The sequence below is a fragment of the Lissotriton vulgaris genome, chromosome 2_1 (genome assembly GCF_964263255.1).
Source record: "Lissotriton vulgaris chromosome 2_1, aLisVul1.2, whole genome shotgun sequence".
In the NCBI taxonomy this organism is placed as follows: Eukaryota; Metazoa; Chordata; class Amphibia; order Caudata; family Salamandridae; genus Lissotriton; species Lissotriton vulgaris.
In genome coordinates, this window is record NC_141687.1 from 1,617,770,941 (window position 1) to 1,617,843,029 (window position 72,089).

Below are 72,089 nucleotides of genomic sequence, written 5' to 3' on the forward strand. Positions count from 1 at the left end.
ATTGATGACGCGCTGCGGATACTCGATTCTGTGAAGTCTTGTCTTCTTATTCTCCTTGACCTTTCTGCAGCCTTTGACACTGTCAATCACAACACTCTCCTCAACACTTTTCAACAGAGAATGGGCATGGAGGGCACTGTGCATAAATGGTTTGCTTCTTTCCTCTCTGATAGATCCCAAATGATCAAAATAGCAAACAGTCTTTCATCTCCTTCGGCGGTAGGTCAAGGTGTTCCTCAAGGCTCTATACTTGCACCCACATTGTTCAATCTCTATTTAGAACCATTGGGAAATCTCCTAAGTAAATCTGGGATCCACTACTATCTCTATGCAGACGACACTCAAATCTACCTCAAGGTTGCCTCCACTCACGATCTCTCCATCCTAAGCTCCACTCTCGACTCCATTCAAAACTGGATGTTAACTCATCAACTGATTCTGAATCCCTCCAAAACTGAGGGCCATATTATCAAGACCGGCGATAAAATTATCGCTGCTTTAGCGGCAGGAAACTGCAGCTAAAACGGCGATAAGGGGCTTGATAATATGCCCTTGAGAATTTCCATAGAAGCCAATGTTCACCTAGAACCTGGGCTTCTATAGGAATTCACAAGGGCATATTATCAAGCCCCTTATCGCCATTTTAGCAGCAGTTTCCTGCTGCCAAAGCGGCGATACATTTTATCGCCGGTCTTGATCATATGGCCCTGAATTCCTCCTCCTCTCCTCCTCACTTTTTCCTCCCCCTTTCTCCTCCCCCGGTTCAATCATGGATGGATCGGATAAATCTACTTAACAATAAACCCATCATTGTCGACAGCGCAAAATCCCTTGGTGTCATACTCTACAAAAAACTCAATCTTATCTCCCACATCAATTCCATTGCAAAGTCTGCTCGATACCAACTGCGCCTTCTTTGGGGATTCGTCGCTTCTTCCCGGAGCAAGACCTTAAAACCCTGGCCCAATCGGTGGTTCTCTCCAGACAGGACTACTGCAACTCTCTTCTTACTGGCCTCCCCAAATCCCACCTGTCCCCCGTTAAATCTGTTCTCCATTCAGCAGCTTGTTTCATATATGGGGCCAAAAGAGGCGACCACATCACACCCATTTTATCCACCCTCCGCTGGCTTCCCATCGAGGCAAGATCTATCTACAAGACTGCCTGTATCACCCACAAAGCCTTGCACTCCTCCTCTCCTCGCTACCTAACGAGTAAATTGAAATTCTCTGGAGGCTCTAGACCATCACGTAATGCGGAAAATGTACTGCTTGAACCCCCCACTTTCACAAAGAAAAGATCAATGGCCCAATCCTTTTCAGGCAATGCAGTGAGAGTCTGGAACTCACTTCCGCCTCAGCTCCGGACCACCACCTCTTCCTAGGCCTTCAAAACTGACCTCAAAGTTCTCCTCCTTCAAAGACACTTCTAAATGTAATTCACGCCCTCTCTATTATCTGAAGGAAGTCCTTCCAATATAGCAAATTATAGTTTCCATAACTACGGAAGTGCGCCTTCCCAGTGTGTTCTTGTGGTGTGAGTGTCTGCCATTTATAGCAGTATTATCCTTCTACTTGTATTTTGTACTCTTTTGTAACATGCACACGTCACTTTTCTCTTGTAACGTACTGTTTGCTACCTCTTGCATTTTGTTTGCTTTTGATACTTGCACAAGTGCCACCATTGCCTACGTAACGACTTTCTGCAATAACCCGGCTTGATTCAGCTGTGCGTGAAACCAGGATGCACAGTGAGAACCGGAGATAGACCTGCGCACGATGGACATGACGTAAACCATGCTTTACTAGATATTTACTCATTTACATTCGACTGACTCAGTACTGACCTTATTGTTCAAAACTGTAGAGCAAAAAGAGCAACGTCACAACTTGCTCCCAATAAAGCAGCCTTTTGCGCACACGACAGAATGGTGACATAACGTTTCCCCTTCCAAAATAGATGGACTTTGACACCCGCGCCTTGTCTCCACTTTCGTGTCAGTATTTGTACAGTAGTTGATTCCACCAGGATGAACATTTAACCAAAAAAATGCAACAAGTGAAACGGATCCAGAAACAAAAGAGACGCACGCAAGATGTACACCAGACAGTGCAGGCCAAAGCCCTGAGCCTCCAAACAATATCCTAATAGCTCTTTGCATTTCCCGACACCCAGACTCGGCACTTCTCACCCGACCTAGCACCTCAAGTGCCTAGAACTGGTGGCCCCTGATATGGATTTATTTTACTAGAGAGCAAGATGCCCAAGAAGCTATCAAGAGAATCCACTCCTTGATTTGAGCTTTGTTTCAGGAACGGTAAGACATGTGGGATTGGTTTCATTAGCAAGCAGACAGCGGTCAATCTAACTAGGGACATATATAACCAGTTGCCACCTTATTGTATTTTGTAGTAACGAGTACCGGCTTAACATCTGGATTTGTGTGCAACCAAAAGAAGATAGGAAATAGAGTCCGCCAATACATACGCTTATGAGCAATCGCACCATGCAGAGGTAAATGCGAATGAGCCAGGAACCAATCCCAAGGCAGTATAGACATAACAAACCAAATGAGGTGAGCATATCTCCTGTTTCTATCCTATAGGTAGCAAGGGGAACCGAATTAAGTGAAAAGAAAAAGAATAAGAAGGGCGGACTCGGTGAGAAGTAATACTCACTCAAAGGTAATAATTAGAGATTTCCCCAAATAAATGACAAGATAATGAAATGAGGACATAGGATAATAAACATATTTATTAGTTTCTCAAGGAACGCACTCTAGTGAAGGACCAAATTCCTGAAAATTGAATCCCTGAATATACTCCTGATGATAGAAATTGCTATGTAACCAGGTAATAAGCATTACCTCTTTAAACCGTTGTAAATGTAGAAAGTTTGAATGCATGAAATGGGAGAGGTTTAACCCGTGCCTCACGAGTAAATAGAGAACCAGTAGTTCGATGTGGTACCAAACAGGAGCGAGGAAGTGCAAATGATTTTCCAAAAGCCTAAATAACAGCTTACAAGATAACAGTTGAAGAAGATATAAAAGGCCTTAACATTAGAGGTAGTAGCATGCATGCACTTTTTATGACTCAAGACAGAAAATGTATGTGAAAATTATAAAGTGATCTAATAAACAGTATGTCACAATAGGTTATGAGGTGAGGATCATTGGTATTGTATAGCAAGTTTAGAAGAAGGAGGGTAGGGTTAGCCCTCATATAGAAAATATGTTCTCATGAGTTGACTGAGTTTGTATATAAAGTCTCTACGAAATGAAAATGGCTCTTATGCAAAACACTGGTAGAAATATGTTTACCCGCAGGAATAACTCTGCCAGTGGCAACCAACCAGTGCCCAGAAATTAGGAGAGACTGATCATTTAGTCTTGATAAAGATGGCAGAATATCAACAGTAGCCATCGAAATGAGTCGACGCCACCACTGCGCAATCAAGAGAAGAAATCTATCCTGTAGACAAGATAAAAACGGGTCCAGGTTTAGATTTTGTGATTGTTAGGTTCTCAGATGCACAAAATCTAATGACTAATTAGCAATGTCTCTGTATGTCTCTCCCTTTATGTGATTTCTTTTTACAGCAATTTATGTTGATGAAAATTCCCTGTTAGTTAGATGTGTTTTTAACCATTTATGTGTGTAAAAATTGTGCTTATGAAATTGTAATATGTTTTAATGTCGGGACGCTTTGTGCGAATAATTTTTAAAGTGTAATATTTATGAAAAGACTCTTTCATTTTTAACAAAAGAATACATTCTTGAGCTTTATAATTTGTGTGTGGATGTACTATATTGTGTAGGACCCAGTGTCTATATGTGGATGATTTTTATGAATATGATGTGTAGGAAATTATAGTGTGTCCGCCAAGGGAAAACCCCCTTTTTTCTACTGTTTAAAGTACCCTATTCCCCTGGTGTGCGAAGGGGTCTCTCTCTAACCTTAAAACATTTGAAGTACAGTTCTTTTGAACTGGAGAGGTGTTACTAGAGGACCTTTTGAAATATTATATGTTCTTTGGTCCATTCTATTAAAAACTGTCAACTTTTTACGGTGATTGAAATTAATTTAATATGGATAATTTCAAAACCTTTGGGTTCACCGAGGATCAATTTAATAAATTATTAAATTAACACCCAAGAACGGGGGGCTCTGCTGTAACAAATAAGAGTGGACATGAGGAACTGATGAAAATCCTTAATCTTAAGAAAAAGTTAGTTAGAACTGAACTCCATGCAGAAATTTTTATGGTATACCGAAGAGCAGGGGTAATAACATTAGGGCTCCGTATTAGAAAGGAACCAGGGCTGTTTATAGAAAACAAAAAATTCCTGGAAGTGTGGTCACATATCGCCAATCGATGCAGCAGAGATTGGCTAATTATAGAAACAGCACAGGAAGTTGTAATCCTGGAACAACAACAAATAGAAGAACTAGAGGCCGCACTTAGACAAAACACTGCAGTGGAAGATGCTAAAAAGAAACTGGATGAACTAGCACAAGATATTGAAGGGTACCATGAGTATTTAACCAACAGAAAATCCACTAAACTTAGGAAAGATATGAAGAACTTTAGCGCCGAGTTAGTGTACCCCTTTCTGCAGAAGGACTACTACACGTCTAGGAAAGATCAGAGGTGGGAAAAACCGCAAAATAGAAGACAAGTTTATTCTAGGGGTGAGACCAAAAGAATCACCTTTTCAGAGACCTCTGGGTCAAGTGAGGATGAAGATCAAATGAATGAAGATATAGGAAGATCTACCTCAAATTCCCAAAAAGAATCTCAAACTTTTTTAGGAGGACGCCCCTCCAAGGGACAGAAAGGCTACCGGAATTATTCCCGGGAAGAGCCGATGAGGAACAATCCACCTCCAAATCAGGAAACACCAAATTAGTTAAAAACCAGGAATGCGAGATATTGGAGGTAAATGATTTTCCTATCATCAACCTCTCTGATAGAACACTAACTACAGAGGAATTAGATTTTGAGGTATTGGTTTAGTTTTGCTCCCAGCGCCCCACCTAATAAATTTGAATTAGAAAAGGACATGAAAAGTTTCTTTAGAAAGGTGAGGCTTAATAGATTTTTTTTCTGAGACAGAGTACGAACAAGCCCCCAATATTACAGGGTTTAAACCTAAATCAATATTCACGCCAACCTTGAATCAGGTAGAAAGAAATGTGGAATTGTTTGAAAGGGTTGTAGAAATTGAAATTAGGAACTGTTTAGGTACACATCAGGGATACAATAATAACCTAACTTTGAGCCAGAGGACAGCACTGAAGAATCTGCAAGATTGTGACTAGATAACCATAAAACCTGCCGATAAGGGGGGGGGGGGAGGTGTAGTGGTCTTAAACAGAATAGACTATGACAATAGGATGCGACTTCTACTAGATGTTGTAGGAGAGTAGGGTCTGCAATCCTATGATCACCCAGATTTTTTGCTTTTGTTTCACTGGTTTACGACTTTCTCTGGCTGTGGGCCTGCCAATCAGACCCACAGCCTGGCTGTTCTCTTTCTAAATTACGACATGTACCCTAGGTGCATTTACCAACTGGTACTGGGCCACCTTATCAGACCCTGTAACTCAGGGCATAGGTGTACCCAGGGCTGCCAGGGGCTGCAGCATGTATTATGCCACCCCTGGCTGGCCTCTTAAATTTGACACAACTGGCTGCATGACAGCTGGGGCAAAGTCGTGTAGTCACGCTTTGCTGTAGGTGTAGTATACCTATACCTAACCCTAAAATGGACACACAGATTCCTATCAGTCACTCCTATGGCAGGCCTTGACAATCCTGAAGGCAGAGTGCTTGGAATCGTGTGAGATGGTGCTCTGGCATGAGCTGAGCCTGTCTGCAGCTTGCGGAACCAAGTCCTAATAGCTGTTCCATGATATCGCATACCATATACTCTTAAGTGCATTATAATCCTCGCGGTTAAATGCTAACTTTGGTATTGCTTTATCAAAACATGTCGAGTAAGGTGTCATACGAATTGGAATACTAACCCCTCGCCAATTCTGGCGACGGGGTTAGCATTCCACCCTTCTAGAGGGACACGACATGTATGTAACTGTGAACCCCGGTTAAAGTTAACTGAAGCCTCAGCTCCGCAAAATGGATGCTGCCACCACAGACACGAGTCTGACCCCCTGCAGCTGGGAGTCCTTCCAGCGAGGGGAGCCTGGACAAAGGGTTTCCTGTCAGGGGCGGTGCTAGCACCGTCCCAGACATGGTTTTGTGTATCCTGGGTAGGCAGGGCTTTACAGGAAGGTGACTGCTGAGTGGCACCCCGGTGCTCACTACGCATAGGCCGGTCTGAACCAGTTCCAGGGGCACACCAGCCCCTGGCCTGGGGAAGTCCGGCATGGCAGAGGGGTGTAACCACCCCCCACCTAGTCCCACCCATAGGCAGGACCTAGTCACCGGGTCAGCCCCCTTTTTTAGTATAAAGATGGGAGCGGGCCCCCTGTTCAAATTAGATCATCTTTGGAATCAAGACACGACTTTCTTCGAAAGGACTTCAAGATTTCTTCATCAAGATTCTCCCTTGTGGCTAAGGAGTAGTCACCCTGCATCCGCAGGCACCATCCTAAAGAACACTGCAGTCTGCTGCAAGTCCTTCATCACGAATCCGACGACCCAGCTCGACGAGACCCGGCTTCCCTGGCACCTCTGACCTCTACTCACCTCTACAGCCAAGCTGAGAACCGTGAGTGCGACGAGACCTCGAGGGGCCGACGATCGCCAAGACTGCACGACATCTTTACTGCAAGCCCACCGTGTCCTCCACGGGTGAGTGCTTTGGGGTCCGAGAAGCCCCGACCCTGCACAGCTCCAGCATCCAAGATCAGCCTCCCTGCATCTCCACGATCTGCGTGGGGCCCTTCTGCTGTTTGCTGTGCACCGCGTTGTTTGGCTACTAGCCGACTGGCTTGTGGCCTTCTGAACGACGCCCGACGACATCACTGCTGCTGGTCTGGTTGCTCCAGACTGGCCCTTGCTTCCTTCTTGAAGAGAGGCACCCCGGACCCTCCTGGTCCACTCCAGACGCCATTTTAGGTCCACCGCGTGGGCTTGAATTTGCCAAGGCTTTGTTGCCCAATCCTGGGTCCAGCGACGCCGACAGCTTCTATCTTCGTGGGACAGCTCGATCCTCCTTCCTGGTCGCCGACAACGCCTCCTGGTCCGTGTGATCTCTGAGCACAGCGTCACCCACTCACCTTGTCGAGGTGGCTACCATCCGGTACCCTCCTGGTACCCACTGACTACTGGCTAGTAGTCTCGAACTTGGTCCCCTCTGCTTTCAGGTGTCATCTTCCATCGATCCAGGCTTGGATCCACCGAACTTTCTTCACTGGTCGCCTGCCAGCAACTTCTTTCTTCCAGGCTCCTGGTCCGTCAACGAGGATTCCCGACGTCTTTTGAGTCCTATGCAGCTGCAGCCCCTGGGCTAGGTAACTTCGGCATTTCGGTGCCCCAGCATAGCCTCACTATCCAAGGGTCAGAATCTACTTTCGTTTTCTCCCTACCAGGTCGGGTTCGCCCGAGAACACTAACTTTGCAATTCCTAGCTACCATAGACTTTGTCCCGCATCTCGCTTGAGAGTGCACACACTGCACCCGAGTCCCCTGGGTCTCCTAGAAGTAATCTAACGATTCTATAGTCAAGTCCTAGCGATTCCAAAGCCTATTAGTACTGTACTTACCTGCTAGTAATTTCGCATTCCACTTTTCTAGTATATGGTTTTCCGTGCCCCTCGGGCATTTGTATATACTGTGCTAACTTAAGTATTTTTGTAAGAGTTTTGGTTTGTGCTTAGTACCCTGTCCTCATAAAGAGTACAGGGCTGTTGTGATCTTTAATAAATAACTGTTTATTTTCATAACACTTGTGTGGTGTCCTTTCACTTGGTGTTCAAGGGGTATATGTGGTATAACAGCTGGCTTAACACGCCCTCTCGAGTCTTTAGCCTTAGACTGCTCGTATCCACGCTACTAGGATAGCTGGTCTATAAGGTTGACTTACAACCAATCATCAATAAGGGTTGCTGGACTGATACATAGTGTTCACTAGAATAGTGAGCACTGCATATCAGGCCACCTTCTCACATTGGTGAGCAGCGGGTGGGATTTGAGCTTGCTGTTGTTTTACCACACGTATCCTAAGAATATCTTGTTGAAAGATCACATAAGTACTGTTAGTACATATAACTAAGCTTAGAATACTCTGAGTTCTACTGAACCAGCTGTTGCAGCTCCTCAAGGCTTAGCACACCTTGGCTGCAACTCTTAGCAAGGGATCAGTAGGTAAACACATAGTGTAGGTAGGTGCATCACTTACACCACACTAGAAACAGTATGTCGGACAAAGGAGGAAACTCTGAGTCTCCCCTTGTGTCAGTTGACCCTCCACAGGTCATCCCTTCAAGATATACTGCGCTTAACTTCCATGAGTTACGACAAGTATGTACCTCTAGGAAGATTAAGCAAGGGGCTAACCCCACCACCTCCTTTCTGATTGGTCTCTTGGAGACTTATGATGCCAGAAAAGCTGAGAAACTTCTCAGCTCTTCTAATCCAGAAGGAGGCATGCCTCCCCTTGAGGGAACCAGAGGTGACCCTGACCTCATCCACCTCTCCACTGAGAATGAAGATGTAGAGGAAGATGAGGATGAGGATCCCTCTGGGGATGAGGCAGATAAGGGACAGGTAGAAGTCGGTAGACTAAGCAGGTCCAACTTAAGCAAACATGACAGTGGTACTGGGGGACCCCTGGGGCCACTATCAGGTCAGCTTAACATTGGGAATGGACGAGCCAGATCTCTGTCAAGAGGCTCTGGCAGATCCCTTCAAACCAATGGCTCTCACAACTCTTCTCAAAGAGGGATGACATCCCCTCAGAGGAGAGTGTATGAAGCTAAAGAAAGGGCAGCCAATCTGAGGATTGAAAGGGAAGAACTTGCCCTAGCCAAAGAGAGGCTTGCCTTTGCTAGAGAGCAACAGTTAAGTGGGGTAGTCCCCACTGGTGGCAGCATTGTACTTAGCAATAGGGAAAGGAGTTTCGACACAAAACACCTTGGTAAGATAGTGCCCCCCTTTAAACAAGGGGATGACATCCACAAATGGATTACTGCTTTGGAGAGGGCCTGCACTGTGCAAGGTGTTCCCCCAAGTCAGTGGGCAGCTATCTTGTGGCTCTCCTTTGAAGGAAAAGGTAGAGACAAGCTCCTCACTACAAGAGTGGAGGATGCTAATGATTACCAAGTCTTGAAAAATGCACTGGTTGAAGGGTTTGGCCTAACCACTGAGCAGTACAGGGTGCTGTTCAGGGATACCCAGAAAACTCAGTCTCAAGATTGGTCTGACTTTGTAGATTGTGCCACTAAGGCTTTTGAGGGCTGGTTGCTGGGCAGTAAGGTTACTGATTATAAAGGATTGTACAATTTGATGATGAGAGAACAAATTTTAAACAATTGTCAGAACCAGTTGTTGCATCAGCATCTTGTTGACTCAGATCTGACCTCTCCCCAAGAATTGGGAAAGAAGGCAGACAGATGGGTTAGAACAAGAGTTAAACAGAACCAGGGCCAGAATCAAGGTGGTCAGAAGAAAGCAGACCAGAAGGGTAAAGATTCTAAGGGGGAACAAAATGACCAGAAGTCTTCGACAGGTCCCCAACAACCCAAAGAGGGTGGGGGTCAGGCTCCCCAAAAGAAGAAAGAAGGCCAATCTAAAAGGTGGTGCCAATACTGTAAAAGTAAAACTCACTGGTTTAGTGAGTGCACCAAGAAAGGAGGAGGGCAGACTCCTGCCACTGCAGCCCCTAAGGCACCTGTGCCCCCTAGTACAGCCAGCAGTGGTAGTGCACCTCCCAAGGGTTTAGTAGGGTTAACCCTGGGTTCTGAGGGGTGTGACAACTTGGTTGGTACACTCACTCAGGCTGTCCTTGTCAGTACAGGGGATATGGATATGTCCCCTGACATAAGTCCCAATAGTTTGGGCAAATACAGACAGACACCTTTCATAAATGGAAAAATGGCTCAGGCCTATAGGGACACTTGTGCCAGTGTCACCATGGTGACACCTAACTTTGTGGACCCTGGACAGATCATGCCAGGTACAGATTTCCTGGTGACCAATGCAAGCAATGTCACTACCAGTCACAGTATGGCAATTGTAGCTTTCTCCTGGGGAGGGGTAACTGGCCAAAAGAAGGTTGTAGTTAGTTCAGACCTCCCAGTGGATTGTTTGTTGGGCAATGATTTGGAGTCATCACAATGGTCAGAAGTGGAGCAGAGGACTCACATGGAAATGTTAGGCTTGCCAGCACATGTGTTTGCTGTGACCAGGTCACAGGTCAGGAAATGCCCCACTGAACAGGTGCTGGATCCTGGAACAATGGACCAGACACCTTCCAAGAAAAAGAGCAGCAGGGTTAAGGCTGTGCCTTCCCCCTTGCCCCAGGTTGAGGATCAGGTCTCAGAGGAGGCTGACCTACAGGAATTGAGGGAAACTGAGCCCAGAGAGTTTGAACTTGATCAAGTTGAATTCTTGGGTTCAGGGGGACCCTCAAGGGAAGACCTGGGGAAGGACCAGTTAAGCTGCCCTTCTCTTGAAACCCTCAGACAGCAGGCTGCTGCTGAGGCTGCTGGGAACGCCACAGGTACCCACAAGGTATACTGGGAAGATGGACTCCTGTACACTGAGTCAAGAGACCCCAAGCCTGGCATGACCAGGAGGCTGGTTGTACCCTTGTCTCAGAGAGGTTTCCTACTTACCTTGGCCCATGAGATTCCCTTAGCAGGTCACTTAGGCCAGACAAAGACTTGGGACAGGCTTGTCTCACACTTTCACTGGCCTCACATGAATGAGGATACCAAGGAGTTTTGTCGCTCCTGTGTCACTTGCCAAGCCAGTGGTAAGTCAGGTGGCACAACAAAGGCCCCCCTTATACCAATGCCTGTGGTGGGGGTGCCCTTTGAAAGAGTGGGGATTGACATTGTTGGTCCAATGGAACCCCATACAGCATCAGGGCACAAGTTTATACTGGTGGTAGTGGATCATGCCACCAGGTATCCTGAAGCTATTCCACTTAGGACCACTACAGCACCTGTAGTGGCAAGGGCCCTAGTTGGAGTGTTCTCCAGAGTGGGCTTCCCTAAGGAGGTTGTCTCTGACAGAGGTGCAAACTTCATGTCAAGCTACTTAACTGCTATGTGGAAGGAGTGTGGTGTCAATTACAAATTCACTACACCCTATCATCCACAATGCAATGGGCTTGTTGAAAGGTTCAACAGGACCCTAAAAGGGATGATTCATGGACTACCTGAAAAGCTCAGGCGTAGATGGGATGTCCTGATTCCCTGCCTTCTGTTTGCTTACAGAGAGGTCCCACAAAAGGGGGTTGGCTACAGCCCTTTTGAACTTTTGTATGGGCATCCTGTGAGAGGCCCCCTGTGTTTGGTGAAGGAAGGATGGGAGAGACCTCTCAAAAAGCCTGCAACCAGCATAGTGGACTATGTACTTGGTCTCCGCTCCAGGATGGCTGAGTATATGGAGAAGGCATCAGAAAACCTTAAGGCCAGTCAAGAACTTCAAAAAGCTTGGCATGACCAAAAGGCTGTCCTGACTGTTTATCAGCCTGGACAGAAGGTGTGGGTGTTGGAGCCAGTGGCCCCAGCAGCACTCAAAGACAAATGGTCTGGGCCCCACACAATTCTTGAGCAAAAGGGAGAGGTCACCTACCTGGTGGACCTTGGAACTCCCAGGAGCCCCCACAGGGTGCTCCATGTCAACAGGCTCAAAGCATATGTCGACAGGAAGGACATGAGTTTGCTCATGGCCATAGATGAGGGACAGGAGGAAGAGAGTGACCCTCTCCCAGACCTGCTCACTCAGAATCCTGATGATGGGTCAGTAGATGGTGTTGTCTTTTGTGGCAGCCTCTCTGAGCATCAACAGAAAGACTGTAAACAGGTTCTTCAGTCTTTCAGACATATGTTTTCTCTGACACCCAGTCAGACCAATTGGTGTACCCATGAGGTGGACACTGGTGACAGTCTGCCAGTTAAGAGTAAAATCTACAGGCAGCCTGATCATGTCAGAGACTGCATAAAAACTGAAGTGCAGAAAATGTTGGAGTTGGGAGTCATTGAACCCTCAGATAGCCCTTGGGCTAGTCCAGTAGTTCTAGTGCCAAAGCCTCACACCCAGGGTGGTAAGAAAGAGATGAGGTTTTGCGTAGACTACAGGGGTCTCAATGCAGTCACTAAGACTGATGCCCACCCAATACCAAGGGCAGATGAGCTGATAGATAGATTGGCTTCTGCCAACTACTTAAGCACATTTGACTTAACAGCTGGGTATTGGCAAATCAGGTTAGCTGAGGATGCCAAGCCCAAGACAGCATTTTCAACCCCTGGTGGGCATTATCAATTTGTGGTAATGCCCTTTGGTCTGAAAAATGCACCTGCCACCTTCCAACGGTTGGTGAATCAAGTCCTTACTGGGCTGGATGACTTCTGTGCAGCATATCTAGATGATATTGCTGTCTTTAGCTCCACCTGGGAGGATCACCTGGTCCACCTGAGGAAAGTGTTAGAGGCTCTGCAAGCAGCAGGCCTCACTATCAAGGCCACCAAGTGCCAGATAGGGCAGACACAGGTTGTATACCTGGGCCACCTTGTAGGTGGAGGCCAGGTTCAGCCACTGGAGAGCAAAATACAGTCAATCAGGGACTGGGCTCCTCCAACCACCCAGACTCAGGTTCGAGCTTTCTTGGGCCTGACTGGTTACTATAGGAAGTTTGTCAGGAACTATGGTTCAATTGTGACACCATTAAATGAACTGACAAGTAAGAAAATGCCAAAAAAGGTTCAGTGGACAGCAGGCTGTCAAAAAGCATTCGATGACCTAAAGCAGGCCATGTGCACAGCACCTATCCTTAAGAGTCCAGACTACTCCAAACCATTCATTGTCCAAACAGATGCTTCTGAGTTGGGTGTGGGAGCTGTTCTTTCTCAACTGAATTTTGATGGTCAAGACCAGCCCATTGCTTTCATAAGCAGAAGGCTGACCCCCAGAGAGAAGAATTGGTCAGCTATTGAGAGGGAGGCCTTTGCTGTGGTTTGGGCCCTGAAGAAGCTGAGGCCATACTTGTTTGGCACTCACTTCAAGATTCAGACCGACCATAAGCCCCTCTTGTGGCTAAATCAGATGAAGGGTGAAAACCCCAAACTGCTTAGGTGGTCCATTTCCCTACAGGGGATGGACTTTACAGTGGAACATAGACCTGGTACTGATCATGGCAATGCCGATGGGCTCTCCAGATATTTCCACTTAGAACAAGAAGACTCACCTGGTCAAGGTTAGCTTATTGTCCCAAAGTTTGGGGGGGGGTCATGTAGGAGAGTAGGGTCTGCAATCCTATGATCACCCAGATTTTTTGCTTTTGTTTCACTGGTTTACGACTTTCTCTGGCTGTGGGCCTGCCAATCAGACCCACAGCCTGGCTGTTCTCTTTCTAAATTACGACATGTACCCTAGGTGCATTTACCAACTGGTACTGGGCCACCTTATCAGACCCTGTAACTCAGGGCATAGGTGTACCCAGGGCTGCCAGGGGCTGCAGCATGTATTATGCCACCCCTGGCTGGCCTCTTAAATTTGACACAACTGGCTGCATGACAGCTGGGGCAAAGTCGTGTAGTCACGCTTTGCTGTAGGTGTAGTATACCTATACCTAACCCTAAAATGGACACACAGATTCCTATCAGTCACTCCTATGGCAGGCCTTGACAATCCTGAAGGCAGAGTGCTTGGAATCGTGTGAGATGGTGCTCTGGCATGAGCTGAGCCTGTCTGCAGCTTGCGGAACCAAGTCCTAATAGCTGTTCCATGATATCGCATACCATATACTCTTAAGTGCATTATAATCCTCGCGGTTAAATGCTAACTCTGAGCACAGCGTCACCCACTCACCTTGTCGAGGTGGCTACCATCCGGTACCCTCCTGGTACCCACTGACTACTGGCTAGTAGTCTCGAACTTGGTCCCCTCTGCTTTCAGGTGTCATCTTCCATCGATCCAGGCTTGGATCCACCGAACTTTCTTCACTGGTCGCCTGCCAGCAACTTCTTTCTTCCAGGCTCCTGGTCCGTCAACGAGGATTCCCGACGTCTTTTGAGTCCTATGCAGCTGCAGCCCCTGGGCTAGGTAACTTCGGCATTTCGGTGCCCCAGCATAGCCTCACTATCCAAGGGTCAGAATCTACTTTCGTTTTCTCCCTACCAGGTCGGGTTCGCCCGAGAACACTAACTTTGCCATTCCTAGCTACCATAGACTTTGTCCCGCATCTCGCGTGAGAGTGCACACACTGCACCCGAGTCCCCTGGGTCTCCTAGAAGTAATCTAACGATTCTATAGTCAAGTCCTAGCGATTCCAAAGCCTATTAGTACTGTACTTACCTGCTAGTAATTTCGCATTCCACTTTTCTAGTATATGGTTTTCCGTGCCCCTCGGGCATTTGTATATACTGTGCTAACTTAAGTATTTTTGTAAGAGTTTTGGTTTGTGCTTAGTACCCTGTCCTCATAAAGAGTACAGGGCTGTTGTGATCTTTAATAAATAACTGTTTATTTTCATAACACTTGTGTGGTGTCCTTTCACTTGGTGTTCAAGGGGTATATGTGGTATAACAGCTGGCTTAACACGCCCTCTCGAGTCTTTAGCCTTAGACTGCTCGTATCCACGCTACTAGGATAGCTGGTCTATAAGGTTGACTTACAACCAATCATCAATAAGGGTTGCTGGACTGATACACAGTGTTCACTAGAATAGTGAGCACTGCATATCAGGCCACCTTCTCACAGATGTCACAGACCACTACACCCCAGCCTCTTTTAAGATGATAGAGAGGCTTAGGAAAGATGTTTCTAATTTCCTGACTTATGGTAGGGAAAACAGCTACATATGTGAGGATGAGTATAGATTTCTGTTTAACGGAAACACAATAATTCCAGCAATTTATGGATTATCAAAAATTCATAAAAGTACATCCAATCCACCTATGCGGCCAATTGTGAGTAGTTTGGGGTTATTACTGGAACCCCTGAGTAAGTTTCTTGCGCCCACTAGTACAGGCTCAGAGATCTATTTTTGAGGGGCAAAGCTTCGACAAGGTGACCCAGTTTCTGGTCACCTTGGACATCGAAGCTTTATACACAAATATTCCCTAGGACGACACTATTGCAGTGATATCCTCCATCTTAGAAGAGGCCGATCTCAACGGGGGGAACAAGGAATTCATCCTGGGATGTGTAGAGTTAGTCCTGAAAAAAAAACATCTTTCTGTTCAAGGAAGAACTTTACAAGCAGGTGAAGGGGACCAGCAGGTGCCTACTTGTGCCCCCAGTCTGGCATGTCTCTATGTCGCTAACTTTGAACAGAAACATATTTATAATGAGATGGCACCATATTTTGAGAACATAACCCACTGGCACCGTTTCATAGACGATATCATCTTTGTCTGGAACGGTGCCAGTGAGGATTTAGTTTCCTTCTTAGAGTGGCTGAACTTAGGGGACAAGAACCTGAGGTTTACAGCCCATTATAGTGACAGAAGCGTTGATTTTTTAGATCTCAAAATAAAAGAATCAGAAGGGAAACTCAAGGTAGAACTCTTCACAAAACCAACAGATAAAAATAGTCTGCTCCAATATCGCAGCAACCATCCCCGATCACAAAAGGGCAATATCCCGTTCGGGGAATTTTTAAGGTTAAGGCGTAACTGCACAACCCTCGAGGATTTTTACTACCATGCAGAGATCATGGATAGAAAATTACGAGAGCGAGGATACCCCAAAAAACTAGTTAAACAATCTCTGAAAAGGGCCAGGTTCTACAACAGAGATGCTCTGTTAGATATGAATAAACAGAAAATGAACAAAACACATGACAGAATTGTGTTTGTCAGCCAGTACTCAGGACTCAGTAATAAAATCAAGAACATTGTAAACTGAAACTGGAAGATATTGAACAGTGAGGCAGCAACACCCCTCCCTAAACTGCTGTTCTCATTCAGGCGGAATAAAACTTTGAGAAACACACTAGTGCACACCTAGACGAATTATGCTGCAAACTCCCAAACTACTTTGACCGGACAAGGAAAGGCAGTGGGCAACTATAGGTGTGGCTCATGTTCTATTTGCCCAAACTGTTTGGAGAGTAAGACATTAAATTTTAATGGAAAACAATGGTTTCCAAAAGTCTAAATAATTGCAGAAGCAAGAGTGTAATTTACCTCATAGTCTGCCCATGTGGATAGGCTACGTGGGTGATAAGGGAAGAGAACTCCGCGTTAGACTAGTAGAGCACAGATCAGCGATTAAAAATCAAAAGGAAAATGCTCCGCTTACGGACCATTTCAAAACGAATAACCATGAATGCAACCAATTCTCCTGGTTTATTCTGGAGAGGGTCAGCATTAGCAGGAGGGGAGGTAACCTAGAGGCGCTCAGGAAGTCACGTGAACAGTGGTACATGTGTTATTTGGATACAATTAAGAGAGGCCTTAATTCAAGGGAGGACTGGATGACAATAGTAGCGAGTCAATAGAAGTGTAAATGGAAGTGTAAAGTACATGCGACAAGTACAGTATATAAACCAGCTCCTTGCTGAACTGCCAAAAGTTATACTTGCAATCTAATAGTAACTACCACTATTTGATGCTGGATATACACGGGTGCCGTTAGTGGGAGAGCACCTTAAAATATATTTTAATGTTACTCTGCCTTGTAACAACAAGAGAAATAGAATAGCACATCCAACAGAGAAAAGATAATGATATAACAAAGAATATTTTTTTAAAGAATTAGATGGTTTTAATTATCCGTGAATCTTCCTTAGAGTATAGGTAGAGGTCATTCCACGATACGTAATTGAGAGAAATCAGGGTCAGGGTGACACGTATCGTTGTCACAGAAATACTTGACAGGAACAAAAACATGGCCGCGCTCAAAATCGAGGCGTGAAACTCGCTTCAAACACAATCAGATCGAGGCCTAGATGCATGCAACACGTGATAGGACGAGGAACATGGCCGCGTTTGAAAACGAGGCTTGGAACTCGCTTTCAATGCGGCCAGATCGAGGTTTAGATACACGTAATGAGAATAGTACAGCAGGATTAGAAATGCGGGAAAACTTAATCGATTCAGGTGCTTGGTATTACGGGCAGCCAATAACAGCGCGAACCAGTATGCCTAAATAGCGTTAGGCCGGTTCCAACTGACCTTTCGTTTTTGAACCGTGAAGCTGACACAAGGAGGTCCGTAGCGGCAGGCAGTTGGGAGTGGAACGTTTTGAGCGAGGCGGGCACCGGTAAGGAAGCTGTCCCATCTAGACTTATAGGTTTTTATAAAATGCGTGTGTGCGCTTAAAATAATAATCCCCCTGTTATGGATTTATTTTACTAGAGAGCAAGAGGCCCAATAAGCTATCAAGAGAATCCACTCCTTGATTTGAACTTTGTTTCAGGAACAAGGTAAGACGTGTCAATCAATCAATTAAATCAATCGAGGCATTTATATAGCGCGGTACTCACCCAGAGGGTCTCAAGGTGCTTGGAGAGGGGGGTCCGCTACTGCTCGAACAGCCAGGTCTTGAGCTGCTTCCTGAATGCGAGGTGGTCTTGGGTCAGGCGGAGGTGGGTCGGGAAAGAGTTCCACGTCTTGGCGGCCAGGTAGGAGAAGGACCTTCCTCCTGTGGTGGCTCTTTGGATGCGGGGAACGGCGGCGAGGGCGTGGCTGGTCGATCGAAGCTGGCGTGTGGGAGTGTAGAAGTTGAGGCGGTTGTTGAGGTATCTTGGTCCTTGGTTGTGTAGGGCTTTGTGTGCGTGGGCGAGGAGTCGGAACGTGATCCTCTTGTTGACCGGGAGCCAGTGCAGGTCTCTCAGGTGTCCGGAGATGGGGCTGTGTCGGGGGATGTCCAGGTTGAGTCTTGCTGAGGCGATCTGGATCCGCTGGAGTCTCTTCTGAAGTATGGCAGTGGTTCCGGCATAGAGGGAGTTGCCGTAGTCCAGTCGGCTGGTGACGAGGGCCTGGGTGACCGTCTTCCTGGTCTCGGTGGGGATCCACCGGAAGATCTTACGTAGCATGCGCAGGATGTTGAAGCATGACGAGGGGACGGCGTTGACTTGTCTGGTCATGGAGAGGGAGGAGTCCAGAATGAAGCCCAGGTTGCGTGCGTGGTCCGTTGGTTTGGGTGCGCTGCCCAGGGCAGGGGGCCACCAGGAGTCGTCCCAGGCGGAGGGCGAAGATCCCAGGATGAGGACTTCCGTCTTGTCTGAGTTCAGTTTCAGGCAGCTGTTCATCATCCACTCGGTTGAGGTTGTGCTGACGTGCGATGGCCGCAAGGGGGCTCATGTAGACATTGAAGAGGGTGGGGCTGAGCGAGGAGCCTTGAGGAATGCCGCAGATGACTTCGGTGGCTTCTGATCTGAACGGAGGGAGGCGGACTCTCTGTGTCCTTCCGGCGAGGAAGGAGATGATCCATTCTAGTGCCTTCTCTTGGATTCCGACGTTGCTGAGTCGCTGCACAAGGGTGCAGTGGCAGACAGTGTTGAATGCCGCGGAGAGGTCCAGGAGGATGAGGGCCGCTGTTTCCCCGTTGTCGAGCAGGGCTCGGATGTCGTCCGTGGCTGCAATGAGGGCGGTCTCGGTGCTGTGGTTGGCCCGGAAACCAGACTGTGAGAGGTCAAGGGATCCGTTCGTCTCGAGGAAGGCGGCCAGCTGCTTTTTGACGGTCTTCTCAATGACTTTGACCGGAAACGGGAGGAGCGAGATGGGGCGGTAGTTTTTGAGTTCGGTGGGGTCCACGGATGGTTTCTTCAGTAGAGCGCTGAGTTCGGCGTGCTTCCAACTCTCCGGGAAGGTGGCGGTGTCGAAGGAGGTGTTGATGATGTTCCGCAAGTGGGGCGCGATGACAGCGTCGGCCTTGTTGAAGACGTGGTGAGGGCAGGGGTCGGTTGGAGATCCAGAGTGGATGGAGTTCATCGTGCGTAGGGTTTCTTCTGTGTTGATCTGGGTCCAGGCTCGGAGGGTGGTGGTGGGGGGTGCAGGTGCGGTTGTGGGGTGCGCCGGCGGTGTGCTGAAGCTGTTGTGTATGTCCGCGATCTTGTTGTGGAAGTAGGAGGCGAGGGAGTTGCAGACGTGTGGGATTGGTTTCATTAGCAAGCAGACAGCGGTCAATCTAACTAGGGACATATATAACCAGTTGCCACCTTATTGTATTTTGTAGTAACGAGTACCGGCTTAACATCTGGATTTGTGTGCAACCAAAAGAAGATAGGAAATAGAGCCGCCAATACATACGCTTATGAGCAATCGCACCATGCAGAGGTAAATGCGAATGAGCCAGGAACCAATCACAAGGCAGTATAGACAGAACAAACCAAATGAGGTGAGCATATCCCATGTTTCTATCCTATAGGTAGCAAGGGGAACTGAATTAAGTGAAAAGAAATAGAATAAGAAGGGCGGACTCAATGAGAAGTAATACTCACTCAAAGGTAATAATTAGAGATTTCCCCAAATAAATGACGAGATAATGAAATGAGGACATAGGATAATAAACATATTTATTCGTTTCTCAAGGAACGCACTCTAGTGAAGGACCAAACTCCTGAAAATTGAATCCCTGAATATACTCCTGATGATAAAAATTGCTATGTAACCAGGTAATAAGCATTACTGCTTTAAACCGTTGTAAATGTAGAAAGCTTGTATGCATGAAATGGAAGAGGTTTAACCCGTGCCTCACGAGTAAATAGAGAACCAGTAGTTCGATGTGGTACCAAACAGGAGCGAGGAAGTGCAAATGATTTTCCAAAAGCCTAAATAACAGCTTACAAGATAACAGTTAAAGAAGATATAAAAGGCCTTAACATTAGAGGTAGTGTGGTAAATATAAATTACCTATACTGAATTTCTATGCGCTAAAGTTCAATAAGAATAACTCAATCAAAAATGAGAGGCAGAGTCCGTGGCATCTGAGTTTATAAGGGTTTTATTCCATAAAATGGGATTGGTTCGAACCAGGTATCATGTTCCATCACCACGAAGGTTCAGGAAGGGATAGACAATGCTTTATTAACAGATTACAATATATATAGTAAATGCATTTAATGGTGATGGATACAGAAGGCGTAACAGCTGAGAGAAAAGAGATAAGAACACATGTACGTAACAGAAGGCGTGCACGAGGGCGTACACGGAGGTGTGTGCTAGACAACGTCACATGAAAGTGTCACATGTGGGTGGATCCATAGAAGAATCCTGCAGTGTCAGCAGAAATATATGGCAGAGATGCGCGCGCAGCAGCATGACGTGTGATTGACGTGGAACTGGAGGGTGAAGGGGACTTGACATTTAGCACCATACGTGGAGACAGAAGTCTGGTGTGTCAGAACAACCTAAACCCAAATCATATCTAATATCTTGTGTTTGAGGAACTGTATTAGGAAAGGTCTCTCGGGCAGAGGCTATTCTATACTGACTGCTAGTGCGTGCATATGTGTCTACGTGTCTACGTGAGATGCGAGGGGCCATGGGCCTACAATGGTAACAGGAGCAATGAATTATTTGCATGGAGACAGAAAGGCCGGGCCCTTTGCTCTGCAGCTGGGGAGATGTTTTCCTAAATCACTAGACAGGAATGTATTTTCGAGGAGCGGAGCAGATAACTTGAAGGCAAAATACAGTCTTGGCAGGCAAGCAGGCCGAGCCAGGCACCGCTCGCCGCACAGGGAGTAAGGCAAGGGTCATGGAAGCGGGTCCAGGCTGCAGCTTTCAGAGACAGAAGGCAGAAGGGGCTCGATGGCAGGAATCAGGGCCTAACTCGCCAGAGCCAGAAAAACGTGAAAGTGCACCATGTAAAGACGGTGGCAAGGCATACTTAGGAACTGAATATTCGACCCATTCATGGTGGATCTGAAAGAGGACATGTTAACGTTGGACGCAAATGTATTTGCGTCTTCATAGATGGTTGCGGAGGGAACATACATGTACTTGAAGCACGTACATGGAGCCATTGGGGTCGACGTTAGGGGACACAATTGACCATAAAAATTCATATTACCTCATTCCCTCCTTGTCCCCTACGGACCCTTCATGATATATCGATCTTCATTAGTCTATCAATTTGTTCATATAACATCATTTGCTCTTCTTTTTTCTGGCGGGATTTTGAACGTGGACTTGAATGGGGAATACATGATGTGGCGCACAAGCCGCAAATCGCTGGCCCACATTGTAAACATAGGCAACAACTGAATACTATGAGAAGGGCTATTCCGAGGAAGGATAGGACCTTCCATCCCCAGGCTGATAGTACGCTCCAGAACCAACCGGACCAAGTCCAGGTGCCTGGATTCTGGTGTATCTGACTTGCAATCTTGTGGAGACGGGTTATGGCTCTATATACTGATGGTGCGTTTTATGGAATGAAAACACAGCAACTCGATCCGATGACTCTACAAGCTCCGCCCCTATCGGCCAGGATGACGTCAAGGACAAGACGATTTTGAAGAACAACAATCCGCATAGCAGACTGCTCCTCCGTTAAGTTGCCTAGGGCGGAAGTAGTTTCATTCACTACTGCTTCGAGTGTTCTGGTTAATTTACGTATCAGTTTACTATTAAAGACAGCACCTAAATAGGGAAAGAAACCTTTATTGAAGTCTGTATACTGCTCCCATGCCGTTTCAGTGTAGTCGACAATCGGGAGATCTCTCTTGGGTCTAATGTGTACTAGATGGGAGTCCCTATGATAATCAGGAGGGGCTAGGAAAACAGGTGGCAGAAGGAATGCAATGTAACAATTACCATCCCAATCTAAAGGTAAACGTATATATGCTGTATGACCAAAAATGAAATAGGAATGACGGGAAGCTTTAAATGTAGACTTGCCTTTATCACTGAATTCGATCACAGTAGTACATCTACTATGACCCAGGTGTACCGAACCATTCTTTCTGACACATAATTCACCTTTTACTGGTAATACGGACATAGCGGGCAAGACTGGTTCGGCTTCGGACTGGACATTCAGAATCATGAGGTTGAGTGTAAAGTTACCTAGTCCATATACTTTGTTTTCTAGATCAGTCCCTGTCCTTTGGGGAAGACCCTCCTTGTCAGGAAAACATACTTTGTGCAGAACTGTGTTCAGATTTCCCCATACCCAACTGCCCTGGTAAACTACGGAATCGGAATCTAAAGAGTTCATTAAACTAAACCATGCACCACAGGAACCATTGTGCGTGAACGGGTACGGAAAGAGGGGCAGAACTCCCTTGTACTTCTGATAGGGAGGGAGTCGGCCACATATCCAACAATTGGTAGCATTGCTGGTCTGATGGGAATGATGTAACATGCTAATGAATGTATTGTTGCGCAGCGCAAGTCGGTAAGATAACTCGTGCGGGGGCAGTTCACTGAAAGTATGCTCGGCAGTGACATTTGAGGAAGAATGTGCACGTTTGAAAATAGGGAAATATATGTGTAACAGTATACTTGCAGCAATAATCAAAAGACTCAGGAAGAACATAATCAATAATGTCACAATACAGTGACTACGGAGAGATTTACAATACTCATGTTTCTTGATCTGTTTCTGTCTATCTCTCTCTCTATTGGGGTCTAGGGGGTACATGTCAGAAACTTGTCTAACCGATTCACCTAGGGGAGGACTTAAACAATTAAACTGTCTGACTTGCTAGACCTCAACTTCATGCGAAATTCCTGGGAAGGAGTTTTCTCTACCAGGGGAAGTTTCGTATCAGTCACTGGAAGGGGGCAGGGCTGGGAGTCTACTTTTGGCTGTAGTCCATAGTGTCTCTTTACATGACTCGAGTGGAGCCAGCCCTTGCGGCCCTCCACCTTGACCGCGGTCCTTGTTGTTAATAACACGAGCTTTGGCGCCTGCCAACGGGGCTCCAGCGGACTCCTCCTGTCAAAGTTCCTCACGAGCACCAGGTCCCCCGGAACAATCTCGTGTGGCTTCACCTCGGTGTTGTCGGGAAAGGCTGCAGCTACCTGTGAACGACATGATTGTAGTGCAGACATCAAGGAGGCAAGGTAATCTGTCAGCATATTACAGTCAACATCAGTGATTTTACGAGGCAGAGGCGTCCCCCACATATTCGGTGGCCTACCAAAGACCACCTCATACGGGAATAGCCCTGTTCTTGAATGCGCTATCATTCTCATGTAAAAGAGTGCAACTGGTAAAGCTACTATCCAGTCAACGCCTTTCTCCCTACAGATCTTGGCAAGGCGAATTTTCAGGGTCTGATTATGACGTTCCACGAGACCTGCTGCCTCGGGATGTCGGACACAGTGGAATTTCCATTGATAACCTAGCAGGAGTGATACCTGCTTCATAAGCTCGGACGAGAATGGCTGTCCATTATCTGAGTATACGATACGGGGCAAGCCATACCTGGGAAAGAATTCACGAACCAACTGTTTGGCAGTGGTCGGAGCAGTGTAATCTGGGACTGGATATGCTTCTGTCCAACGGGAGAGTGCACATACAACTACGAGGACATATTTGAATCCTCGACAACGTTCCATCTGGATATAATCCATCTGGAGGACTTCAAAAGGGTGATCGGGAGGATGAAATCCACCTTGCTCTACGGGAATGCTTTTACCTGGGTTGAACTGACAACAAATCATGCAAGTACGCACTTTCTGTTTGGCTGCTGCTCGTAAATGTTTATTGAACCAAAGGTTTTGAATACTGTCTAACATGGCTTTTTCTCCTAAATGTGCAGGACTGTGTACTGTGTTAATGATAACTTGAACCATAGAGTCGGGGAGAAACCATGTGGCTTTCCCCTTCGTCATCCATCCCTGTTCTGTCTGAATCCCTCCTAGTTCAATCCATTTCTTGATTTCGTCTGGTGTAGCATGTGTCTGTATGTCAATTACATCTAGGGCGGGATCCCTAACTGTCATGCAATGTGTCGGTGTCGGGACTATTGTCTTTGTCAGGTCAGTTGCGTGAGTCTGAGTCTGAGCTGTATGCTTGGCTGTTCGGTCTGCCAGGTCGTTACCCTGGGAAATTGTATCTGTGACTTTCGTATGTGCTTTGCACTTCATGATGGATATCGCTGTAGGCAAATGTATTGCGTCTAACAGAGCTTGAATGAGGGGACCGTGTTGGATCTTGGCTCCGTGAGAGGTCAAAAAACCTCTCTCTCGCCAGAGTACACCGAAGTCGTGTACGACTCCGAAAGCATAACGTGAATCTGTGTATATGTTAACTCTCTTGTTCTTTGCTCGAATACAGGCTTGAGTCAGAGCGGTAAGCTCTGCTGCTTGGGCTGACAGAATGTCAATACAATTTGTTTCTATGACTTCAGATTCTGTCGTGACTGCATATGCGGCCACTAACTCTCCTGTACTTGTTCTCATACATGAACCATCCACATAAAGTGTCAGTTCTGGATCTGGTAATGCAGTGTCTGTCAAGTCTTGTCTGGGTTTCGTCGTAATGGTAATGACTTCAATACAATCATGTGCCAAAGGGTCTGTCTCACTTAATGGCAGAAGTGTAGCAGGGTTCAATGTATTGCAACGCCTGATTTCTATGTGTGGCTGAAACAATGTCAATTCATAACCTGTCAGTCGTGCTATAGTCAAGTGCTGAGTCTGTGTTCGGTTTAAAAGAACTTCCACGGAATGTGGAACTTGTACTGTCAATTGGTGTCCTAACACTATGGAATCACTTTGTCTGATTGCTAGAGCTGTTGCTGCAACTGATTTCAAGCACGCAGGCAGAGCCTGGGCTACTGGATCTAATGTACTAGAAAAATAAGCACACGGTTTGTGTGAAACTGCTTGATCCTGAGTGAGTACTGACAATGCAGTACCTTCACGTTCTGTGACAAAAAGTGTAAAAGGCTTACTGTAACATGGTGTCGCTAAAACTGGTGCTTGACATAAGGCTTTCTTTAATTCGTCAAAAGCTTGTGTATGTTCCTGAGTCCAAGGGAGGACAGTCGAAGACGCTGCCTCCTGGGTTGTCAACTGTATGAGTGGTTTCGCTAGAAATGCATACTGAGGAATCCATTGTCTACAGTAAGAAGTGAGGCCTATAAAGGCTCGTACCTCCTTTTGTGTCTTGGGCTGTGACATGTTTACAATTAACTGGATACGGTCAGGCGTTAGCTGTCTCCCCCCTTTGGACAGCAAGTGCCCAAGGTAAACCACTTGCTGAACACAGAATTGCAGCTTCGAAGGGGACACCTTGTGTCCCTTGTCAGCCAAGAAATGCAAAACCGTCAGTGATGCTTGCTCACATTCTTGTTCACTTCGGGCGGTGATCAATAGATCATCGACATACTGTAGTTGGGCAGTGTTGTCAGGCATGTGAATACTATCAAGTTGTCTTTTCAGTGCTTGGCTATAGATGCTGGGGCTTTCTGTGAATCCTTGAGGTGCGCGTGCAAATTTGAAGCTTCGACCACTTAAACAGAATCCGAAAAGATATTGGCTTTCCGGATCGATTGGGACACTAAAGAAGGCGTTCTTCAGATCAATTACAGTAAAGAACGTCGCCTCTGAATCAATAGCTGTCAATAATGAAGAGATGTCTGGAACCACAGGGTACTGTGGGACAATGCATTTGTTCAATTCTCGTAAATCGATCACCAATCGATAAACTGGAGGTGCATTTGGATCAGTACGTTTAAGAATTGGAATGATAGGGGAATTACATAGATTCGAGTCGGTTTCTACAACCACTCCTTGTGCAATGAGCTCGTCAATGATTTTCAGCAAAGCCACTACAGCATCCGGGGGTAACTTGTATTGTCGGATTCGTGGTAGTACTACTCCTGGTCTGAGTGTGACACGATATGGAGTGATGTGCATACAACCTACATCAGTGGGGCCTTGTGCCCATAAATGTGCAGGAACATTCTGTAGTCTGGGATCAATATCTCTCAACACATAGTGACCCTTAAAGTCACGCAAAAACAATCTTACTCCTTCCGGAGAACAGCAAATCACAGCTCCTAGAGCTTTCAGTGTTTTGATACCTAACAAGTTTTCTGGACATGATTTGGTGAGCAATAAATCTGTAGTGCGAGACAAGGGACCAACTAAAAGAGGTACTGGTTTCGATACTTCATTTACAATAGGCTTGCCTGAAAATCCAAGGGAAACATTCTGTGAGCCTGAGAGGGGTGCCCCTGGAACCTCGTCGTGACTGATTGTTGTTCTGCTTGCCCCTGTGTCAATCAAAAACTTTCTATCTTTTCCTAATACTGGACTATGTACATAAGGACCCTCTTGATCTACAGGAACCTCAATAAGAGGCAAGCCAACCTCCCTCTCTAGGCTGTTTCATGTGTATCGCTGATAATCGGGATAATCAGTTTGTGCATACTGGTACATCTGCTGCGTTGCATGTTGTGTTGCGGCAATCGGTTGTTGTTGTGGTACCGCTACGGTCTGTACTGTCTGTTGTGGAGCATGCATAGGCTGTACATTCTGTGGAACGTGTTGTTGGGCCTGGTCTTGTCTAGGTTGACGTGGTCTTTCTTTAGTTTTACCTGTAGATATATTGTGTTTCAAAACTGCACAATCGTTTACATAGTGACCTGGTTGTTTACAATAGTTGCATATCCCTTTAACAGGAGCTGCTGAATTATTGGACTGTGGCATACCCTTTTTCTGACCGTCAGCTGGAACTGACTGAGCAACTAGCATTTTCATTTTCGTGTCTTTCATACGTCTTTGTTCGTGATCATGTTCTTCTCTAATTCTGTTCTGGTGGTACTGTAACATTTGTAACATTTGTGAAGGCGTGTTTGCTTGCCATGTACTCTCGACTTTCAGTACACGATTCTTAACTTGGGGTAGGGAATTCTCGACCAATTTAGATACAAAAAGGTGTGGGTATGACTCGCTACTTGCTTTCAGGCCACTATTAATAATAAAACATTTCTCAAAACGGGAATAAAAATCACTAGTGTCTTCATCGGGTTTCTGTTTACAGGCTGAGATTGCATCCCAATCCTCCTTTTTAGTTGCTAATAACCTTGGCAATACTTGTACTAACAATCCTGGTAAGGCTTTAGTTTTGTCCCCAAGACCTAAACCTGGGGTTCGGGTCGCTTCTTCAGTTTCTAATGCAGCCCAATCAATCTTTGCCTCTCTCACCTCCCATTCTTTTTCTTTGAGTTTCTCGTAAATACCGGCAGGCAATAAAACTTTCAATATTTTCATAATATCGGGATAGGTATAATCACCCATGAGTAACATGTCTTTTATTTCACGGTGAAAACCTGCAGGGTCTTTATCATGACTGGGCACTAATTTCTTCATTTCCAATAATTCCTTTTTAGTTATGGGCGTGTAAACAAACACACGTCTAAGGGTATTATCATCATTCCTGACTGGGTGCACTTCTCGTAAGGGATTCTGTCTGTCTATGTAGAACATTTTTCTTTCTGGGGGTGGAGCTGGAACAAACTGTGGATTCAGGAAGGCACTATATTTGTGTCGATGTTCTAGAATTACTTTAATCAAATCGGTACCCAGGCCTCTCCATTTATTCATGAGTAACTCTATTAATACATCAGGTAGGGGACCTGGATCAGAATGTTGGTTTTTATACAGAATAAGGAGATGCTGTATCATGTACATACCAGCTAGTCGCTGTTCGTCTGGGGAAAGATTCAAAAATGTTTGCGCTACTGCGTCATCATTATATTTATCAGAATTGTCAGCCCATTGTACTGCTGACCTAGCTAATTCCTGTTCATCCATGGAATCGAGTACATGGTACCCCATTCGTTCTTGAAGTATTTTATCGGTAGCCTGAAATAGATGTTCAGGAGTCCTCGGGTTTGCCATGGCAGAGTGGAAAAGTCTCTTGCTTTCTGGGCGTATCGGTTTATTAAAAGGTCTACCCTTTCCTACATATGCTATTGTTCCTTTATCTTCTGGCTCATCCTCCTCTGAGGATTTATTCGCGTCTGATTCTGCTTCCCTTTCAGCTTTCTCTTTTGCATGGAATACTGTTATTTCTTTACGGATTTTCCTGTACATGGCCTCTATACATTTTTGTTTATCGTGTTTTCCGTCTGCTATATGCTGACCCCATGTAGTTAGTACCTCCATCTCTTCTTTATCTACTCCAGGCCGGTCTCGTTCTCTTATGAAACAGTTTATGAGGAATCTTAATAGTACACCTTGAGTGTCTACTTTCTGATGTGCCATGGCCTCGTGAATACATTCCTGACCCTCCCCAGTCTGGACAAAATGATATATCCTGTCTAGATAATCTTGCATTCCTGGAAATAGAACCAAAAAGTTTGCAGCACGTCTTATGCGTATTGAGGCTAATATCATGCAACCGTCTTTGCCTGGTACTGGGTCATATCTACAGTCTGTAAGAAACTCTTTAAGCTTTTCAATTGTAACTGGTTTTGGAGTACGTTCCATTGCTAGTTCTCTAATAGTTAATCGGCGTACTGGTGGCGGGGTATTGTAACCCCCTAATGCACCTCCTGAGGCGGAGGCTTGAGCATGATCTGTCTGTAGGGTCGGTGGCGGCTGTAATGGAATTCCAAAAGGATTAGTAGGGGGTGCAGGAAGTGGTGGAGGAGTGGTCTGTCGTTGGGGAAGGCGATCAGTGGGTGGTATAGGTGCAGGTGGAACATTGGTATATTCGGGAGCTACATCGTCTAAATAGGAAGAAAGAAAAATATCTGCTGCAGTCTTGTGACGTAATTTAGTCGGAACCAATGGAGGGGGCAGATATTTTGGTACTTCCGGGGTCGCCTTGGGCAGGCCCTCGGCCAGGACTGGATACAATCCTGTTATAATGGCATTACTCCGTCTATCGTGTTGTTCCATTCTAACTCGTTCTCCTTCTTCTAGTAGTTCTTTTTCTTTGGCTTTTTCAGAATCCTCTCTACTTTTCTCTGCTTTTCTGAGTGCTTTCTCTGTCCGTCTGTGTGATTCTTTACGCCATAGTTCAATGGCATCTTTCTGTGACTGTCTGGCTTTCTTTTTCCATAATGCTTCCTCTACTCTCATGATGCACTCGGCATCCCATGTCCCTGTAGCGGGCCATCTCTGATTCTCTGCTAAATCCTTGGTGTAATCCACCCACAAGTCGAGATATAATACAGCGTCTAAGCCGTGCTTGTGGTACATAAAATACCCTGGAGTGTCCCTGGGTGGGATGGGAACAGCTTCCTCGAGTATCCCTTTTCTAGTTCCTATCTGTTTCAGTTTCGAAAACAGCGGCATTTTTAGCCGTGATACTTGATACTTGATACTTACTCGTATTTGGACACCACTAATACAATAAACACAGTAATGAAAATCAAACAATCACTCATACCACGACATTAAAACACATTAAAACATTTCGTAAAACGAACAATAACTTGATAGCTGAATACTTGATATACTGCTAAACAGTACAGATACACTGCTAAACAGTGCAGACCGGGTCTGTGTACCCAAACCCGTCTTGACCGGACACAAATTAATGCACCCGTCTAGATGCGTCCCCAGCAACGATACTCACCGGGAAGCACGGAACGGAAGGCCTCGGAAACTCGACACTGGACTGGACCGGACTGGACTCGACTTGTGACGTAGGTACTTCGGAACTTCGGAACCTCGGAACTGGTGGGCCTCTGAACACCTCGGACCTTGCTCTCTCGGCTGGGCTCTGGTCGGGATCCTCCGCACTCCTCACCGCCTCGTCTGGGTGTCGATCGCAGCCTCAGCCACCTCCGTTGGCCTGAGGGAGATACAGGAAATCCTGCGGGTACGTGTAGTTGTCCGTCACGGCTGTGGCAGGGGACCAGGCCTGCAACGCACCGCCGGCGCGTAAGGTGGGGGAGGGGTCCCTATTCGGGCACCAATTATGCGGTAAATATAAATTACCTATACTGAATTTCTATGCGGTAAAGTTCAATAAGAATAACTCAATCAAAAATGAGAGGCAGAGTCCGTGGCATCTGAGTTTATAAGGGTTTTATTCCATAAAATGGAATTGGTTCGAACCAGGTATCATGTTCCATCACCACGAAGGTTCAGGAAGGGATAGACAATGCTTTATTAACAGATTACAATATATATAGTAAATGCATTTAATGGTGATGGATACAGAAGGCGTAACAGCTGAGAGAAAAGAGATAAGAACACATGTACGTAACAGAAGGCGTGCACGAGGGCGTACACGGAGGTGTGTGCTAGACAACGTCACATGAAAGTGTCACATGTGGGTGGATCCATAGAAGAATCCTGCAGTGTCAGCAGAAATATATGGCAGAGATGCGCGCGCAGCAGCATGACGTGTGATTGACGTGGAACTGGAGGGTGAAGGGGACTTGACATTTAGCACCATACGTGGAGACAGAAGTCTGGTGTGTCAGAACAACCTAAACCCAAATCATATCTAATATCTTGTGTTTGAGGAACTGTATTATCTAGAAGGAAAGGTCTCTCGGGCAGAGGCTATTCTATACTGACTGCTAGTGCGTGCATATGTGTCTACGTGTCTACGTGAGATGCGAGGGGCCATGGGCCTACAATGGTAACAGGAGCAATGAATTATTTGCACGGAGACAGAAAGGCCGGGCCCTTTGCTCTGCAGCTGGGGAGATGTTTTCCTAAATCACTAGACAGGAATGTATTTTCGAGGAGCGGAGCAGATAACTTGAAGGCAAAATACAGTCTTGGCAGGCAAGCAGGCCGAGCCAGGCACCGCTCGCCGCACAGGGAGTAAGGCAAGGGTCATGGAAGCGGGTCCAGGCTGCAGCTTTCAGAGACAGAAGGCAGAAGGGGCTCGATGGCAGGAATCAGGGCCTAACTCGCCAGAGCCAGAAAAACGTGAAAGTGCACCATGTAAAGACGGTGGCAAGGCATACTTAGGAACTGCATATTCGACCCATTCATGGTGGATCTGAAAGAGGACATGTTAACGTTGGACGCAAATGTATTTGCGTCTTCATAGCTGGTTGCGGAGGGAACATACATGTACTTGAAGCACGTACATGGAGCCGTTGGGGTCGACGTTAGGGGACACAATTGACCATAAAAATTCATATTACCTCAGTAGAAGCATGCATGCACTTTTGATGACTCAAGACAGAAAATGTATGTGAAAAATTATAAAGTGATCTAATAAACAGTATGTCACAATAGGTTATGAGGTGAGGATCATTGGTATTGTACAGCAAGTATAGAAGAAGGAGGGTGGGGTTAGCCCTCGTATAGAAAATATGTTCTCATGAGTTGACTGAGTTTGTATATAAAGTCTCTATGAAATGAAAATGGCTCTTATGTAAAACACTGATAGAAATATGTTTACCTGCAGGAATAACTCTGCCAGTGGCAACCAACCAGTGCCCAGAAATTAGGAGAGACTGATCATTTAGTCTTGATAAAGATGGCAGAATATCAACAATAGCCATTGAAACGAGTCAACGCCACCACTGCGCAATCAAGAGAACAAATCTATCCTGTAGACAAGATAAAAACGGGTCCAGGTTTAGATTTTGTGATTCTTAGGTTCTCAGATGCGCAAAATCTAATGACTAATTAGCAATGTCTCTGTATGTCTCTCCCTTTATGTTATTTCTTTTTACAGCAATTTATGTTGATGAAAATTCACTGTTAGTTAGATGTGTGCTTATGAAAATGCAATATGTTTTAATGTGGGCACGCTTTGTGCGAATAATTTTTAAAGTATAAAATTTATGAAAAGACTCTTTCATTTTTAACAAAAGAATAAATTCTTGAGCTTTATAATTTGTCTGTGGATGTACTATATTGTGTAGGACCCAGTGTCTATATGTGGATGATTTCTATGAATATGATGTGTAGGAAATTTTAGCGTGTCCGCCAAGGGAAAGCCCCCTTTTTTCTACGGTCCCTGATCTACAACTCTTCCAGCAACAATCCTCAGCAGTGCCTAGCACTGGGCCCACCACTGTTTGCTGCCCTCTTCCACCATGTGTCCTACTGGAGTTGGCAGTCCTCCTCTGATCTCCTTCTCCCACCTCGCTGACTTCAGGTGTCAACTCAACACGTGGCTGTTGGAGTAGTTCCACCTCCTACAAGTGCCTGGATACCGCTCGGGGTGATTGGCGCTCTACCAATCTCTGATTTATTGTTGTTTGTTCACTACATAATGCTCCACCCCGTACCTGGCACCACCAGCTTGCCACAAATGGGCCTAGATCTGCTCCCTCCACCTCACCAGAGACAACCACATTACAGTCTGAGAATTAACTAGGTTAACGTACTAAAAACGCTACACACCCATAAATGGCACCATATGTCAATCTTAGATTAAGGATGAGAGGCAGAGTCAGTCTTGCTCGGATGTCACCCTTTACCTGCACATCGGTGTCTGCAGCCTGCGCATAGACTCCCTCAGCTATCTTACCATCTGCTTTACTTTCATCATGGATACAAGAACTGGTAAATGTAAGGATCTATCTAACACAGGTTTATTGGCCACAATGAGGGGAACCCTCAAAAACGGTTCCTTATTTCTTTTTAGGTTGCGCCCACCTTTCATGATGATTTAGACTCCCCAGGCCTTCATTTTCTATCACGGTAAGACACTATACAGCCTACTGATTGAGTTCAGGGTATTGGCTAGGAATGGGATGGGCCACCGGCTCCTAACGGGAGCCGAACCTATGGCCACAAGTTAAGCATGGATCACTGCAGTGGCTGCTTTAACACACGGAGCCATTTTACTGCGTTAATATGGTCAGGGTGTCAAGAATCGTGTGAACAAAAGACCACACAGTTTACGGGTTAAAAAAACACAAAAATGACTCTTGCACATTGGCAGGTAGTTAAATCCTCCATAAATGGCAGATGACCTGGTTATTTACAAAGTCTGTTTCAATTAGAATTTGTGACGAATCCCCGAGCTCCAAGAGCAGGCGGGCCTTTCAGAAGTTCTAATAGTGCAGTCAGGCCAACTCCCGGCGCGTCTTCTCTCTCGTCTGCCTCGACACCCTCCCCGTTGCACCCACATCTCACCTGTTCTCTCTCACCATTCTCCTTTCCGACCCTCCTTTCTTCCTCCTGCCCTCTGCTTGCACCCCTCCTACCCCGCTCCATTTGGAGGCCAGGTGACAGATCTGAGATTTTCATGAAGGCCTTACCCTCTTGCTCTTCTCACTGCTCCTTCCAGAGCTCGCCCCTGCTCGGCTGCTCCCAGTCTCAGTGAGTCTCTTGCGTGGACCAGCACCGATCCCTGTGTTTACTGTGGCACGACTACATGGATGGTTCCTACCCGGAAACAAACAGCTCTCTCTGCTCCTCCCCAGGGCTAGAGTCAAACCCTTCTCCTCACCAGTCCCAGTATAGCTCCTTACTGCTCGCCGGCCTTTCCCAGAAAAGGTTCTTGTCGTTAGCAAGGCCCTGTGACCAGGATGCAGAGTGAGAGCCAGCCCCGGGGATAGACCTGCGCACGATCGACATGTCACAAGTCACGACGTAAACCATGCTATATTCTACTAAATATTCACTGCATTCGAAGGACTCAGTACTGTCTTATTACTTACCGGTAATCTTCATTACCCCGATTAGGGTCCTCCCCGTCCCAGTCCTAACAACGTGAGGCAGTCCTGCCTCCACCCAGCCAATCACAACGCCAGTATTTCAATACTACATAAGCCCCGCCCACCTACCGCCATGCCTGTTATCAACAAGACTCCGACATAAACACAGCGGGATGGTGGGAGGGAAGAGGACTGGGACGGGGAGGACCCTAATCGGGGTAATGAAGATTACCGGTAAGTAATAAGACATTACCCCCTCATGGGTCCTCCCCGTCCCAGTCCTAACAACGTGAGGAACTCACAAGCAGAGAACCAATAAAGAAAACACGCAGGACACCAGGGATCCATGCAGAGTACAAAACTTTAATCAATAAAAGATCAATGAACAACAGCGTTCAAGACGCCAACAGAAAAACTGTCAGCAGAGGCATGTAAAACATCAAGCCGATAATGTCACACAAATGTGTGATGAGACTGCCAGGTGGCCGCCCTACAAATCTCCTGGATTGAGACCCCCGCCGCCTCAGCCCAGGAAGCAGACACAGAACGCGTCGACTGACCCTGTACATGAGACGGAGGAGGCAAATCCAAAGACTTGTAAGATTGACAGACCGCCAAACGGACCCACCGACTGATCGTGGAAGTGGAAACCTTCTTCCCTTTAGCCACACCCCCACAGGAGACAAACAGAGCAGGAGAACTCCGGAACCCCAGGGAACGTTGGACGTAAATCTGGAGAGCCCTGCGAACATCCAAAGAAGGGGGAACAAGGGAATCCCCCTCAGCAGGCAAATCAGGAAGAATCACCTCCTGCTGTAAATGAAAACTCGAAGAAACATTAGGCAGAAAAGCCGGATCAAGCCGCAAAATGACCCGATCCAGGAGGAACTGCAAATAGGGAAACGAAACCAGCAAGGCACCCAACTCACCCAACCTGCGAGCGGAGGTAATGGCCAACAGGAAAGCCACCTTAGCGGACAGCCACAACAAATCTGCCTCCATCAAAGGCTCAAAAGGGGGCAACTGCAGACCACGCAAAACAGTAGGCAAATCCCAAGAAGGAATGAGAACAGGAGAAACCGGCCGACGAAGCCGAAAGCTCCGAAGAAGCCAACTAACCAAAGGAGCAACACCCTCCAAGGAGGCCCCAGGACCCCGACAAGCACGAACCGCCGCCCACTGAGCAGACAACGTGGATGGGGAAAGGCCTTTCAAAAAACCATCCCGGAGAAACTCCAACACAGAAGTAGGAACCCCCAGTACAGGATCCACCCCATGAGAAGAACACCAAGAAACAAAAGAACCCCAATGGCGGCCATAGCACTTAAGGGTCGAAGGGCGGCAAGACAACTGGATGTCACGAGCCACCACCGATGAGCAACCCAAAGACTCCAAAGTCAACCGCTCAAGAGCCAAGCCGTCAGCTGCAAACGACGAAGACAAGGCAGAGACAGGAGTGGAAACTGAAGAGGAGATGGACTCAAAGGAAGCCGGACAAACTGACCCTTCGCCAGTTTCAGCAGGAGAGGAAACCAAATGCGGCGAGGCCAGAAAGGAGCAATCAACAGGACCAAAACATTCTCCCTCCGAATCTTCTGCAGCACCCTCGGGAGGTGGGGAATGGGAGGGAATGCATACAGAAGGCCCGAAGGCCAGGGAATCGAAAGAGCATCCACCGCCCAAGCCTGAGGACACAGCACCTCCGAACAAAACCGGGGCAGGAGAGAGTTGTGAGGGGACGCAAAAAGATCGATCCAAGGAGTCCCGAACCGAAGGCAAAGGGACAGGAACAGAGGAAGAGAGAGATGGTACAGAACAGAAGATGGAAGGTCGCGGCTCAAAGCGTCCGCATGAAAATTCAACCGTCCCGGAATGTACACCGCCCTCAAGGCCAACAGATGAGATTCCGCCCAAGCACAAATCATGGAGGCCAACAAGTTCAGAGACGCGCACCTGGTCCCCCCTGACGGTTCAAGTAACAACGAGCCACCTGGTTGTCTGTACGAACCAACAGATTCGCCCCCAGGAGAGGAACCTGAAAGAACTGCACCGCCTCCCAGACAGCCGCCAACTCCCGCCAGTTCGAGGAACGGGTGCTGTCTCCCTGAGACCACCGACCCTTGGCTTCCAAGGACCCCAAAGTGGCCCCCCAACCCCAGAGACTGACATCCGTCGTCAACAAAAGGGGAGGAGGAAGACAAAACTGCACCCCCTTCTCCAGGTTGGGAGTGCAAAGCCACCAGTCCAAGTCCAGAACCAGAGCAGGAGAGAGAGGAATCAGAGTCTCGTAATCCGCCCGGGAGGGGTCCCACCGAGCCAACAGATGAGTCACCAAGGGCTTGAGATGGAGGCGAGCCCAAGGAACCACAGCAGTGGTCGCAGCCATCAACCCCTGGACCCGCAACCAAACACGAGCCGGGGCAGAGGGACGACTCAACAGATCCCGCAGCAGAGTCTGTAAGGAAAGGATCCGAACAGGAGGGAGAAACACCGCCCCCAGAGAGGTGTCGAACAGACCCCCGATGAACTGAAGTCTCTGAACAGGAACCAGATGAGACTTGGCCAAATTCACCTTGAACCCCAGCTCCCGGAACAGGGACAACGTAGCCTCCACCGCCAGAAGAGCCTGAGGGAAAGTGGAAGCAGAGACCAAACAATCATCAATATAGGGAAACATGGAGATCCACAGCAGGAGCCAATACCTTGGTAAAAGTCCTGGGTCGCCCCAGCAGCCGAGGAGAAGGCCCACAAGGAATCAAAAGTGACATCTGACAGGAATTGCGCCAAAATCTCCATTTGAGCCAACACAGGAGTAGGGTCCCCATGATCCTGAAGACAGTCAAACAGCCTCTCGAAATCCTTGAGCAGGACCTGTGACGCATAGGCCGCATAAGTGCTAGCACGCACCCCAAAGTGAGAAGCGGCGTAAGAACGCTTGAGAGCAGATTCTACCTTACGCTCGACCGGATCAGACAGGGAAGCCTCCTCCGAAGACAAAGATGAAGAGGAGGAAGCCATAGAAGACAAAAGAGAATTAACCTTCGGAATCGCAGGAAACTGGGAATCAAAGTCCGCCAGGCGATATCGCTTCCCCAGGAATCGAGGAATACCCTGCTTATCCACCTCCAGCCACTCTTTCGTGAGGATATCCTTCAGGACATCATGGAAGGGGAGGTCATCCACCACAGAGGAACTATACTGTGCGTAAAACCCCTCTTCAGACAGGGATTTAGGGTCAAACCCAAGCACCTCACGAATATGCACCAGCATGTCCGAAAAAACCTTGCCCTGGATGTACTTTCCCTTAGGGGAATTGTCCAGTTCTTCCTCATCATCCTTAGCCCGCTTAGCCGCAGGCTCCAGCAGCGCAGACTGGACCGCAGAGTCAATCAAGTCTCGCAAATCAGCCCTAGAAATCTGCAAGACGTCGTCCTCCTGCAGATCCTGGATATAATGCTGCTTAGAAACAGCCTTAGCCGGCACAGGAGAAGAAGCCCCCTCACTCATGGTGAAAAAACCCAGAAGGAACCAAACAGGAAATCACCACAACAAAGGAAGTGCCCAGCAACCTCCAATAAATACTGCCCCCAATCAACCAATCACGCAAAGGTGTGTTGAAAAATGAAATAAAAAGAGGGCAGCCCTGACGTCTCCACCCACAGCCACAGGTCAAAAAGAGAATGGCCGCGGGGGCCAGACGCTGCGATAGTGCAGCAGCGCTGGAACGACCCGAGGACAGGACACCAACAAAACTCCCCGCCCCAGCTCAGCACATGAGCGGGGAGGGCACCTGACCCCAGAACAGGAGCCCGGCCGACCGGAAAACCGGAGCGGCCGAGCCGTGCAAAACAACATGAAAACAACAGTGTAAATGAAAACACAGAAGAAAAACTCACGGAACCGCCACCAAAGGAAACTTGATCCAGGGACCGGAACCGGGAGCACCAGCGTTCCGACAGCCGTCTGAGCAGAAAAAAAACAGACATGGCGGTAGGTGGGCGGGGCTTATGTAGTATTGAAATACTGGCGTTGTGATTGGCTGGGTGGAGGCAGACTGCCTCACGTTGTTAGGACTGGGACGGGGAGGACCCATGAGGGGGTAATGACCTTATTGTTGGAAGCTGCAGCAGTGCAGTCTGTGCAGAGTAAAAATCGCAACTTCACAGGAAGGTCGCACTGAACTAAGACACGAGATGTGCAGTGTTTGTGGCGCCGCGCGGTCTGCTGCGAGTTGGACGATGTCACAACGAAATGGCCAATCACTGTCTGCATGGCTGCACAGTGATTGGTCATACGTTTCCAAGTGCCACCCACGCAAGGCACCCAATGCCGATTATTCCAGCCTCAGTCTGCGTAGTGAACGCGTGCCTCAGCCAATCGAGATGCTGCTCCCGCAGCGCCTGGATTGGCTTGGGCAGGGTAATACCCCTGCCCATTAGGAGGCCGGGGGCTGCGGCATGAAGCAACCCTCGGTGTCCTAATGTGCAGGCTAGTGCGCATGATCAGGCTGGTCGCAAAAATGACCAGCACAAACCTGAACATGCGCTCTATTGCTGCTGCACTTCACTGACTGTCAGTCAAACTCTGATGCTGCTGTAGCCCCACCCCCTTCAGTCTCCTGATTGACTCCTGCGTTGCCCGGTGACCTGCCGCTGCCGGACAGGAAATCGTGAGTTAGAAGTGGAACGATTTCAAAGACGATGTTGGGGCCATGTGGTATTAGTGGGGCAACGCCCCAGCGCCCTCAATGGACGCATGTGTTTTGAGTGTCTGCCATTTATTGCAGTATTATACATCTACTTGTACTTTGTACACTTTTGTAACTTGCACACTTGTCACTTTTTTTCTCCTGTAATGTAACGTTTTCTACCTCTTATATTTTGTTTGCTCACAATTGTCACTATTGCCTCATGTAACGCAATGTTTGCTTTTGTAATTTGTTCACTTGTAATTTTCTCCTCATGTATCTTTACTGTTCCTATTGTGAAGCGCTCTGACACCTTCGGGTAAAGTCCGCACTATATAAAAACGCATAAAATAAATAAATTGCCGTTCAGACACGAAGGGCGAGGGACACGACTCTGCAGCCGTTTCCCACCACAGCGCGTTCCTGGACAGACTATGCCTCCGTTCAACAGATGTGGTTTCATTGGTGGCCTTCCCTGGGTCTGAAGGCTGGGGATGAATTGCGAGCCCCTCAGGACCCCCTGTTCATTGCAGATGCTGACACTGCTCACAGCACCTGAGGGCTGTGTATCAAGGAAGATGCGAGCCTCGGATCAGACACTAAGACATGATCCCTTCTCTTTTTCGCCCTTCCCTCTCCCATGATAATTTCCACGAAGCCGTGGCGCACATCTCGTTTTAAGGCCCTCTTAGGCTGCACAGTAGAAATAAATTGTGCACCGCAGTGCATTTTAGTGGGTGCTATCCTGCTTTCATTTTAAATGTATATTTTGCTTTAAATGGAAACCACATAGGCCGGCTAGGACGTCTACCCAATAAACCTTTTATCTTCGAGGGAGGCTATTCAAAACAAAGTCACTTGCAATTGGTCATCGTATTTAATTAGTACTTCCTTACCTAATGCTTATGTCCATCTACCGTGTTTGGCTCACTTGACCAACCTTCTTCCTACTCTGCCCATAAGTAATGCATCCAGGAAATGATGTTCCTGACACTCCATTGTCCAGTGAATTGTGGATTGTCAACCAAGCCCTGCCCCATGTGAACAAGTTGTCCCAATACGCAGTGGCGGCTCCTCCGCTAAGGCAGAGGAGCATCGCCCTACTGCTTTTCAGCAGTGAACTAAAGGGAAAATAAAATGATAACTCTAGTTATCATTTTATTTTCTCCTACTTCCGCAGCTTTGCGGAGGGGCGGGGAAGGAGTGGTAGCACCCTCCTAAGTGTGCAATGACTGCTTGACCGGCCCTATCGGGCCAGCCAAACTGTCTTTCGCACTTCGCATGTTTTCCATGCAGGCTGTTTAGCGTCGGGGACGCTGGGGCAATGACAACCCATGCCACGTAGTGGGGCCTAACTTTATTACGTACCAATGACAAGGACACTCTCTGCTGGTTAGGGCCAAAGACCCCGAGCGGTCTTCCGGCCGTTTATTCAGACCCAGGGGCTACTCCGCCCCTGAGGTGCATGCGTGCGTCTGTAAACGGGCCGGGTGACTCCGTTACTACATCCCTCCAAACTCACGGATCAACAGTCCCAATCACGGGAGTCGCTTCGGCGAACCCACTTTCCATGCATAGTCCCTGATTCTCTGACTGGGAGTCGTATTTGACCTGAGATGATATCTTTGGCTTGGGCGGCTCTCCATGTTCCCCCCTCCCTCGTGTCATTCAGGGGGGTTTGGAACTTCATTTGGGGGCGCTCTCCATATCGGTGGTCCTTTCCGCTTCCGGTCTTAGCGGGGTCGTTTCTTCTTCCCGCTGGCTTGCCAGTGGCTTGTTGTCACCTTGTTCAGGATCTTCGTCCTCAGTACCCATGGATGTTGGGCTGGTATCTCCACGCCTTTGCTGGATGCCCTTGAACCACAACACATTCCGTGTCACGGCTCTCGTGCCTCTGGTCGCGGATACCATGGTGCCTTGGACGTTCACGATCTCCCACACTTCGGGTTCAAAAGCAGAGTCGTACTTTGAATTCTGATGTCTGTTTTTGAGGACTACCTTGTCACCAACCACCAGGGACCGGGCCTGTGCTCTTCGGGTCCGGCTGGCTTTCTCATTCGTGCATCTTCTCCGATTCTGAGTGGCACTTGGATTCAGTTCAGGTGGGCACCACGAGGGTGCGGCTGGCACGCAATCTCTGGGCGCCTTTTTGAATAGCAGATGCGCCGGGGCGCAACGTGTGGTTGAGTGGGGCGTCTGCATGTATGCACTTAGGAATTGAGACAGACATTCCTCGGCATCTTCTCTTTTCTCGACCCCAATCTGAAGTGCTCAATTCAGGGTTCGCATAAACCGCTCGACTTCCCCATTTGCTTGGGGCCATTGCGGGGTGATTTTTCTGTGACAAATGCCTCTTGCGGCGAGGTAGGCCTGAAAGTCTTTCCCTTGAAAAGGCGGGCCGTTATCTGATCTTATCTCTTCCGGCAGGCCCAACATGGCGAACACCTTCTCCATGGCCTTTCAGGCTCACTCCTGGAGGTACCGACGGACAGAGCGGGGCCTCTTTATCCGAGCCGTTGCCGAGTGAGGTGAGGCTTACTTCCCACACAAAGCTGGGAAAGGATTGCTCTTTACATGGTTATTTACGAGGATACGGTAGGGTGGTTCAATTAGCCACACAATTCTACTTACTTCAACCATGTTATATAATTTCTTCTGATTACGATTTTTCACTTATAATAGTGGATGTTGCAGTAGCTGTTATTCCAGCCTGGCCCTGAAGAATGCCGGTAAAGTATTACCATAACGGCAGAAACATGTTGGCCTAGATTGTATATGCTCACTGTACAGTGATATTTTTACACTGTCATGACACTTTTTTTACCTGACGTCCATGGAGATACTAATAAAAAAAAAAATTCTACCCTGACCGTCATTTTAATCACTCACTTATCTCTTTGAGCACTGCACCCTATCAGTATCACTCTCAGTGAGGACACATCTTCTCTATTTCTATTTTCTATTTAGGGGGTTTTGTAAAGCGCATGGTGACGCAACAACGGCGTGTCCCCGCGCTGAGGAGCTACTTTATTACTGGACCATACAAAAACGGCACACCTACTAAGCGAATAGAGCAGTTTTGAGCTTAGCTCTAAAAATTGACTCAGATGGCTCTAGTCGTAACGCCATGGGCAGCTTGTTCCATCTAGCGGCTGCAAGGCATCTAAAAGATCTTCCCCCCATCCGTGCTCTGGATACCTTAGGGACAACCAGGAGTCCAGAGCCGGAAGATCTCAGAGAACGGGGAGGCTCATAAGGTGTCAAGAGTCCTTGTAGAGGGAGAGGGGATCTCCCATTAATGATCCAATGGCACGTACAAAGTGCTTTAAATTCTACCCTGCTTCTGACCGGGAGCCAGTGCAAGGACCGGAGAGCCGCTGCAGAAGCAGCTCTTCTGGGTAATCTAAGCACCAATCGTGCAGCAGCGTTCTGTAGGACCTGTAAGCGGCTGAGATTCTTCTCCAGGGTACCTAAATAGAGAAGGTTGCCATAGTCCATCCTCGATGTGACTAGTGCATGTACCAAGGTCTGTCGGGCTCTCACAGGCAAGAACTTCAGCGTCTTCCTGAGGCTTTTAAGGGTCCCAAAGCATAGTCCGACCACCTGATTGATCTGAGGGCCAAAGGTGAGGGCGGCATCAAACCAAATGCCCAGATTCCTCGCTTTTTGGCACGGAATGGGTGTTGGGCCCAGGGAAGATGGCCACCATGCCGACGTCCTTGCAGACTGGCAGCCCCCCACGACCAGCACCTCGGTCTTGCCCCCGTTGAGCTTGAGGCAATTGGCGGACATCCAGGCAGCAAGGTCTTGCATGCATGCTCTGAAGATGTCCGCCGAAAGACCGGGTGCGCGCGATAGGGAGATGACCAACTGCGTGTCGTCGGCATACGACACCAAGCTGAGGCCGTGACTCTCTACTAAGGTGGCAATCGGAGCGACATAAAGATTGAAGAGTGTTGGACTCAGGGACGAGCCCTGCGGCACCCCCTGGTCCAAAGGAATTCGCTCCGAGTAGTGGTCACCCTGCCTCACTTGGAAACCCCGGCCAGTGAGAAATGAATAAATCCATTTCAACGCTGCCCCTTTCACCCCGACCTTGTCCAGACACTGTAGCAAGATGGAATGTGCTACAGTGTCGAACGCGGCGCTAAGGTCTAATAAAATTAGCGCCATTGTTTGTCCCTCGTCAGCACCCTGCCTAAGGGCTTCGGTAGCCCTCAGAAGGGCGGACTCCGTCGAATGACGGGGCCGAAACCCGAATTGGGTAGGATGAAGATGGTTGCCTTCCTCCACATATGTCATTCGCTGTTTATTTGCCACCTTCTCCGCTACCTTGGAGAGATAAGGCAGCAAGGAGATGGGGCGTAAATTGTCCAAGTTCTCGAAGCTAATGTTGGGCTTCTTGCGGAGGGGGAGCACCACAGCCTGTTTCCAATCCTCAGGTATTGAACTGGATCGGAAGGAGACATCTAGCACATGCCTGATGTAGGGTTCCAGGGTCTCCAAACTGTCACTCAATCTTTTAGGGGGTGCGGGATCTCGAGGAGAACCAGATTTAACAGACCTACAGATTTTAATTAGCTCTTCCGGTGAAGGGGTGATAAAGTTAAGTAACCGATTACGATCATCTTCCTCTGCTGCTAGGTCTATTGGCTCTTCCGCTGCATGAGGTATTTCGGGGAAAGCAGCGTAGATTTTAGACACTTTATCTCCGAAATAAGTAGCGATGCGGTTGCATGCTGCTACTGAGTGATCTTTATCTAGACTTGCAGTTTTAGGGGTGGCTAGAGACTTATATATGCTAAACAGTTCCTTGGTGGAATTCTCTGCCCTCTGGATTCTGTCTGCATAGTATGTAGCTTTCTCAATACGGATTCTATTATGATAGATGCGTCTCTTGATATGATAGACTTCTTTCATCGAGTCATCATATGCCACTCTCCATTGTCTCTCCGCTTGCAGTCCCTTTTGGCGAGACGCAATGCCTCGCCAAACCAGGTAGCAGTTGTCTGTCTGTGGGCACCTTTTTTTGGCCGACCCAATGGGGCTGTACAGTCCAGAGCGGCTATGATGCGGTCATTAAACAATTTGTTTGCTGTTGTCACATCCTTGCCTCCTGGAGGCCCTTCCGCCATGAGAGCCCTATTAAACTCTGGCAGGGAGAATGTTGCCCACCTTCGACGAGGGTAATTGAGAGGGGCGGAAGCATGAGCTTTGTACTTAGGCAGGTGAATGACAAACGGGACAAGGAAGTGATCTGTCCAGGGCAGGGGCTCTGGGGGTGCAGCCAGGACATCCTCCCAGTTAGCAAATATGGGATCTAACAGATGCCCACGGTTATGTGTGGGAAGCTGACCCTTGAGCTCTAGCTGTAGGGTATTCAATTCCTCACAGAGCTCCATCGCTCCCTTGTCTAGTGGATCTTCTAGATGTGTATTTAAGTCACCTAGCAGCAAAAACTTATCACTTCTTAACGCTGTTTCAGTGATACACTCTAGCGGATTGCCTTTGAATCTGGACATAGGACCTGGTTGGTGGTAAACTAACAAGCCTTTTAGAGTTATATTACCGTCAATTGTTATGGTGAAAAAGCCCGCCTCACAACTTGCCAAGCAGATTGATTCAAGTTTACAGGCCCAATGTTGTTTAAAGGCGATCGCAATTCCACCTCCTCTGCCTTTCGGTCTGTCCAGGCGGACCATCTGATAATTCTCTGGTAAGGCCTGTATAATATCAGGGTCACAGTTGGGATCAAGCCATGTTTCTGTCATGAGCAGTAGGTCAGGGTTTTTATCGGTGAGGAGTTCATGTACATCATATTTATGACAACTCAACGATCTCACGTTAATGAGGCCGCAGGACAAGGAAAAATTACTAGTCTTGCTATCTGCTTTCCCTGTGTGGAAACGAAATTGGCAGTGACGGCACCCTTCATTCAACCCTACTCTCATACTGTGGAGTCCTGGAGTACACACATTGAACGAGTAACTTACAAGTTCATTCCTGCTCCAAGTGATTCTGCTGGTCGGGGCAGGGGTTCTGGCCCTAGGCCGTGTCCGGTCGCGGACGGGCGCAGACGGGCTTGGCTTAGGCGCGGCTTTGGCGCGCATCCGGCGCGCCCGCTGCGCCAGCCCGCTGCGCCAGCCCGCTGCGCCGTCTATCAATCAATCAATCAGTGACACTTATAAAGCGCGCTACATACCCGTAGGGTCTCAAGGCGCTGGGGGGGGGGGAGGGGGGGGGGGGGGGGTGCCGCTACTGCTCGAACAGCCAGGTCTTCATCTTCTTCCTGAAGGAGAGGTGGTCTTGGGTCAGGCGCAGGTCGGGAGGGAGGGAGTTCCAGGTCTTGGCGGCCAGGTAGGAGAAGGACCTTCCTCCTGTAGTCGCTCTTCGGATGCGGGGGACGGCGGCGAGGGCGTGGTTGGCTGATCGGAGGTGGCGTTTGGGAGCGTAGAAGTTGACTCGGCTGTTGAGGTAGCTCGGGCCTAGGTCGTGTAGGGCTTTGTGTGCGTGGGTGAGGAGGCGGAAGGTGATTCTTTTGTTGACGGGGAGCCAGTGAAGGTCTCTCAGATGTCCGGAGATGTGGCTGGTTCGTGGGATGTCGAGGATGAGTCTGGCTGAGGCGTTCTGGATCCGCTGGAGTCTCTTCTGGAGCTTGGCGGTGGTACTGGCGTAGAGGGCGTTGCCGTAGTCCAGTCGGCTGGTGACGAGGGCCTGGGTGACGGTCTTCCTGGTCTCGGTGGGGATCCACCAGAAGATCTTCCGTAGCATGCGTAGGATGTTGAAGCACGCCGAGGAGACGTTGTTGACTTGCCTGGTCATGGAGAGGGAGGAGTCCAGGCTGAAGCCCAGGTTGCGTGCATGGTCTGTCGGTTTGGGTGCGGTGCCCAGGGCGGGAGGCCACCAGGAGTCGTCCCAGGCGGAGGGTGAGGAGCCCAGGATGAGGACCTCCGTCTTGTCCGAGTTCAGTTTCAGGCGGCTGGTCGTCATCCACTCGGCTACCTCTTTCATCCCTTCGTGCAGGTTGGCTCTGGCGGCGGCGGGGTCGTTGGTCAGGGAGAGGATCAGTTGGGTGTCGTCGGCGTAGGAGATTATGCTGAGGTTGTGTTTGCGTATGATGGCCGCGAGGGGGCTCATGTAGACGTTGAAGAGGGTGGGGCTCAGAGATGATCCTTGGGGGACGCCGCAGATGACTTCGGAGGCCTCTGACTTGTACGGTGGTAGGCGGACTCTCTGTGTTCTTCCGTCGAGGAAGGAGATGATCCATTCCAGCGCCTTGTCCTGGATTCCGATGTTGCTGAGGCGCCGTACTAGGGTGCGGTGGCAGACCGTGTCGAATGCCACGGAGAGGTCTAGGAGGATGAGGGCCGCTGTTTCTCCATTGTCCATCAGGGCTCGGATGTCATCGGTGGCGGCGATGAGGGCGGTCTCGGTGCTGTGATTGGCTCGGAAGCCGTACTGTGAGGGGTCGAGGGATCCGTTCGTCTCGAGGAAGGCGGCCATCTGCTTGTTGACGGTCTTCTCGATGACTTTGGCTGGAAACGGGAGGAGCGAGATGGGGCGGTAATTCTTGAGGTCGGTGGGGTCCGCTGTTGGTTTCTTGAGTAGAGCGCTGAGTTCGGCGTGTTTCCAGCTCTCAGGGAAGATGGTGGTGTTGAAGGATGTGTTGATGATGTCTCGCAGGTGGGGTGCGATGACAGCGTCGGCCTTGTTGAAGACGTGGTGAGGGCAGGGGTCGGTCGGTGATCCGGAGTGGATGGAGTTCATCGTGCGGATGGTGTCTTCGGTGCTGGAGGGTGGTGGTGGGGGGTGGTTGTTCGGTCATGGTGTGCGTTGGTTGGTTGTTGAAGCTGTTGTGTATGTCCGCGATCTTGTTGTGGAAGTATGAAGCGAGGGAGTTGCAGAGGTCTTGCGATGGGGTGATGTCGTTGTTTCCTGCGCTGGGGTTGGAAAGCTCTTTCACGATGTTGAAGAGTTCCTTGCAGTTGTGTGCGTTGTTGTCCAACCGGTCCTTGAATGCTGTTTTCTTGGCGGCGCGGATCAGCTGGTGGTGTTTCCGGGTGGCAAGTTTGAAGGAGGTCCTGTTGTCCGGTGTCGGTTCCCTTCTCCAGACTTTCTCGAGGGCTCGGCAGTTCTTCTTGGAGCTCTTGAGTTCGTCGGTGAACCATGGGGCCTTCTTGCTGCCGGGTCTGCTAGGCGGGGTCCTCAGTGGGGCGAGTTCGTCTGCGCAGTTGCTGATCCACTCGTGAGGTTGTCGGCGGCCTGGCTGGGGTTTGCTGAGCTGGCAGGAGGGTGCTGGCTCAGGGAGGTGGTGAGCTGGTCTGCTGTGATCTTGTTCCAGCTTCTGCGGGCGGCCTGTTGCTGGTGTTGGTGGGTCGTCGTTCTCTTGAAGGTGAAGTGGACGCAGCTGTGGTCCGTCCATTGAAGCTCTGTGGCGTGGCTGAAGTCGATGTCTGTGCTGGAAGAGAAGACTGCGTCGAGTGTGTGTCCGGCGAGGTGGGTGGGGGTGGACACCAGTTGCTTGAGTCCCAGGTTGGCGAGGTTGTCGAGCAGGGTGCTGGTGTTGCGGTCGTTGTTGTTCTCCAGATGGAAGTTGAGGTCTCCCAGGAGGATGTAGTCGGCGGAGGGGAGGGCATGCGGGCTGACGAAGTCGGCGATGTCCTCGCTGAATTGTGTGCGTGGTCCAGGGGGTCGGTAGATCAGGGTGCCTCTGAGGGTGGTGTTCGGGTTGGTGTGGATCTGGAAATGCAGGTGTTCGGCGCTGGTCAGGGTGTTGTCGGTGCTGGTCGTGAGACGGATGGTGTTCCTGTGGATGATGGCGATGCCTCCTCCCATCTGGTTGGCGTTTCGGTCCCTCCGGACGATCTTGTAGCCCTCTGGGATAGCGATGGCGATGTCGGGAGCTGAAGAGGCGTTCATCCAGGTCTCCGTGAGGCCGGAATACACATTTTATAGAGTGTTAGGAGGGTGGGAGGGCGGCGCGACTAGAGCGCACCCCCAGCCCTACCTAAGATGGCGCCCGCCGGCGCTAGCAACAATTCCAATAAAACGACTGGGCGAGGCAGGGAGGGTACAGTACAGCGTGTGAACAGGTGTCAGTGTGCCTAACGAATTCCCCAATTAAAACATAGTATTTAGAGCCTCCAGGTACAGATGATAAAAAACGCTATATTTCACTGTTTAAAATGCAGTTTTCGTCCGTTAAATGTGCCAGCAAGAGAGTCCAGCTAAAAGTGCTCGCAGCCCTAGTGTCTCTCGCTAGGGAGAGCTCAGAGAAGGCAGCGAGAGTGCTGAGGAGCAGCTCTAAATAACCTGGGAGGGCGGGAGGGCGGCGGGACTAGAGCGCACCCCCAGCCCTACCTAAGATGGCGCCCGCCGGCGCTAGCAACAATTCCAATAAAACGACTGGGCGAGGCAGGGAGGGTACAGTACAGCGTGTGAACAGGTGTCAGTGTGCCTAACGAATTCCCCAATTAAAACATAGTATTTAGAGCCCCCAGGTACAGATGATAAAAAACGCTATATTTCACTGTTTAAAATGCAGTTTTCATCCGTTAAATGTGCCAGCAAGAGAGTCCAGCTAAAAGTGCTCGCAGCCCTAGTGTCTCTCGCTAGGGAGAGCTCAGAGAAGGCAGCGAGAGTGCTGAGGAGCAGCTCTAAATAACCTGGGAGGGCGGGAGGGCGGCGCGACTAGAGCGCACCCCCAGCCCTACCTAAGATGGCGCCCGCCGGCGCTAGCAACAATTCCAATAAAACGACTGGGCGAGGCAGGGAGGGTACAGTACAGCGTGTGAACAGGTGTCAGTGTGCCTAACGAATTCCCCAATTAAAACATAATATTTAGAGCCCCCAGGTACAGATGATAAAAAACGCTATATTTCACTGTTTAAAATGCAGTTTTCGTCCGTTAAATGTGCCAGCAAGAGAGTCCAGCTAAAAGTGCTCGCAGCCCTAGTGTCTCTCGCTAGGGAGAGCTCAGTTCAGGATCTATTGGTACCAAGCAATAACTGATGGGCTTGGCCATTTAAGAACCTGCTGATAAGGTCCTAGATGACGATGTTCCGCCATATGGGTGGGCTGATAGGACTTCTTTACAACTGATGGTCCTTCACCGTTAGTCGTGATAGTGGTGTGTGATATTTTGTGGTGGCCACTTCTTTTTCTCAACTGTGTAGGCCTTGGGCACCCATTTGTGCGCTTCTGTTTCCTGCATGAGGACGGGCCCGAGACCAACGGGGCTCGCGTCCACGACCACTTCGGTGCGCCGGTGCGGCCTAAAGTAGGCCATGACTTTATCATTGATTAATGCATTCTTGATTGCTGTGAAGGCCTCGTCTTCTCTAGCAGACCATTCCAGCGGTTGTCCTGACTTGGTTAGTACACGTAGCGGCTCCGAGAGGGACGCCAGGCCTGGGATGAAGCGGCCACAGTAAGTGGCATTCCCTAGGAAGCTTCTGACCTGGGTGGCGGAAGTAGGCTTGGGCGCCGCCCGGATTGCTTCGGCCTTCTTTGGATCCACTTGAAGCCCTTCCCTGGAAAATATGTATCCGAAGAAGTCGACTGATTCTTTATAGAAGGAACATTTGTCCCGATGTAAGGTGAGACCATGATCAGCCAGGCGTTGCAGGGTGGCCCGGAGGTGCGTGTGGTGCTCTTCCAGGGTCTTTGAGAAGACAAGTATGTCATCACTTAAGCTGATAACTCCGGGCAGCCCTGAGAGTGTCTCCCTAATAGCATTTTGGAAACACTTTGGCGGCTGATGACACACCGAAGCTCAAACGCTTGTACCTCCGAAGTCCAACATGGGTGGAGAAGGTAGTTATGTTGCGGCTATCTGGGTGCAGCTTAAGCTGGTGATACTCTGCATTTAAGTCCATTTTTGAGAACCACCGGGCACCGTTAGGATCGGCTACGATGTCGTCCATCGTGGGCGTCAGGTGTCTCTCCCTCTTCACTGCCTTGTTGGGTAGGCTCATATCTACACAGGCGTATGGCGCCTGGCTGTTTCGGCTCTGGGGCTATCACCAGGGGCGATACCCATGGTGTCGGGCCTGATACCTTCTCTATGACGCCTAAATTTTCGAGTTTTCTTAGTTCTTCTTCAACCTGCGGCTGCAGATGAAATGGTACCCTTCTGTGTCTTAGGGCTGTCGGTCTGATAGTGAGGTCAACGTGGAGCTTGAATGTCTTCCCTTTTAGGCAACCAAGTCCTCAAAATAGGGCTGGGAAGTCCCTTAGCATTGTGTCTGCGTGTAACTCATGTACTTGTCGTGCAAAGAACACCAGTTGGAGATCTTCGGCCGTGTGGCAGCTGAGTAGCGTGCCACGTCTTCTGCCTGTTACGTGAAATTTCGTCTTTACTTCTTGGTCATTGCAGGCTGCTACAACTTCAATCACTCCACGCAGTGGAAGGGGGTAGTTGCTGTCGTAGGTGTATATTTTGGCCTTTGACGGAGACAGTGGTGGCCGTGAAGACAATTGTTCAGACTGAGTATGTCCATTATGTTTACCGACGCCCCAGTGTCGATGAGTGCTTGAATAGGTGAACCGGCTATAGATATCTCGCACATGGGGGGTGGCCTTCTTCTCGAACCTTCTCTTCCTACGAACAAGACAAAAACAAATCGTCATCATCGTCTTCGTGGCGAAATGCCGATCGCGAGGCGTCGCTGCATGGTCCTGGGTCCTCCAGTGATAATGTCGCACGGCCTGTGCAGGGCTCCTCCCACTCGGTCCGGGGCGGCGACTGCCGCTGCTGGGGCACATTTTCGCGAAGTGGTTTATTTTCCCGCAATTGGAGCAAACTTTGCCTCTCGCAAAGCACTTCCCTCCTGTGGGGTGATCCATGCCACAGTACGTGATGTAGCTTGGGTACTCCCTCTTTGAGGCAGCCGGCGCCGACGAATCGTGTCTACGTGCTCCTCCTTGATGGCTGGGACTTTCACCGCTACTCCTGGGCGGTCTAGGGCCGCTTGCATCTCATCGGCCCTGGCGTTGGAGAGCTCATGCGATCTCGCAAGATCAAGAATTTCATCCAGGGAGATCCGCGGTTGCCTGAGGATGAGGGGTCTGAGTTGCACTGACCTGCAACCTTGGATGAGCTGCGCGCGTATTTCTTGTCGCTGATCCGGGAGTTCGCACGCTAATTCAAGCTTCTGCAGCCTTGCATAGAATGTATCGATCGATTCTGCTTCGCCTTGCCGTGCTTGGCGCAATTTGAAGCATTCGTAGTCAGGATTCACTCTGGGATCGAAGTATTGATTCAGTGCCCTGACCGCGGCGTCGTAGTCATGTTCTCCTCCTCTGTCTGGTAGCGTTTCAAAGAGCTCGTAGAGTTCATCTCCCCCATAGCACATTAGTAACGAGCGCTTTACTCTGCCATCGGTCTCTCGTACTCCAACGAAGTAGTGTTCCAGCCTCCCTATCCACAGGCGCCATCTCGCTGCGGCTGTGAAAGGGTCCGAGAGTTCGCTGAATGGAGGCAGGGGTGCTGCCAGACCGTGTCCGGGAGGAGCTGGCGCGGTGACCGCCGCTGGGCCCGCAGTGTTTGTGGCAGCTTGAGGCGGCACGTGGCCGGAGGTCCCGCTGGTTGTTGTGCCTGCGGTGGTGGCGCAGGTAGGACAGCCGTGGTTCCGTCGTTTGCGGGCTGCATCTTTGTGCAGTGCGGCGGGCCGGCATGTGGTCGCGGCCTGCGAAGTGAGATTGGGCCTCGCTATGAGGTGGGTGGGCGGGGCCTCTCCCCAGTGCATCTGCGCGCTGGTCTTGGTATTGAGGCACAGAGCAGTGATGGTCCCCTGCAAGTGGGACTCGGAGCGTCACCCTCAAGCGCTGTGTCAGTGGTGTGGCAGTGAGTGACGTGCACCGACCCGCCCTTGTCCGCGGGGTTCCACTGACGTAGCCACGAGTGGTGTGATGTCACCTTTCCTCCAGGCGGGCTCAATGCCGGGTGTAGGCACACTCTGAAGGTCCGGGCCGGCAGTAAGCATGAGGGCCGATCACTCCCCCCGATGGCAGGCTGCCGGCCGCCCGATGCGTGAGCATGCGCAGGGCCAGGCCGCCTCGCTCGATGTGCACGTGCGCGTGTCCAAGTGTACAACGCACCAGGCGCTTCAGGGCGTGAGGGCCGAGACAGTCCCCCCGAAGCGCCGCACGGCCGATGGGGATGCACGCCTGTGTCGCGGGCGTGTGCAAGACGCCCAGGGTGCGGCTGCGGGGCGAACCGGTGCCGGGCCACAGGCAGACCTGGGCAGATGAACGGGCCGCAGACCTCGTCAGGGAGGAGGCGCGGGCTCACCTGTAGTGCCAGGGCCTTGCACAGGGCAGATGTAGGGCACCAGACCAGGTATACGTGCCAGGTGGACAACAGCTAGGCACGCTCTGTCACGAGACAGCACCGTGCCGAGGGCTCAAGCGCGACAGGCGTGGGCCCTCCAGGCAGGGGATGAACTGCAGGATATTTCTGCGGGCGAGGCGTGGGGCAAGACCCGCTCGTCCCCAGTGTAGCGTCGGGGACGCTGGGGCAATGACAACCTATGCCACGTAGTGGGGACTAACTTTATTACGTACCAATGACAAGGACACTCTCTGCTGGTTAGGGCCAAAGATCCTGAGCGGTCTTCCGGCCGTTTATTTATACCCAGGGGCTACTCCGCCCCCTGAGGTGCATGCGTGCGTGTGTGCGTCTGTAAACGGGCCGGGTGGCTCCGTTACTACAGGCTGCATTACAGCCTGTGTAGACAACATGCCAAGGCTCCCAGTCAGCGTCTGAGCGTCGAAACACGGCGCTCAGATCAATCACAACTGCTAAGGCAGCGTTGTGATTGGCTGACTGGGAGCCTGGGTGTGCTTCCTGTTCAGCCCAGTGAGGTAGGACTATGGAGGAGAGACGCGTCGAGGAAGCTGCGAGAAGGTAAGTTTTATTTTTTAATTTTTAATGCTTGCTTCGCCCCTGTTGTCCCCACCCACCCATGCTTCTGCCCCCCCCACCTCTGATCTGTGCGGGCCGCTGCTGCCCAAAAGGTTAGAGACACCTTACGCTGTTTGAAAAAGGCTGCTTTTATGAAGTAGGTGTCAATCACATTGTATACAACCCTGGCACACACCTTACTGGCTATTTTGCTGTTACTAAACATTAGTGAAAACCTGTCCACACAAATGCACACCGCATGATTCCACTACACAACACATGTCACCATCTAATAATTCCATACCGCACAAATCAACTCCACATTATTCCACATAAAGCCAATCCATCAAATTTAACTCCACATATTCCCACTCTGGCCCATGCCACATAATTCCACTTCACATAATAGCACACCATTCCACATAATTCCATTACAATCCATGCAACACAATTCAACTTTAAATAAGTCCACTATACAAAATTACACTCCAACCTACATGATTACCCTTCACACCACATATTTACACTCCACATATATCCACTCAACTCCAAAACACATAATTGCACATAAGGCTCCCTGTTTTCCGTTTTTACGGATTTTTTATGATAAATTAGACAGAAAATAATGTGTTTTCTGTCTTCATTTATTTTTAAAAGTGGATAAATACAGAACATTGTGCTCCCTTAAAGTGACTCTCCATGTTGTATTTGATTAATTATAGGACAGCTGCTGAGCATATGGACAGCATGGGAAATTAAAAAAACAGGATGAAATGTATTTAAATAATGGCATATGTCAACATACATTTATGGTATAATGCTAGTATTTACCAGTGGATGTATGGTTATGTAATATTTGACAGCTTAAATAGCTAAAACACGACAGACATCAAAGTGCACTTCTATCCATTAAATAAATATGGAAATGTACAGTTTTTCAACTTCATTTACACGCACAAAACAAAATCAATATGGATAAATACAGACATAAGAAAATACCATAAAACCGGGAGCCCAAATAACACTCAACAAAATTCAACTCCACAACATGCCTCATATTTACACTCCTCATAATACTACATCATGCCACACAGTGCCACACCACACAATTCAACAACACACAATTCCATAACACACAGCATATTTACACTCCACTCCATACCACATAATTACACTCCACATAAATCTACTCCATGCAACATAGCAACACTTGCCCTTTTCTATTCACCATTTCGCATAATTCAAAAATAAAAATGCCCTTCACAATTGCACAACTAACAAATCCAAATCAAACCACATAATACCACTACAAACAACATACATCCACTCAACCACAAACATAAGTAAAAATAACATTTACAACGCCAATAGTTCTAACTTTCACAAATGCAAGACCGATTGCATTGCAAATGCTTGTTTAATGTAAATAGGAGGTCAGGATCCCATTCCCAGCTTAAGGCTGCTTTTTGTTTTGACCGGCAGACACTGTGGTAGGACAATATCTGCAGAGACTGTAGCGTTTGGGTCGCTGTGTGTACATGACCCTGCAAAGATACTCCAAACATGAGTGGCGTTTAGATTTGAGACTTCGGTACCTAGGACACTTATACACAACATGCAGGAGCATGGAGTCACTGCAAGGGTAGTCAGCGACATGAGCAAATGCGGTTTCTGGTGCAGATCAACATGCACCAACAAGACATCAGACGTTTCGCATTTGCTTGCTTTTTAGCCAGTAAAGCTGGCAGATTGCTTTCAAACTGCTCATTGTTAGGAGCAGTCCCATATTACAACACGCAATACATATTACTTTTGCCCCTAAATGCCAACTGCTGCTTGTCCTTTACCTACATTAAAGGAATATTTATTAGGCATAGCATAAGCTGATGTGTGACATCTTCAGTGAGTTCTGGCTTTACAGTACATAGGAAATTCTGAGGACAAAGAAAGAATGCCTGTCACATAAGGGCTCTAACATACTACATAATCTGGAATTAGAACCTGCAAAGTACCACACATTGCCTGAGACAAATCTACAATTAGAACCTAGAGAGTACCACCCATTGACTGAGACAAATTTGTATTTGTATTTGTATTTTAGACTTGTAGAGTGCCTTATCACCCCGGGGTCTCTAAGCGCTTGACAGTCGAGTGAGTACTGGCAGGGGGAAAGCAGACTAGATGTTATCCCATGCCTCTTGAAAAAGCACGGTTTTTAGCTTTTTCCTGAAAGGCAGGAGTCTGGTTTCCTTGCGCAGATTTTCAGGCAGTTCGTTCCAGGCTTTGGGCATTGTGTGGGAGAATGTCCGACCACCAATAGTGGATCGTTTGATCCTAGGGCAGATCAATAGGGCGGCGTTAGCTGAGCGTAGGTTCCTGTTAGGGGCATATGGGACAAGTCGTTTTTTGATATATTTGGGGCTTGCCCATATAAGGCTTTCTGCGTAATGCATAGGCCCTTGAACTTGGCTCGTTGATTCACTGGCAACCAGTGTAGCTCCTGGAGGAGGGGGGTGGCCGGTGTCCTTCTAGGTTTATTGTAAATAAGTCTGGCCGCGTCATTCATGACGATCTGCAGTCTCTTGGTGAGTTTTTTCGGAATGCCGAAGTACATGGCATTACCATAATCCAGTCGGGCCAGAATTAAGGCTGACACTGCTCTTCTGAGAGTGTCTGCCTTTAGGATGGGAGCTAGCTTGTGCAGTTGTCTCAGGAGGCCTACACAGGTGCCCACCACCGTCGAGACTTGGGCTGACATCGTGAGATTTGTGTCTATGATTATGCCCAGGCTTTTCACTGCTGTTGCCGGTATTGGGGGGTTACCCAACTCTGATGGCCAAAGGAGGTCGCACCAGGGGCTAGATAAAGTGGTGATAGGAAGGACCACCGTCTTATCCGGGTTGATCTTTAAAAAGTTTGCCGTCATCCAGTTGACGGTGAATTTTAGAATATTCTTCAATTTTTGATCAGCCAAAGGGGAATCGCCTATCTGGATGATGATCTGGGTGTCATCAGCATAATTATATATATTACAGTCCATCTGATTCAGAGATGAAATGAGGGGCTGCAGATACGTGTTAAACATCAAGGGGGACAAGGCGGAGCCCTGCGGGACACCGCATGTGATTTTAGCAGCCTCTGACACCAGGTCGTCCAGTTGTACTCTCTGAACCCGTCCACCGAGGAACGAGGTCAGCCAGGCGTGGGCCGTGCCCTTGATGCCAAACTCCCCCAACCGCGACAGAAGAAGGTCATGATTGACCGTATCAAATGCCGCGGAGAGGTCGAGTAGCACCAGGGCACAGGGATCTTTATTATCTGTTTTAAGACGTAGGTCATCTAGCACTGATAACATGACTAGTTCCGTGCTGTTGTGAGCTCTAAACCCAGCTTGGTTGGGTTCGAGTAGTGCGTTGCTCTCGAGGTGGTGCGAGAGGGCGGACAGCACATGATGTTCCAGTATTTTTTCTAAAAAAGGCAGTTGAGATATGGGCCTGTAATTCTTTAGAATCTTGGTGTCGGCACCGGCCTTTTTTAGCAGGGGGATCAGTCTCGCCTCTTTTAGAATAGAGGGGACTAGTCCCGAGGTTAGGGAGCTATTTAGGAGCGATAAAATACCCTCCTCCAGAACTGGCCATGCTTGTTTGAATATCTGTGGGGGGCACGGGTCCGCCGGAGAACCTGATTTAACTTGGTTCATCACTTTTGTCAGGGAGTCCTTGGTAAGTAGGGGTAGGGAGGTTAAAGGCTCAGTGATTGTGGGTGGAGGAGTTAGCGGAGTTATCGGGCAGTCGAAACTAGGGGTGCTTTTGATTTCTGTCAGAAGGTCAGATATCTTTGAGGTAAAGAAGGATTGAAATTTATGACAGTCCTCTTGCGTAAAAGAAGGCGGTTGTTCCTTCTTTTTCCTCAGTTCAGTAAGTACTTGGAAAATTTCCTTCTGGGGCTTAGGTGCTGTGGCAATTCTGCTCTCGTAGAACTCACTTTTTCTAGTTCTTATGGCTTGTTTATACAAGGCGAGCTTTTCCTTATAAAGAGTCTGGCAGTTAAGATCATACCCCTTTCGCCAGGCTCTCTCGCACTGTCGCAGGGACCATTTTAGGAGTCTCAAATCGTCATTGAACCAAGGGGCGCCTTTGCCTTTTTCCCTGATTTTTATCTTACGTGCTGGGGCTACCACCTCAATTGCAGATTCTAGTTTTTGGGATCGCTTTTGACTGGCCTTCTCTAGGTCATCTTCAGGTAGCCTGTTTAGGTGGGAAGGTTGCTGTAGAGTTGATAGCAAAGTATCCGGATTAATGGCGTTCCATCTTCTCACTACCCGCCATTTGTCGGATGAGATGCTTTCTTGTTTCGGGAAAGCTAAGCTACCTTGTAAAAGATAATGGTCTGACCAAATGCAGGGCAATGAAGTGACTGGGCACAGAGCAGGAACGGAAGTCCATATCAGGTCCAAGGTATGGCCCTTCATGTGAGTTGGACCTGTCACAATCTGGGTTAATTCTAGTGTGGTCATTGCGTCTTCGAGCTGTTTGGACGTAATGTCTCTAATGGGCTCCTCCCAGTGGAGGTTAAAGTCGCCCATTACCACAAGACCCTCATATCTTGTACGGAGGTCGTGGACCAAAGCCAAGAAAGGTTCTAGAAATGTTGGGGGGGTTTTAGGCGGGCGATATACGATGATTATCGTGAGGCAATTTGTGGGAGAGCAGAACTTGACGCCTAGGATGTCTGCTCCCTCAATGCATTCAGCACAGATAGTTTCTGCTTTAAAGGCATTTTTATATAGCAGTGCTACTCCCCCCCCTTTTCTGCCATCTTTTCTGTTATGAGAGATAGCACCAAAGTTGGGTGGGAGGGCGGCCACTAGGTCGGGTGCGGAGGAGTCATCCAACCATGTCTCCGTGACTCCTAGAATATCTATGTTCCCCTCCTGGAGCAGGGAGAATACCTCTAAATGGCGTTTTTGGAGCGAACGAGTGTTCAGCAAGCTAACGCTCAATGATGTAACCGTGGCTCTAGTTCTTCTCTGATAGAGTTTTTTTTTAGCTGGTTCAGCTACGGGTTTCAGTAGGTTCTCCCGCCTCAGAATCTGCTGTGCATGTTGGCTAATGGAGTAGGTAGCGCTGTTAAGCCCAATTAGGTTTTCCCTGGAATACCACGGTGCTGAGCCAAGGGTCCTGGCCCCTGGTCCCGGCCGGACGCAGACGGGCGCAGACGGGCTTGCCTTTGGCGCGCCTTCGGCGCCCCGCTGCGCCCGTCCGCTGCGCTGCCTGTATGAGGGTTCCATTTTATGCCCACGAGGGCGGGAGGGTGGGCGTGGCTAAGCGCTTGCATCTTAGCCCCCCAGCCTTCTCCTCACCTAATATGGCCGCCGCTAGAAGTCCTACCTCGAGGTCAGTGACCAGGGAGCAGGGATAGCTAAAGATAGGAAAGTATGTAGATTTTGAGGAGCAGGACCCGGCTTTTCGCCTCAGGACACTGCAGAACAGAGCGTTTAGGTAGAGGGTAGGTGCAGTGCAAAGTAGCAATAATCACAGTGCAAAACACGCAATTTAAAAAAAAGTGCAGCAAGTATTTTTTAAAATGGTTAAAATGAACAAACGCTTTCGCGCTCAAATCGCAACAAATCTGTAATTAGAACGCGCAAAGTACCACGCATTGACTGCAACAAATCTACAATTAGAAACAGCAGAGTACCACGCATCGACTGAGACAAATCTGCAATTAGAACTCGCAGAGTACCACGCATTGACTGAGACAAATATGCAATCCGATCCCGTAGAGTACCATGCATTGACTAAGACAAATATGGAATTAGAATCCACAGAGTACCACACATTGACTGAGACAAATATGCAATCAGATCCAGCAGAGTACCACAAATTGACTGAGACAAATATGGAATTAGAACCCGCAGAGTACCGCACATTGACAGAGACAAATCTGCAATCAGAACCTGCAGAGTACCACGCATTGACTGAGACAAATCTTTAATTAGAACCCGCAGAGTACCACGCATTGACAGAGACAAATCTGCAATCAGAACCTGCAGAGTACCACGCATTGACAGAGACAAATCTGCAATCAGAACCTGCAGAGTACCAGGCATTGACTAAGACAAATCTGTAATTAGAACCCGCAGAGTACCACGCATTGATTAAGACAAATCTGTAATTAGAACCCGCAGAGTACCACGCATTGACAGAGACAAATCTGCAATCAGAACCTGCAGAGTACCACGCATTGACTAAGACAAATCTGTAATTAGAACCCGCAGAGTACCACGCATTGACTGAGACAAATATGTATTTAGAACCCGCAGAGTACCATGCATTGGCTGAGACAAATCTGCAATTAGAAACCGCAGAGTACCACGCATTGACAGAGACAAATATGTATTTAGAACCCGCAGAGTACCATGCATTGGCTAAGACAAATCTGCAATTAGAAACCGCAGAGTACCAAGCATTGACAGAGACAAATCTGTAATTAGAACCCGCAGAGTACCATGCATTGGCTGAGACAAATCTGCAATTAGAAACCGCAGAGTACCACGCATTGACAGAGACAAATCTGTATTGAGAACCCGCCGAGTACCACGCATTGACTGAGACAAATCTACAATTAGAACCCGCAGAGTACCACGCATTGACTGAGAAAAATCTGTAATTAGAACCCGCAGAGTACCACGCATTGACAGAGACAAATCTGTAATTAGAACCCGCAGAGTACCACGCATTGACAGAGACAAATCTGTATTGAGAACCCGCCGAGTACCACGCATTGACTGAGACAAATCTACAATTAGAACCCGCAGAGTACCACGCATTGACTGAGAAAAATCTTTAATAAGAACCCTCAGAGTACCGCGCATTGACTGAGACAAATCTGTAGTGAGAACCCGCAGAGTACCACGCATTGACTGAGGCAAATCTGTACTTAGAACCTGCAGCGTACCACGTATTGACTGAGGCAAATCTGTACTTAGAACCTGCAGCGTACCACGTATTGACTGAGACAAATCTGCAATCAGAACCCACAGAGTCCCAAGCATTGAGTGAGACAAATCTGTAATTAGAACCTGTAGAGTACCACGCGTTGACTGAGACAAATCTACAGTTAGAAGCCATAGAGTACCACGTATTGACTGAGACAAATCTGCAATTAGAATCGGCAGAGCACCACGCACTGACTAAGACAACTACCAAAGCCCAATATCTAGCAGTGTAGAAGTGACTGTACCAAAGAAGTAACAAGGACCTACGGTAGCCAATGGCCTAGTTTTTGCAAGTTTGTTTTCTACATGGGTGTTTGTTTTGTTTTTGGAGCTTTATATAGCCCAAACTCAACCCAAAGGTATCAGAGCAATATTACATGAGCAGCAATTGCTTTACAGACGGACACATTCATGTTATTGGTCACGGGGAGATAAACTGATTTGCCCAGAATCACAGGATGTTGAGCGTCCCTGCCGAGACTCCAACCCGGTTCCCCAGCTTGAGAGGTCAACTGCTCTGTCCCATTTCCCGCACTCAGCTAATATAGGATGTTGAATGTACTGCTTTTGCTGCTCACAGCTAGCTGTCTGCTGAGAAACTCGAATCCTCTTGACATGGTGACCGCATCTCACTAATTTCTATGAACTGTGAAAGAGATGTGTCTGTAGCTTGGAGGGCGGAGCTGCGGCACAGCAGGGGTCCTGCAAAATACAGCGCAAATGACAAGTCGCCTTTAGAGATGCTAAACAGAATGTGGAGACCTGTAGTTCAACTGGCCTAAATGTGTGACTGAAAACCAGGCCATGCAGCTGATGTTCTTTTCATCTATTAAGCGTCATTCAGCACATATTTGTCAGACCAGAGGACAAATGCAGTGTATGATTTGCCCAAGGTCAAATGATTTGGTGAAATTGGGACAGAAGAATACGTTCAAATAGTATTTGCCCAGGATGCATAATTTAGCTAAGTGGAGAGGCTGAAATTAAAAACCATGTCTCTGGGTTCCACAGTTTCCAACGACCCCAAGAGACCACAGCTGTTACGGCAGCCATTTGATGGAAATGCCAGGGGACAACCTTCCCAGGGAAATGTCACTGTATTGTGGATCCTGCTTAGATTTATACTTGTGCTTATTTCCAGTTTACTTATTTAAAATGGTAACGAAAGGATTCAATGTTAAGTCTATTAGTGATGTCCACCCACCCTATTGAATTGTCCTCCTTGTTATAGTCCTTGTCAATGTTTTGTTTTTTAAATAACACTGTCTACCTGTATTATAAAAAAGTCTTCTCCAGTATTTTTAATAAACATTGGGGAGCAGGCGGCAGAAAACTGTGAGACTTTTTCCTTAGGTCCTGGAGCAGTGAATGTTTGTTAGGCAATATGCATGCTAGATATTGTTTACCATTGGAGTTTCAGGTCCAAAGACTATTTCATGCCATGTGGATGATGGAGTGTGGTAACTATAGATAGGATTTTCTCTCTGTCATTTTATATATGACGTAATTATCTACTATGAGGCTATTGGTTCCTGCTGTGTTCTTTTATGGGTCCAAGCTTGTATATAGGAAACATCCTTATAACGCAACCATTACATCGCACTACAATTACAACGCAGTCATTACATCGCAACATCCTTTACAACGCATGTCACTACAACGCAGGCATTAAAACGCAAGACACTACATCGCATGACACTACATAGCATGTCACTACAACGCAGGCATTACAACGCATACCGGTACAACGCATAGTTACCCTACTGTTGCACCCCTTGGAGTTAGAATAGTAATTTCTACCCCTACACTATCCAACACTTATCCTAATGCTGCACCCCCTGGAGTTAGAATAGTACTTTTTACCCCTATATTATCCAATACTTACCTTAAATGCAGTGTAATGGTATGCGTTGTAATGATATGTGTTGTAAAGGTATAATGCGATGTAATGGAATGCTTTGTAAAGGTAGTTTCTAAAAATGCGATGTAGTGTCATGCGATGTAATGGAGTGTGTTGTAAAGGATGTTGCGATGTAAAAACTGCGTTGTAAAGGCATGCATTGTAAATGTATGCGTTGTAACGTCATACATTCTTGTATATATTTGAATTCTCGGGTCGTTATTGTGATCTCCTGGGTCCCTTGTTCAAGCTGCTTTTTGAAGCTCGCCAACAATAAAGGATTTGAAGTACAAGTTATCTTGGAGTGTTTTTGCTGATACTACAAGGAGTTACTCATTTTCTACACTTGTCTCTCCAAAGGTGCCAATAGCAAGCAGCCCATGTGTACTCGAAATGGTAAAGGGGATGAAATCCGAAAATGCAGCATGACAGTAATCTGACTCCATAAACTCAATTTCCGGCTAAGTGATACCTTTTAACAGGGTCTGAGGAGGAGGTTATGGAAGGAAAACTCAAAAATATGGTCTGTGACTCATAACTCCTCATTTCAACAAACGTCTCCTAATATCTCTCCACATTCACAGTGGCCTGCAAATTGATAGTATAATGTAAGCTACCCTAAATTGGCTCCAAAGCACCAGAGTGTAAGAGGGAAAATATTGTTGGGTTTATTTTCTGTCCCAGTTCTGCCCTGGAGTTGGGGGGGGGGGGGGGTTCTTTTCCAGTATGGCTGGCCGACATAAGTGAGCTCTCTGACAGCTCAGGACTGAACCGTCTGCATTACCAACATTAACCTACTAAACCACCATTAATTGTTTAGTTATATTGTATTGAGTACCCAAGGCATGCCATTCTTAATCTAGGTATATTTTTAGATGCATTAGCCTCTAGAACATGCTTTGTGCATGCTGCACAGTGTTGATCCACAATTGAGGTCAGGCAAAGGAAGTGTCTCACAACCCCCTGCAAACTTCATTCTAGTCTGTCTTCATTGTCATGAAAGGAATCGCCACACTTGTTTTACAGTATGGTCTTCTTAGAAAGAGGTTGTAGATTGGTGAGCTTTCATTTCAGGAGTTTGTCATTAGTTCCAAGATATGTGTAGAGCTTCTCATTGTTCAAAATATGGTAACTTCTAATAGTTAGCTCTTTTAATGCATTACATTCATGGTTTTAATGGCAAGAAAATGTCACTCTAAGTGTCACACATTTGGCAGATGAATGTCACTCATAAGTATATTGAAACCATTGGAATGTTACACAAACAAATCTCAATACTTGGCAGCTATGTGAAGACATGATAATGTCATACATATGCAAACTGAAAACTTGGCACTTGTGCACGTCGCAACACTTGACATCACATTATGGCCGACTATTAGGAGCTCCTGCCTGGGCTTGGGATTACCATATGGCATGAATCCTGGAAAAAAGCCCCCCATCTAAATGCCCACCCATCGGGTTCCAAAGGAATTGATATTGGGACCCCAAATGTCGGTTGCGACGCACCGAAGATCACGGGGATCGTTGCTTAAACCAGCAACAAGTAAGGAACCCTGCAAAATCGCCGTTGGTGCAAATTTCGCCGGGTGCCTCTAGTTTCCCGACAATGTTGCTTTCTCGACACTCCCTGTCTGCATCTAGAGGTGCAGGAACACGAGCTGGACTTGATTTCGAGGGCTCGCTACCTCTCCCAGATCGCCCGCGTCCTGTCAAGTCGGGGGAACGAAAGGATGAGACGATCATGCAGAAGTAGGGAGAGCCCTCCTTCTGCTCTCCCATGGTGCCACCTGGTGCCGGCAGAAGGCAAATGCTTCGTCCATCACCACCCCCTTTCGTACCGCTTTTGGCCGCCCAAAGTGTGGCAGGGTATGCTCAGACGTGAGTCCCTTGCTCACTTTGCCACTGGATTCAAGCAAGCCGGGTTGAAGACGGCTGGAATGCCAGAAACCGGTCCTCGGAAGCTTGTTTCCGGTCCAGGGAAGACATGGCTTGGCAGTTCGGGCTGGACTGTTCCCATGAGGCACAGGGTCAGACTGATTTGCATATAGCCATGTCTGAACTGGGGTGGCAGAGTGGGCTAAAGAACGGTGATGGATTAAACCCAGATCTTTTGACTGGGTGTGAGTGTTTGATTGATTCAAATGCTCCGTCCATCACCATCCCCTTTTGTAGCGCTTTTGGCCGCCATAAGTGTGGCAGGGTATGCTCAGACGTGAGTCCCTTGCTCACTTTGCCACTGGATTCAAGCAAGCTGGGCTGAAGACGGCTGGAATGCCAGAAACCGGTCCTCGGAAGCTTGTTTCCGGTCCAGGGAAGACATGGCTTGGCAGTTCGGGCTGGACTGTTCCCATGAGGCACAGGGTCAGACTGATTTGCATATAGCCATGTCTGAACTGGGGTGGCAGAGTGGGCTAAAGAACGGTGATGGATTAAACCCAGATCTTTTGACTGGGTGTGAGTGTTTGATTGATTCAAATGCTCCGTCCATCACCACCCCCTTTTGTACGGCAGAAGGCCGCCAGCACCGCTACCCCTGCCACCATCACCAGGAGAGTCGTAACCTGGAGTTTGTGTCGGAGGAGCAGTCACCCGGACGCTACCTGTCCAGTCAGTGAAAAAGCCTGAAATATCGTCGCATAGTTGTTGCGACGCCATATCCGTGCTTTCACACGCCACCGGTTTTAGGAAAGTGTTTAAAATCTGGTATAAGACTTTAGGAGCTTTGCCTGCCGCCTCAAGTTGCAGAGTAATGTGATTCTTACGTGCAACACGGATGGCTTTGTGATCCAGCGCGACACCAATAATTGGACAGGGATCAATACTCAATAACATCAGATTACAATGGCCCAGACACATTCACCCAGAATCCCTGAAGCGCTGGGGTCAATTTATATGTATGTTCAATTTTTTCCTTTTCATCGATTTAAATGAGACATCATAACTAACTTTTACATCAACTTTTCTTCCATTTGGTCGATGGACCAATTAGTTGAATAGTTGATGGCAATGATAACTACTAACTTACCAACCATTTAGTCAATTAAATGATCACAGACTCTCGGTAAGGTTAATAATGAATTTATCTCAAATATTAAGGATTATGCTCAACAGCATTTGATCATAAAATACAAACACTGAACCTCACGAAATGAGAAATTACATATGCAAACTTAAATGAATACAAACTCATCCAAACAAGCATTGACTTTATGCAATGAAGGAGTGGCTAGAGTAAGAGACAAAAGTTTCAGCAAAAATTATATGCGAAACATAATACACCTAACAGAGGGAATATATGAAGAGACAATAGTTTCATCTAAATAATACATATCAATAAATCATTGACCGAGCGAATAGGTAAAGAGACAAAAGTTGCAGAGACAAAAACATCTATAAATTAATTCTGAGAAACGAGTTAGGCTAAATACACACCTATCACTTTGAAGGGAAAAAAACACCCCCTCGGTCTAGGAGATGGTGGGTTTACCCTTTGTTCCCTGAAATAGAATCAGGGAACAAAGGGTAAAAGGACAGGAACAGGACAGGTCCGGAACAGCTAGACCTCTCTTCAAAACCGACGGGCAGTGACGCATCTCCCCTCTTTCTCTCCTGCCAGCCTATGCTAAAACCACACTCCTAAAGGCATCCCAATTATACCCTAAAATTAACATGTCCATCCCACAATTGTTGCAAACTTTCATAAAACTCACAAGTGGGTTGGTGGGTTTGAGAGGTGGCGTTGTCACACTACAGTGACTTCAACTTTAATTCAACTAATTCATTGTTTTACGTTCGTTCCCAGGGTATGGATCTTAGCTCGTTCTCACTTTATTACATGTGATACAATTTAAAAATTCTCTATTCATTATTTAACATCATCCGCAGAATGAATCTCTGGTCCCACGACTGGGCACTTCACTTGGTAGTCGTTCGACACTCTGGCCTTCAACTTTCTCGTGTCATCTGTGGTGCACAGCGCGTCTGTCTTGCCTCTGACAGTTCGGTTTCACTCCTCGCAACACCCCGTCCCATTTTAGCCAACTTTAGGAAGATGGCTGTTTCATCCAACACACTAAAGTAAATTTAAATGGACATCTATTAATTATATGATAATGAAACCTTCACTGCTCATCACCCACCTTGCACTATTCCCCATTAATGTTACCTAGCAGAAGCGGCATTATTCATTATTCCAAAGCAAGATACAACATGCAAATTACTGATGCACATGTGGCCTAGTCATGAAGCATTTCTTATTTCTTTCAAACCACAAATGTTATTACTGTTTAACTCTTTCGTGTGTTATTTCATGTTAGTACATGCATGCGCAAAGCAATTTCAACTGTGTTTATGTTGCATGTACTTTAGTTTTTCTATCTCTACTTACTGTTAGTACATATTACGGGGGTATTAATCCGAGCAGGTTACCTTTTGAGAAACCCTGCTCCATCAATCCCCCCTCTGATGGCTTTCAGGAGCCATCATAAAATACCTACCATACCGAGTGCCAACTTCATTTATTTTATTTATTTATTTATTTATTTGCGGGTTTATAACGCGTTTGAATAAACTCCCGAAGGAGTTTCTCCGCGCTCCAGAAACAACAGTGGTATAGAGAGGGGGAAATTAATCCTGAGCAGATATTCATGTAGGATTAAATCTAGGCTAGCTGATTAGGCCTGAAACAAAAAAGTTTTCAGTTTTTTCCTAAAAACAGAATGATCCACGCATTGTCTCAGCAAAAGAGGAAGTTTATTCCAAAATGTTGGGCCCACCACAGACAGAGCTTTACCTCCCTGTCTAGCCTTTTTGATCATGGGTACCCTCAAAAGAAACTGATTACTAGATCTTAGGGTACGTGTGGAAACATATGGGACAAATTTCTCTGCCAAATAAGAGGGTCCTAAGTCATGTAGTCCCTTATGTACTATACAGCATATCTTGAAATTCACTCTTTGGCGAACAGATAGCCAATGGAGTTTTGCTAGCAGAGGTTTAGAAGGGGATCTGGGGGGAGCATTGAGGACCAACCTGGCCGCAGTGTTCTGTATCACTTGAAGTTGGTCCAATACTTCTTCGTTTGCAGATGCCAGAATCCCATTGCAGTAGTCGAGCCGACTAAGCACTAAAGCCTGGACCAGAGTCTTTCTAGTGGAGTCAGGGAGGAGTGGAAATACCTTACGAAGGAGTCCTATCACATGAAAACATGACCCCACTGTGTAATTTCCATGTTGTTTAAATGACAACTCCTGTTCAAGGCGGATCCCCAAGTTCTTGATAACCTGCTTTGGTTAAGGAACTGGGCCCAGATCTAGTGGCCACCAGTCAGGAGACCATAATATCTTGGCCTCACCGAAGAGCATCACCTCAGTCTTACCAACGTTACACTGAAGAAAGTTGGAAGACATCCACTGGGATACTGCTTTCATCCCTTCGGAGAAAGATCGCTTAACCTCCGGAGTTAGAGATTTAAATGGGAAAAGCAGCTGGGTATCGTCAGCATAGGACACTGGACAAAAACCAAAGGCTCTAATAATATTTGCCAGGGGGGCCACATAGATGTTAAAAAGGGTCGGGCTCAAACATGAGCCCTGTTGCACCCCTTGGTGATCTTAACCTCATCCGACCGAAACTCACCCATGGTGACACATTGAGTGCTGTCGGAGAGAAAGCTCTTTAGCCAAGCCAGTGCCATGCCGTCCAGTCCACTCTCAGCCAGTCGTTCGATCAGGATTTTATGTGATATAGTATCAAACGCTGCTGATAAGTCTAACAATACCAGGACAGCTGAGATACCTTTGTCCTGGTATATACGGAGATCATCTGTGACCGACAGCAAGGCCGATTCTGTACTATATTTTGGACTAAAACCGGACTGAGAGGAATCCAAACTTCCAGATTGTTCCAGGAAGTTAGATAGATGTTTGTTAACGTGCTTTTCAATGAGTTTACCCAGGAAAGGGAGCAGGGAGATTGGTCTAAGGTTGGACAAATTAGTCCATGAGACGGAGGTGTTCTTCCGAATCGGTCTTACTATGGCCTTTTTCCAATCTCGTGGGACACAGCCCGTATTAAGCGAAAGGTGAACAACGGTCTGAATTTCAGGACTAAGTACCCTGCCCACAACTCCCACGATTCTTGCTGGAATCTGATCTGATAAGCTCCCGCTCTTGATAGTGTCAATCAGCCTCTCTACTTCCAACTGGGTGATATTAGGAAATTTAAGGAGAGGGTCTGAATTTACACCTATTCTCAACTGCGTGTGAACTATGTAATTACTTGCGGGTGGGATGGACGCCCTGATTTTTTCATAGATAATGTCAATCTTATCAGTGAAAAAGCCTGAAATATCGTCGCATAGTTGTTGCGACGCCATATCCGTGCTTTCACACGCCACCGGTTTTAGGAAAGTGTTTAAAATCTGGTATAAGACTTTAGGAGCTTTGCCTGCCGCCTCAAGTTGCAGAGTAATGTGATTTTTACGTGCAACACGGATGGCTTTGTGATAAGTATTCAAAGCCGTATGGTAACATGATTTATCTATCTCCAAGTGCGACTTTCTCCAGGCTTTCTCAAATTTCCTGGCGGTTTGTTTAAGAACCCGCAATTCTTCGGAAAACCAGACTTCCTGTTTTTTGGCAGGTCGATTTTTGAATAATTTAGATGGGGCAATGCTATCTACCGCTGTATGTATAGCGAGTTCATATTTAGATAGGGCGGAATCAATATTTTCCGTAGACTGAAAGGTCGGTGTAATGTATATCTCTTCGAAAGCTTCGTGGGATATTTTGTGCCATTGTCTTCGTCGTACCGGAATCTGCAGAGAGTGGCTGGGAGATGCATCGATTTTGGGCATGGAAAATTCTAAAATAAAATGATCTGTCCAATAAACCTGTTTAGGTACATAGCACTTAGAAAGAGAATTAGAAAGAATCAGATCTAAGGTGTGCCCCGCTTGGTGAGTGGGCCCGATGTTGCACTGTTTTAGACCTAGCAAGGAAAAGTCATTCAAGAAGGACTGGGCCTCCATGTTATCCTTAAGCTCGCAATGGATGTTAAAGTCTCCGAGTAATAGGAAATCTTTATCCATATTGACATACAGAGCCAATACTTCCACCAGGGAGCTAGAAACTTTTTTGTAGGGCCTGGGGGCGATACACTAATGCTCCCTTCCTGCAATACTTGGCAGAAGTACCAATTTTGAAAATCACCATTTCAAAATCAGAATTGCAGCATTGGTCTAGAATGGAGACAGCTATGCTACATTTATGAACAATTGCTATGCCCCCTCCTGCTTTAATAGGCCGATCCAATCTGATGATCTTATACCCTTACGGAATCCCAATGGTGATAACAGGGACCGAGTGAGGTTTAAGCCATGTCTCAGTGAGGAGTTCAGGTTCGTAAGTAGAAATGAGATACCAGACCTCCATGTAGTGTTTGGCCAGAGATCTCACATTGCACAACAGATTCCTCCCTCCCTGTGTAGTTTCAACAGTGATACCTGCAGTCGTATCTTGAGGATGTTCTGTGTTACAGGGGATTGGGTCGTCTAGAGCCTGAAAATGACAGCGCCTACATGAGAACGGCCCCTCTGGAGGGGTTCGTTCTTCTGTCCCACATGTTATATGTGGAGCTACCCTCATGTGCCTCAATGCTTGGGAGGAATAACTCACCCTTTCCTTTGGGGTGCCACTTCCCCTTGAAGATGTTAGCGCCATGGCCCCTGGCCACATCCGGTCGCAGACGGGCGCAGACGGGCTTCTCTTAGGCTTGTCTTTGGCGCGTCCTTTGGCGCTCCCCTGCGCGCTCAATATGATGGGAGAGCTAAATAGCCCTGCCAGGCAAAGAGCTAGAGCGCCAACCGCTCGTGTGCTGAGAGGTCCCTGGCTCTGCCTGTCCCGCCCTCCGCTCAACGGTACTGGTTACCGAGTCGGAACGGGGCGGGCAGGCTGGAAAGACGAGCGCAGGCTTCTTCAGGTAAGTATATCCCCCAGTGACACCTCAAATTCAATGCCTAAATGTCTGGGTCTTACACTAACATAAATCGTTAGCACACAGTTAAAATTGCGGCGAAATGATTAAAATGCGATTCAATTTAAAAAATGCAAATTACAATCAGGGCATTCAGATTATTCGGAAGGAATCACTGGTTAGAGAAACGCTCCAACAATTACACCACTGTGCTCAAGCGGGTCAGGAAGACACTGCCACCGTCCTCCCTACCGCGCTGGGCCCGCACTTCCTTTTGTCCTAAATAGCCCTGCCAGGCAAAGAGCTAGAGCGCTAACCGCTCGTGTGCTGAGAGGTCCCTGGCTCTGCCTGTCCCGCCCTCCGCTCAGCGGTACTGGTTACCGAGTTGGAACGGGCAGCAGGCTGAGTATTTTTATCTCTTTTTATGGCACCCTGATCTAAATCTTTCATCAAGTCATAGTACTCTCCTTTCATCTCCTCTAATTCTATCTCTTCTCTTTTTCTCTTTCTTGCTCTACGTTGATTCATTATTTATGTCACTTCTTTTTCTTTCACTTTTACACTTACAACACTTATATGTTATTATTACTAAGACTACTGTGGCTACTGAAACGATTGGCATTATTATTTTTCCTAATAAACTACTTCCAAAGGTAGAAAACTATTTACCTTTAGAGGACCAACTCTTACCAAATCTCTCCCAAACACAGTCAACCTCCAGTTGGGTCAAGTCTTCATGTAATTTTGTAATATTCTTAATATATCCCTCATTTCCTTTACTCTTATCAGGTATATATATGCAGCAATGTTGGACTTTCAACATAGCACAAACTCCACCTTCTTATGCGAATAGAACATCAAGGGCAAGTCGATTTTGCAAAACCATTGATCTGATTGCAACCATTTCCGTGTCAATCATCAAGAACCCACCGGCAGTATCTGTAGATAGACCATCAACCACTGTGGACAATTTTTTAATTTTGTGTGAGTTCAAAACAACTCCATCTGAGGGTATCAGTGCACCAAAAAAATCTCCTACTATTTCTGAAAAATGTGCTCTTTTGTTACGTGTTAGTCCTTGTTTTACTTCGTTCAGTTTGTGGCTGCTTCGGTCCATATGGTAGACTTTTGGAAAGACAATAGCGAAATACCAACTACCATACCAATGTGCAGGCTTTTTTACCACACATATAATAGACTCCTCGAAAAACTGGATCAGTTCCACCCTTCAATTCCCAACCTCCAGTAATTTGGAAAGTATGCTCACATTCACTAGAACCAATGAAATAATAGTTATAGTTAGTTTTTGTTCTAAGCAAACAAATGTTCCCCTTTTGTGACCGGTCCAAGGACATTGCAGTGTATTTCTCGCATTTCTCACAATTTCCTTCTCTAAAATCCCATGGTGGTACCCGTCACTTCTGTTCAGCAGCTTTCCTTTGGAAACTTTCTCTTCTACCTTCTACCATGTCTATAAAAATGTTCTCTTCAACCCGCAAACTATAAATTAAGTTGTTTTTATAAGCATATTCTATATCTAAGGCTTTAGTAATATAGAAAAATTCTCCCATATATCGTGCATTCTTGCTACTTGAAACTTTATTTAGTTCTTTAATAACATGAATTTCTGAAAATACTAAATCTATATTGGAGAAGTGGTACTTGAACTTCCCTGTCACGTACAACAGGCTTGTAAGCATACTGCAAGACACACCATAGGTTAAAGGAAGGTGGTGATAGGTCACCCCTTCTGAGACTGACAAAGGTAATTGCATGCACACGTAACAATCAATCACATGCATTGTATTAATGTACTCATAAAGTAATTTTGTAAAGACATTTAATGAGAAATCATTAATTGATTTACCATGATGAAGAAAGCTTCCATCAAATTGCACTACATTAGTGTTTGGGGTTTCATTAGTGACATCAGTCATTCTTTCACTTGTTACTTCATTAGTATTGTTTCCTTTATTAGTTACCATTAGAGTAGGTACAAGGACAGTTAATAATAACCACATAGAAATAAATAGAAAGACACTACATAAGCAAGCATATATACAGCTACGTTTTAGACTAGATTTTGAAGTTCAGTCACTTCTGCATTAGCCATTTTATACTCTAACAAAAATAACAATCTATCTAACCCTATAAACCCCCAAAAAATAGTAGTGTAAACCTACACTTCAAAGCTTTTGTCGTTACCCCCTTCTTTTATTCTTTTTCTTCAGTTTGCTTTGAGTCTTTTTTTTTTCTTTTCGGTCAGCAAGATTGCACCTTAATTTGTTACAGTTCTTTTAAGGGGTTCTTAATTTGCTTTCATCGACTTGCTCAGTGTCAGATTTGTCTTTTTCTTCACTGGGATCTGAGCTTTCACTTTCTTCCAAAATGACGAAGGTCCATTCAGGTGCTCTGTATTTCTTGCTTGGAATTCTTACTCTTCTTGTTTTTGTACTAATTCTTTTCCTGACTCTTCTTGTTCTGTTTGACTTGAGACCTCATTACTTTGTTCTGGTCTTTTTTGTAACTTTCTTTTCACAAGAGTATACTTTAGTCTTTTCACTCCACTTGACCAATTATCCCCTTTTCTTGGTTTCTTTGCTTTGACCACTTTCTTGCTTTCTACATCTGGTTCACAGGTTCTTTTATTTGCTCTTTCTTCTGACTGTTCTTTTTCCTGATTTTCAGCTTCTTCAGGTTCTTCCGATTCGACAATAACCTCTCTATCAACAGTGAATTCACTTCCTTCTGGTTCAAAAACAGTCTCTTGAATCCTAGAATCTGGTGCCCACTCTACTCAACGGCTGTTCACCATCCGTTGGTTTGTCAGAATCTGTCACTCTAGATTAATCAGCTTCACACACTTCAGCCACTGGTCTTTGGTTTTGATTTACCAGCTGTTGCTCTTTCAGTCTTTCAAGTGGATCTAGCGTTTGTCTGGTATTGCTCGCATGAATCCAATTTGG